General features: G+C 36.7%; 5 protein-coding genes across 11 annotated transcripts; 1 reads left to right on the top strand and 4 right to left on the bottom strand.

Moving 5' to 3' along the window:
* Positions 1-3,153: 3,153 nt before the first annotated feature.
* ilrun (inflammation and lipid regulator with UBA-like and NBR1-like domains) lies at positions 3,154-15,356 on the bottom strand. The gene is made up of 5 exons (XM_084128133.1): positions 15,068-15,356; positions 14,032-14,186; positions 13,217-13,414; positions 10,298-10,602; positions 3,154-6,001 (listed from the first exon to the last, which is right to left on the bottom strand). The coding sequence occupies exons 1-5, from the start codon at positions 15,229-15,231 to the stop codon at positions 5,966-5,968; spliced, it is 858 nt and encodes a 285-aa protein (XP_083984259.1). The 5' UTR covers positions 15,232-15,356; the 3' UTR covers positions 3,154-5,965.
* A 3,140-nt stretch (positions 15,357-18,496) lies between these two features.
* Positions 18,497-51,776, top strand: anks1ab (ankyrin repeat and sterile alpha motif domain containing 1Ab). 6 transcript variants are annotated; one of them, XM_084129625.1, is made up of 15 exons: positions 18,575-18,998; positions 29,316-29,382; positions 36,413-36,528; positions 37,413-37,511; positions 37,803-37,949; positions 38,048-38,155; positions 38,261-38,431; positions 41,179-41,310; positions 42,259-42,330; positions 42,472-42,555; positions 42,832-42,969; positions 43,899-44,078; positions 45,820-45,918; positions 47,347-47,444; positions 48,202-48,309. In XM_084129625.1, exons 1-15 carry the CDS (start codon positions 18,714-18,716, stop codon positions 48,215-48,217), a joined length of 1,812 nt encoding a protein of 603 aa, XP_083985751.1. In that variant the 5' UTR covers positions 18,575-18,713; the 3' UTR covers positions 48,218-48,309. The 6 variants fall into 6 exon arrangements, with proteins under 6 accessions (XP_083985754.1, XP_083985751.1, XP_083985752.1 ...); XM_084129628.1 differs by lacking the exon at positions 45,820-45,918 and having other exon boundaries at positions 18,497-18,998; positions 48,202-48,783; XM_084129626.1 differs by lacking the exons at positions 47,347-47,444; positions 48,202-48,309 and adding an exon at positions 50,093-51,776.
* An 11-nt stretch (positions 51,777-51,787) lies between these two features.
* On the bottom strand, positions 51,788-57,270 carry snrpc (small nuclear ribonucleoprotein polypeptide C). Its single transcript, XM_084129631.1, has 6 exons — positions 57,218-57,270; positions 56,584-56,626; positions 56,382-56,490; positions 56,145-56,234; positions 52,506-52,610; positions 51,788-52,405 (listed from the first exon to the last, which is right to left on the bottom strand). The coding sequence occupies exons 1-6, from the start codon at positions 57,223-57,225 to the stop codon at positions 52,281-52,283; spliced, it is 480 nt and encodes a 159-aa protein (XP_083985757.1). The 5' UTR covers positions 57,226-57,270; the 3' UTR covers positions 51,788-52,280.
* A 1,178-nt stretch (positions 57,271-58,448) lies between these two features.
* Positions 58,449-61,545, bottom strand: sys1 (SYS1 golgi trafficking protein). 2 transcript variants are annotated; one of them, XM_084129439.1, is made up of 4 exons: positions 61,382-61,545; positions 60,663-60,909; positions 60,079-60,146; positions 58,449-59,987 (listed from the first exon to the last, which is right to left on the bottom strand). In XM_084129439.1, the coding sequence occupies exons 2-4, from the start codon at positions 60,822-60,824 to the stop codon at positions 59,747-59,749; spliced, it is 471 nt and encodes a 156-aa protein (XP_083985565.1). In that variant the 5' UTR covers positions 60,825-60,909; positions 61,382-61,545; the 3' UTR covers positions 58,449-59,746. The 2 variants fall into 2 exon arrangements, with proteins under 2 accessions (XP_083985565.1, XP_083985566.1); XM_084129440.1 differs by having other exon boundaries at positions 61,277-61,541.
* A 2,531-nt stretch (positions 61,546-64,076) lies between these two features.
* LOC311092959 (adenosine receptor A1) lies at positions 64,077-68,117 on the bottom strand. The gene is made up of 2 exons (XM_084129991.1): positions 67,561-68,117; positions 64,077-65,050 (listed from the first exon to the last, which is right to left on the bottom strand). Exons 1-2 carry the CDS (start codon positions 67,947-67,949, stop codon positions 64,423-64,425), a joined length of 1,017 nt encoding a protein of 338 aa, XP_083986117.1. The 5' UTR covers positions 67,950-68,117; the 3' UTR covers positions 64,077-64,422.
* Between the last annotated feature and the right edge of the window lie 3,767 nt (positions 68,118-71,884).

Genomic DNA, 71,884 nt, shown 5'->3' with positions numbered 1-71,884 from the left:
ATGGGACAAAAAATCAAATTATGCAATATCCAACATCAGGAAATAATTGCTGATAGTTTAAACATGGAAACAAGAAATGCTCAAGGCTCATTTCACTTAAATCAGTGTTTTTGTACTAGACCCCATTACCAAAATCCAGATACCACAGAATTTGCTTGCCACTTTCAACTCCCACAGCCCAGCCAAGTGCAGCTGTCAAACCAAGAGGAAATACTTTGCATTTGTTTAAGGTCTTCCATGATCTTACATGTTTGTCAGGTGGGTAATATTACGATAGTGCCAAGGCAAGTTGCACAAGTGAGCAAATATTTGCCTAGATATGGTCTCCTCATCCCAGATCAACACATCCCAGCTATGGAAATTAGTGTAAACAAGATTATATTCTTCCTGAAGGGCCATTGAACATCAGGGTTGTACTGGAATTCAGTTTATGATGAGAAGTAGACATGGTTTTGGTCATAAAAGGCATAAAAATATAATCTTCACAAGTGAAATTCTGTTGCACTCATTTGGTATACCTGGGGAAACTTTAAATTTGTTAAAGATCGAATTAAAATGACTCTCTAATAGTTACAATTTCAATGACTAGATATCAAAATAGTTGTTAAATTCCATGTTTTAAACGTTAGAACTTCAGTTCATACATCCACAAAACCAGAACAAGTTAAAGTCATTGAGACTTCAAAAATGAAGTGAAGCTAGTGAAACGATCTTGCATTTTAGCTTCAGGTACAGACATTTGCTTAGATATTTTATCTAATACAATGACATTCAGACATTTTTATGTGAAAATAGATTTTTGCACCTGGACTTGTTAAACAGCCATACTACATTTAATTTAAGGTGTTTATACTCTTTTAAATAATGGTTCCAAAAGAGGGTTTTTGTAGCGACACCACAGAACCATTTCGGGTTCCACAAATAACCTTTCAGAGAACAGTTTTAAAAGAACCAGTTTTACTTACAAGGGTTATTAGTTCACCCTTAAATGATAACCATCCCATTATTTACTCACCCTCAAGCCATCCTAGATATACATGACTTTCTTTGAGCCAAACACAAAATATTTCCTGGCTCTTCCAAACTTTATAATGGGAGTGAATGGTACTTAGTTTTTTGAAACCCCCAAAAAGCGCATCAATCCATCATAAAAGTAATCCATATGACTCCAGGGGGTTAATAAAGGCCTTGTGAAGCCAAGCGATGCGTTTTTGTGAGAAAAATATCAATATTTATAACTTTATTAACTATAATCACTGGCTTGAGGTAACGGCCGTATACGAGTCGAGTTCTGGAGGAAGAGTGACCTTTGACCCGATGCATGATGTAGGATGTAGGAGTTAAAGGGATAGTTCGGCCAAAAATTATATTTAACCCATGATTTACTCACCCTCAAGCCGTTCGAGATCCATATGTCAATCTTTTTTCAGACGAACACATTTTCAGTTATTTTAGAAAACGTCTTAGATCTTTCAGTGGTTATAATGTGAAGCAATGGGGTCCAGCTCCTCCAAGTCCCAAAATGTGCATGCATCCTTCACAAAAGTAATCCATCCGGCTCCAGGGGGATAAACGAAGGCCTTCTGAGGGTAATCCGTGTGGTTTTGTCGTAAAAATATACATATTTAAAACTTTATAAACGAAAATAACTGGCTTCCGGTAGCGGTCGACGCGCATTCACAGAGATAGATGCTGGCGTATGACGTAGGATGTAGCGTAGGAAGCGTCGTGACGTAGAACGAACGTCGAGTTTTGTTTTGCTCTGCTCTCTGGCTGCGCTGTCATGTTCGTTCTACGTCACGACGCATCCATCTCTGTGAACGCGCGTCGACCGCTACCGGAAGCCAGTTATTTTCATTTATAAAGTGTTAAATATGTATATTTTTACGACAAAACCGCACGGATTACCCTCAGAAGGCCTTCGTTTATCCCCCTGGAGCCAGATGGATTACTTTTGTGAAGGATGCATGCACATTTTGGGACTTGGAGGAGCTGGACCCCATTGCTTCACATTATAGCCACTGAAAGATCTAAGACATTTTCTAAAATAACTGAAAATGTGTTCGTCTGAAAAAAGATTGACATATGGATCTTGAACGGCTTGAGGGTGAGTAAATCATGGGTTAAATATCATTTTTGGCCGAACTATCCCTTTAAGCTCAGGTGAGAGTAGCCATTTAGTTACGCATTTGGCAGATGCTTTTATCCAAATCGACTTACATTGCATTTCAAGGTACACATTTACATTCTTACCGGTTCTTGCTTTCCCTGGAAATCGAACCCATGACCTTAGCGTTACAAGCGCCAACGCTCTACTTGAGCTACAGGAAAGCCTTTGAACGCCTCTCACGGTAAAAAAAACAAACAACTCAAGCTCCTCTCACATTTCTCTTTAAAAATTCTCGTTTTAGACTTCTAATTCATGACCGGTGTTTTGTTTTGCTGTATCCTTTGTGCTTTCTCGCTTCACGTCATGCGTTGGGTCAGAGGTCACTCTTCCGCCGGAACTACACTCACGTACAGCCGTAACCGGAAGCCAGTGATTATAGTTTATAAAGTTATAAATATGGATATTTTTCTTACAAACACACATCACTGTGCTTCAGAAGGCCTTTATTAACCACCTGGAGTCATATGGATTACTTTTATGATGGATTGATGAGCTTTTATGAACTTAAAAAAAAAAGAAAATGACAAGATTCACTCACACTATAAAGCTTGGAAGAGCCAGGATATTTTTTAACATAACTGATTGTGTTTGTCTGAATAAGAAAGTCACATACACCAAGGATGGCTCGAGGGTGAGAAAATTATGGGATACTTTTTACATTTTTGGGTGAACTAACCCTTTAATATGATGAACATTTTAATTATCTTTTGTGCAATGGAAAGCTTCCATGAATGTTAAAGGTTCTTTATTAAATACAATTTATTTTAAAGAATGTAAAATAACTGAGAACACTAATATTCATTTGAGGCCAAAGTTTTAATAGGCAATGCTGGCCAGGACGTCGAACGCTTCAAGACAGTCTATTTACGGCCAAATCATTTTTGAAGCAAGATGTAAAGGACAATGACTTCTTCTGGGAACAACTGCATTAACAAAATCACACTGCTCACATAAGCTGCATTCAAAACATGAAGACAGAATCATTTTGTTTCAGTGTTAATTTAATCATACAAATGTTCAATTATACATACAGGAAAAGGCTTTTCATATTTTCTCTCTTTCACTGTGCTATCATAGGACTCTATGCAAACTCTCCGCTCAGTCATACACCATGCCACGGTGCAGAAAACCTCAACAGATCTAACAGAAAAAAAAAAAGAAATCAGAAAAAAAAAGACAATAACGCAGCAATGAATCAATCACACTTCTCACATGCATAAGCAACACCCAAAAAAAAAAAAAAAAGAGAAAGAAAGAAAAATCCAGAGTGTAATTATAAACCAGAAGGAGGCTGTGAAGTGTGCAGTTTCAGAACATTAACTTCTTTTATGCTTCAACTTGTGAGTGCAACTTTTTGGAATATAGAAGGAACTGTCCCTTTACACACTGCATAGATCATTTGCAATGTAAAAGTGAAGCCACAGCAATTCAAGAAATTTGGACGCAATGTCAGTATCCGTTAATGGCGAGATCTTCCAGGTGCATAGAATTAAGGTGAAACGGACAAGAATTGCCTGACGTATTAAATTTAACAGGACATGGTGACACTAATCTCTTTTCCCTTGACATAAAGGTCAGTTTGGACTCTGATTTGCATAATGCTTGAGGACACCGGGGAATTTGTTTACTGGGGAATTTGTTTCTTCTTAGTAAATATACCAATTAAGAGAAAAAAAAAATGATAGGAGACTGTTGTTAACGTTTTATGTTTTATAAATTGCCTAGCCATTGCAGCAACACAGAAAATGGTGAGTAAAACGGCCTTTCAGATATATTTAGCAAGATATAAACATCCAAGAAGCTCTCCATATTACCAAACACAGAGGCACGATTTAAACCAAATAAATTCCACAAAAATTCTTTATGCATTAAAATATTATTGGGAACTTTCCAGCTCACAATTTACCATTTCAACATTTAGCAACATCTCAAGAGAATTCAATTTAAAGAGAATATTTTTTTGGTTAAATGCAGGCACTACCGCAGAAAATATTTGGTACCTTAGTAAAACCGAAAAAACGGAGAAGGAAAAACAAAAACAAAAATGTGTATAGGGAAATGCCCTTACAATGGAAGTAGTGCACTTGCCACATAGACTTCAATTGTAGACGAGTGAATAAATGTCAACGAATTTTCAGTTCAGAGGTACAAATCGAAATCTCCCGTCAACGGAGCAACACTTGCATTTAACCCAGAATATTCCTTTAAAATGAACTCATTCTCACACTTTCCCCTCATTAAAACACCATCAGCTCATTTAAAAAAAAAAAGCGTAATACCATCGCAGGTCTAAGTGAACGGCAGAAATGTAGGACTGGGAAAATAAACCAGTGATGTGCTTGTGAACTCTTAGGTCAGTAAACAAGGGAACCAAAGTCACATCTGCTTACTATCATCTCTGGTGGATTGTGTCGTCATGAGTGGAAACCAACATCAGCACTCTGTAACTCCAGAAAAACATCAATGTAAACAAATATGATAACAGCAACAAGATAGTTACTAAGGGCATCTCTGACAACAGCTATGACTTGACCTGTATAGTGGCAGTACAGATGTATACTTCAATATAATGAGACATGATGTGCTCATGTACGCTGTACAGGTTGCTGGGTTTTTTAGTGAATCCAGAGCAGGTTTCAATAGCAATTTTGTAATAAACAAACAATTACAAGTGGCTGGCAAAGGACCGTATGAAACCTTTGTTGTTTCTACCAATTACACAATTTAACCTCCAAGTAGGCACATTTTTTTTTTCATTTTTTTTTAAACTTGAAACTGTCCAGTTTGTAAAGTAAAAGAACATTGATGAAAAATTATAAAACTACTTGAGAGGCATTAATTCTTCATTCATTTGTTGATGGCTTTTGTGCATGGCTGAAACACTCAGTCGCACACGTATTCAGATGACTCTCACAAACCTGTCAAGAACAAACCCCCAGTCATGTTTCACTGCAAAATCATAAGGAACAAATGAGAATTATACTTTGCTTAAAGAAAAAAAAAAAAAAACCAAAAAAAACAAAGCCCTGTTTTTAGCACCATTAAGATTTCCTTCATTGTGACATTATTTTCATGGTAATTAATAATTTGATATAAACGCAAATATTTGTATGTTATTTCAATTGTAAAGCATTGTTGTACATTAATTGGATGTATTTCAAATTAGGCTAATAAAACAAAAACAGTGCAATATTTTAATACAATCATTTAAAAGGCGAGAACAATGGGAATTACAAAAAAATAAAAAATCTGAAATATAATTGTCTGTATTTATTTCGGTAATGAGAATTTGGTGGAAAATGTGCTGAATTGTCATGAAAATAATGTCATGATGCAAAATATCATACACATCCTAAAAGCAGGCTTAATTTTCTTTAAGCAAAATATAAATCGTATGCTTTTGTATTGAATTTGGGGTGAAAGGACTTTGATTCACTCATTCATTCATCCACCCGCCCTGCCGCTGTTTCTCTTACGCATTTGTGCACTCACACTTCTGAATTTACTGCTGTAATGTGACAATACAGATCAGAAAAACGGTGTATTTTTCATTATATCTCTTTAGAATTTCTAGCACGCATCTAAAACTAGCATTCACACATGCGTAACTCAGGTGTCGCTTCAATATTGATTTGGAGCCAAACAGATTTGTCCACACATTTATGTGATGTTGTGATGCATCAGGGGAGAGGGAGGGTCACCAAGTCTTTAGAGTAAATCTGTTCCTCCTCTCACTGAACCCCTGAAAAGGGCAAAAGCAGCAGCTCCGATGAGCTACCGGATGGTTTCTGTATCTTAAGACTGTCCAAACGGGAAGGGTCCATTAATGCCCTGGGAATAAACAGAAAGAGTGAGATAAAATTCTGTCTAAACAAGATCAATTGTTAATAGATTTATACATTTGCTAAATAAAACACTGTGCAAAACTTTAAACCGTGTTTAGAAGCAACCAAATAAAAAGAGCACCAAGGCTCTGGCTCAGGTCCCTCATCTAGTGTAAGTCTACTATGGGATTCATAATAATATTACCACATGTATTAATATTCAGGGTTAAGGGCATAGGCGCCGATTCCGGAAATGGCCAAGCACCCACGAAAAAACATATTCTCAATTAATTTTAACCAATTAAAAAAATCGATTGAGATTCGGGAACCTCTCTGATTGGAGGATCTCACGGTGATAAATTGCATTTTAAAGGGGTCATGACATGAGAAATCATATTTGCCTTGATCTTTTGTCATATACGAGGTCTTCGTACCATTAAAACATCCTGCAAGAGTAATAGCATAAAACATCCTTATAAACAAAGCATTTATTTAATCAAGCTCCAAAACAGATCAGTTTGATATTGTGTGACCTGTGATGTCACACGGGCAAATACATTTGCGTATGACTGCCTCCAAAGAAAGACATCGATGAATAGTTATACATCATCGCACCATAGGCCCCGCCCACTGACATTTGCATACACTGGATCAAAAGCCAATAGAAGCCATTATAATCACTGACGCTGTCTACACTGGATACATTATAATAGTGAGTGGACGTTGAAACTTTTCTATGCAATGACTTTAGCCAATCATGACAGTGTCCATTTACTGACACGTCTTAAAGGAGCCGCGCCATAAAACGAGACAGAGGGTCAGAATGAAGGAAGAAAATAATAGTTTTTCCACATTGTGCACAAAACAAAACAAAAACTATTAACATTATAAGTAAACCTTAAGGAACATATTAAAATAATTTTTAAAAATCCATATCATGTCCCCTTTAAGTAATTAACTCCAAAATAATCAGGTATATTAGCGAGAGATCGCGACAACACTGCATATGCATTTTTATTTGGTTTGTAATGTATTTGCAGTCCGTGTGTTTCTTTTCACGAGACACAAATAACTTTTGGGTAATGAATTCAAAACTAACACCAAGTATAATTAATTATGGAGTAATGAGAATGGTAAAACATTTTAAGGGGCATTTGTTGCGTATGTGTAGGCCTATGTCAACTTGCTTAGCCCAGTTATCATTTCCTCATGGAAACAGAGGTGAATAAAGACGCGTTTATATTTGTTTGTAAAGTATTTGTATTAGTATTTGTCAAAAAAACGAAAGACGTCAGTTCACTTCTCTTCATGGGGAAACATAAATAGGCGAGTATGGTTAAGGGTTTGTTCAAATAAGATGAGCAATGTAAGAGTTGTGACAGTACAACACCAAGTTTTACATAAATATTTGACCCTCAGATTGTTGTTAAGGCAAATAGTCTCTAACCTGAAATCAATACTAGATTTACAACATTACACTGGGAATATATTTATGCTATGGGTTGGATTGGGTGTAAGAAATTTGTGAGATTTCAATTGTGACTTATTTGACTGGTTAATGACTTTTCTGCACCAGCTCCACATGCTTGCATGGAACTCCATCTTGTGGCCAAGAGGCAAAGTTTAACCCCCTCCAGGGCCTATTAAACACCCTCTAGGATTAACATTTAAAGACGTCAACCCCACAGTTAACACATCAATGCCAAATTGGGAATGAAAAACTTCATGGGGCTGGGAGATAAAAAGCCATTCAATATTTCTCAGCCTTTTAACACTTGAAATACATTTCAATATCAATTTATGAAATGGCGTAAAGGGTGTTTTTTTGTAAATCAGAGGGAACAAACCAAGCAGACATTGTCAGCAAGCAGATTCAAAAAGAGTAAAAATTAAGTTAAAATAATCAGTGCATGTTTTCCAGTTTCAGGGAAGATTAATATTAATTAATTTATATTTATATGCACCAATATAACAAATCAAATCTAAAATTTTAAATTTTAAATATAATACGCAATGAACATTTTTGAGTGAATCATGAGTTATAATATTCATTGGAATTCACAGACATTAACCAAATTGATCAAGTCTAACACTATGTTTTTACGAGACATTATTAAAATAGTTAAAAACCACTGGTAGCAATTATTGCCCGGCCATACTTCTACATATGATTTTATTGGAGAGCTGCATTTTGTTGTTTAAAGACCTTTAGGTGTGTCTGAAAACAATATCTCTGGTGTGGTGCTAATCATCCACACAGGTCACACAAGTCAGCAGAGAGCCAATCAGCCCTTTCCTGCTATCTAGATGGAAATTTAGTACAGGTTTTTCAAGTATTCCAAGGAAAACTTACAAGAATATGTTGTTGGTCGGGTCACGAACTACACAGTCAATTTCTAAATCAACACTTGTTGAATGATCACTCAAAAATGTTCATGCTGTGGCATTATGCGCTTAATTGTATAATAAATTAAATATTGCTATTTATATTGGTGTATTTAAAAGAAAACTTGATTTTACTGTGTTTTAGTTATTACATTAAACAACAAAAAACACCCTTTCAAGACATTTCAAAGCAACTACATAAACAGAATAGAGATACATATTAAATCATCAAAAGGCTGAAACTGTTTTAGCTGTATCTCCCAGTCTCAGTATCACATGTGTGCGGAATGAGGAAAGGTGTAACCAAACACGGTGAATCATCACAAAGTGCTTTTCTTTGGTTAGATGTCACAAAACAGGGCAGGGAACAGAAATGTGACGCGCTGTTGTTAAGTGACCTTCTGTGTTAAGAGATCATATGGCGGTCAGCACATTGAGAGCTTTCCAGTACAGACTTTTGGCATGAAAGCAAGATTTTGGGAGGGTGTCAAAAAGACCTGCTGACTGTTTCATCGTGCTTTTCTGAACTGAATCTTGTGCTGGATGCATCTTGACCTTTTAACTTACCTTTGGAAAAAGCTCTTGATTTCATGAACGTTTATAGCAGGTTTAGAGAATTGGAGCGTTGAGCATTTACTCATCAAGTTAATCAATAGTAGTTGTAATCACTCATTATTTGGACATAAAACGTACACCTACAGCTGGGTGATATATTGAACATCCATAATATATCTGCGACGATTTTATTGCTGATATACACTTTTTTAAAGTCTCTTTTGCTCACTAAGGCTGCATTTATTTCAAAAATACAGTAAAAAAACAGGAATATTGTGAAATATTATTACAATTTAAAATAACTGTTTTCTACCTAAATTTATTTTAAAATGTAATTTATCCTGTGATCAAAGCTGAATTATCAGCATCATTACTCCAGTCTTCAGTGTCACATGATCCTTCAGAAATCATTCTAATATGCCGATATGCAGCTCAATAAATATTTATGATTATTATCAATGTTGACAAAAGTTGTGCTGCTTCACATATTTGAGAAAACAGTGATACATTTTTTTGTATTCCTGATTCTTTGATGAATAGAAAGGCCAAATGAACAGAATTTATTTAAAATGGTAAACATTTGAATGGTAGTGTAAAAATTAAGGCTGTCCTAGACTAAAGATTTTTCTAGTCGACTAGTAGTCGTTCATTTAAGTGATTAGTCGACTATATTAATAAGCCATAAAACAATCACGAGCCTTTAATTGCCTATATATTACACAGCCTAATCAGCGCCAGGGCACTTTTTAATATAACTCCGATTGTATTCGTCTCTAAAAGAAGATTGTCATATACACCTAGGATGGCTTCAGGGTGAGTAAATCATGGGTTCATTTTCATTTTTGGGTGAACTATCCCTTTAAATCACGATGCTGACTCGTCATCTCCGCAGTAGCTAGTGGACGTGCCTAGCTGCCTATATGCCCGTTTCATACGGATTACATAACCTGAGAATATTTATTTTATTAATTACTTTTTTTGGTTAGTCGTCTATTAGGGGGCGGCTCTAGTAAAAATAAGACTTCAATCATTTTAACCAGCAAATAACTGTAAAGATTGTACCATTAGACTAATTTAACAGTCTCTCCTTGGGACTCAGAAGTGCATTAAGAGGGATTTAATTTATTTTTATTGCCATATCAGCAAAGATTAAAAAAATTGAACTTGACATTGTAATAACGGGAGTTTATTTATAGCACCCATGTTAAACAATAGGAGCAAAAATGGCATTATAGTTCATAGCAGTCTGTTTCAATTATTCGGTTCAAAAACAATTCGCTCTATATCACCCAGCCGTATTCACACCCCCGTATCATGCTAATCTTCATTCAACTCAATGAAAAACTCCAAATGGCAAACATACCTGGCTGTAAGTCACTACTGATAAGTTGTTTTGGAGACCATTTGGTGTAATATTTACAGAGCTGTGATTGAGTCCATTTTGATCTTGCTGAATGGAGTCCAGTGGGGCCTCCCAGGGGCCCCCGGGGTCATTTAGATTATCCTCATTGGTGTCCTGCTTGTTCTTCTGTGGTGAGGCGAAAGGGTTGAAGCCTCCCTCCACACTGCGGTGTGGCTGCGTGTTGAACTCCGTCTCGAAGGAGGATAACTGCTGTGTGACGCCCAGCAGGCCTCCCTCTTCCACACTCAATATCACCCAGATCACATCTGCAAAACAACGGGAATGAGGTGAGCCACGCATTCTTCAAGTCGCCAAAGCTGGTTGAAGAAACTTGCAGAACTAATGCTTTGAATGGCATATTACTGGGAGTAGGTGATATGACCAAAATCTTCTTTGACAATATGAGAACATTTATTTCACGACAACGTTATACACAAGGGATAATCCACGGCTAGCTGTGCATTAAATGATTTTAATGCACAGCTAGCCATGGATTATCCCTTGCTTATATCGTTGATATAAATGATTTTAATGCACAACGTGGAGGCAAAGAACCACCCGACGCAAAGCAGGAGTGCATTCAGAACGTTTAATGCACAGCTAGCCGTGGATTATCCCGCTTATACCATGCTTGCAGGACTAAATTTGACTGGAAAGGTTAAAACGGAGGTTATTTTCATCAGCTACGACTCGTTAGATAAAGCTTTCTGTCTGCTTTAAATCAGACACAGAAATAAAGTAGTGCGTTAAGGTTCCATTTATTTGATTGAATATAACATTTATTTGAATGAATTAGCCTATGGAGGGAGAGGGGGAGGGAGAGGGAGAGAAAGAGATGTGCGTGTGAATTACCTGCATCTGTTCAGTGTTACTCTAGAAATGAAGCTGTGAGTTAAATTACTTCAAAAACAGTGGCGTTAACACCTCTTTGCAGAGTATAATGTAGCGATTCAGTAGCGAAATTAATTTATTAATAACATTTGCGAGGCAGCATTGACAACGAGTTTCTGTGCGTGCACGGCACGATTCCCAATCTCTGCGTGTCAGTGACGTGTGTGTGTGTGTGTGTGTGTGTGTGCTTTAATGAAAGCAGTGCAACAATATGGAAAACTGATTACACCGACTTGGAACTATCTGTGCATTAAACTGTTTTATTGCACACCTTCCAGCCAATCAGAATCAAGTATTCAGAAAGACCATGGTTTAATCACAATATACACTGAAAAAGCTTTTCCGTAGAAACAATTTTCACTTAGAAATTGCTAGTAAATTTCACAGTTAATTAATAACAAAGAAATGGCAAGTAACATTGAATTAAACATGACTTTTTTAAGTAGAAAGACTGAAAAAGTATTTTCTTGTAAAACGTACTCCAATATTCTTTGAGAAATTATTTAGTAACATTGTAGTTATTGTATTTTTGTAATTAAAAATAACAAAGAAGCAAATTACAAACAATAGGACAAATACAATAAAACATACAAATTAAAGATTTTCATGTACAGTAGGTTTATTTAATTGAATGATGTAAAAATAAAACAGCATAGTCTTCCCTGTATAAATTACATATAAATTAATCATTTAAAAGCTACAAAAGTTACACAGCAGCAGGTATATTAGGCTACTGTGACTGTCACTTTGAGACCAAATGCACAAATCCAATATACTAACATGCGTTTCCTTACTCAACCGCTTACGTTCACTTAAGACAAAACTGACTGTGTTCACAATGATACTCGCCAATATGGGTATTTTGAGTGCATTTCTCTGTTCAAGACGTGAAAGAGAACTCAATTCGGTATTAGCACAAACTGACTTTTCTTTTGTGTCTTGTTGCACTTGAATGTTTAAATAAATCACTTAAATGTTTAAAGGTACACTGTGTAGGAATTTCTCCCATCTAGCAGTGAAATTGTATTTTGCATTCAAATGAATGGTGCTCTCTAGCGCCTCGCTTTTTCAAATGCGTGTTGCAACTAAGGTAGCCGTTCTGTACCAAGAAGCTATGACAACGTCTTCCAATAGCACTTCATCGAGTTTAACTATACATGTTCTACTGTTATGCTGCCTATATAATGAATTACACAACCAAGCAATGAAAAAAAGCTTGTAATTTAGACCGTAACATTGACTTACCTGTCGAGAAGAACGTAGGCAACTTCAGCGTCCCTTTCAAAGTATTTCTCCTTCATTAGCTCTTTCCACCTGGGAAAAGCTATCCCGATATTTACCCTCGTTTTTTTAATTCACCGGTAACGTTTCCTTTTACGTTTTGCTTTTTTGGCGACGAGGATTCCTTCTCCTGTGACTCGGCATAAGTATGATCCTGCATTATTACCGTGCAGTGCAGCCTTTCAAATTTGCCGGGGCAATGACAAGCGCCTCTCATTGATCTCCTTGTCCGTTTCAGCTGGTTTCAGTCACGTGACTCTGGCGTTGTGGAAACGCGTTGAGGTAGGCTAGTGCTTTTTATCCCTCTCTGCTATTATAGTTTTTCAAAATGGCGGAACGACATGGAAGCCTCCTTGGACTTACCCGTCCAATGTAAATAAAGATAAGAAATTCTTCGCTTACGAGGATAAGTCAGATCATTGGCAGAGGTAATTTTACACCAATGAGGACATATTTATGAATAAAGACATTGATTTTAGCTAATAAAATACTTAAACTACACAGTGTACCTTTAAATTGGCAAGACATAAAAACAGTATGCACTATGCATTAAGAAAATCATACGAGGATGACTAAATGACTACAGTGTTTTTATTTTTGGGTGAACTATCCCTTTAAAACGGTCATTGCATCATTTTTTTAAATAGTTGTTTATTTAGCTCAATGTCATGAAAATGTTGACTGTTACTTTTATCGTTTGCGTCTCACCTCCATAGAATAGTCCGGTGGCTGTGCACATTCTCCACTGGCCTTGGTACATGCCAGGAACGGCTGGACTGCGCATCTGCACGCTCACGTCTGAGATCTCCTGCGGATCCAGAGACCGCACCATCACCATGTTCACATGACCAAACTGATCCCCACCAACATACTTCAGACACACACCCGGGGGCCACGACTCTGTACCTGCAAAGCACAAAGACAGGAATGACATTAGACAATCTAAGAGCTTTCTGTTCCTCCACTGACAGCTACGCAACTACCACTTTCAAGCCCCAGAAAGGTAGTGAAGACATCCATGTCACTCCAGTGGTTTAACCTCAATTTTATGATTTGTTTGCGCAAAAAAACAAACAATTGACCACTTTACAAATTATTAATCTCCAACGTGCGTTCACAAGAGCACCACGACGCATGAACATTGTTGACACGAGAGTAGACGTTGTTGCGTGAAATTAATGTTTTATAAATAAAGTGGTAAATTATGTTTTTTTGCACAAATGAACGAATGTCTTGCGTGTGATGGGAAGTACTTAATTTGATAGTTTTCTTTTTTTAGTTCACATAAAAATGAAAAGTCTGTCATTAAGCAATATAAAAATGAAATACAGTCCATCATGGTTTATTACAGTGCAAAATGACCATCGAACACATTTCTTTTGGACATTATATGTTTTCCCACAAGATTCCACTATGAAATGTGTAATGTCTGTGCTTGCATGCAAATATAACAACATTGGAGTAAGTTTGGTTCATTAAACATTCAGCCTTTTCATATCTACAACCAGAACAAAAAAACTCACCCGTATTCTGTATCCTCCATGTCTTTGTGAACTGTGTGTCAGGAGGAACGGATTCCCCCTCTCCAATCGTCACATCTTCCACAAAAGACATTGACGGCGTGTTGATATTTGGACTCTCAAAGTCATAATATGCACCAATAGCTGCTTGAAGGTTCCTAATAAGGCACAAATATAGACAGATCAACATGGGAGATTTAACAACCAAGAGCAAAACAACATGTGTATAATATATACAAGATGTGTAAAGTGGCCAGAATGTAAAGTCATGTTCAAAACAAAAGAAGGGAGGGACAAACTAGTGTTGGCCTGTGTGTAAGACCTCAGATGAAAGTACACTCGTGTATTACATAACTCTGAAGTAAACTTAACAATAGCCTTTCCATGTCAACAAACAGCAAGTTTACGCAAAGCAGCAACATACAAACACTTAGTGTAACGTTACTGTTTTTGCAAACGAAACCCATTATATCACTGTCGATAAGCAAAACGGTATTTTAGAGGAGTCGTGACTGAGCAACATTAAACAATGTCTGTGGCTCAAAACATAGTGAGACCCCTAGCTGCTATAGACAGCATTTTGAAAGCACGACCCTACTCGGCAGCATTTCAGGTCATAAAAAAAAAACAAGAAATGCTGCTTAGATAGGGAACTCACAAGGATTTGAAACACGACCACTGTAGTAGCGAGCTACTAGCACAAACAAGCTACATGTTTGACAACTGACATAAATGAAACAAACCACATAATCTAAGAACATGTTTGAGGAAATTAATTTTAAAGAGGACAACTGTCTAAAATATTACTTCTATAGTTCATATGAGCCGAAATGCTACATTTGATTTCTTTGTAAACAGTAAATTAGCTATTAGCTTGTTGTCTTTTTCGCTTCAGCTTTATTTAAACTCTACGGGGCTCATGACAACGGTCCTCGCGGGGCTATTTTTGACATGTAAGGCATTTTAAAGCAAGAAATCACAGTGGTAAACTCTTTATGTTCAGTTCAGCAGTAGGCCGCAGCCGAGTCCCCGGACTCACCAGTTGGTCATGTCCAGGAAGAAGGCGCAGCCAGCCGGGTTGAGCTGAAAACCCAGCAGCCTCTGAAACTCCGAGATGAGGACATCTTTATCCGTGGTGCCCATGCAGCTGAATTTTTGCATGAGCTCCGGATCCAGGTCTATGTCCATGCCCTCCATGAGCATGCGGCTGTCCCGGGGATAAGTTTTAATTGAGTCCGAGGCCTTCTCCAGTCATAACAAGCGACCCGATAACAAGCAGAGTACGCATGGCTGCGGGCGGGGCGTGACGTCACGTGCGACGTAACTATGGTGCGGGGGAACGTCAGCTGTTGCTATTCGACTGCGGCGTGTCGTAATCCGAAGCACACAAACCAGTAGGCCTGTTGTAGTACCATGGTGGCGTAAGGTAATACTATATATGCAACGATATTAAATTTAATTTACAATTGTATTCACAGTAGGCTACTTCAAAAATATGTCCAACAAGTGCTCAATAAATATCAATTACAGTTTTTCTCAATTGCTAAAACACTAAAACCCATTGGCTGAATAAAGTTCTCAGTTGCCTGAACTCATTTAGCTAATTGTGCAGTCTGTTGTCAATACCTGTGTTTTACCATTTCACATGGTAAAACACAATTTGCAGATCTCACTTAGACTTTTCAGCAAAACTCAAAACACATTCTGCACTCTAATGCACATGTCATCCATACTGGTAAACACAAGTGGCAACAATCAAATACAAATAGAGAACACATGTCATTGATTGAACATAACTACTCAAAATTGATTGATGATGCCTAAAGACAAGAAGAAGCACATTGATCACATGTTTACTCCTTTGATTTTTGTCCCTTTAGTATTGTATACTGTAGTACAGTGCATTGTAGGCTGTACTGTACAATGAACAAATTGTATGGCCCTGAACATTGTGCTTTCCATTTGTTTACAGTACTGACTGCTCAATAGATTTTGACTGGTTGCAGGTTCATATCAACAAAGAACAAGAATTACTGTATCACAGAGACAAAGGACAAGTTTGTGAGATGCAAAATAGAGGTAAAAGGAGGAGGAAGAACAAAACAAAAAAAATTGCAAAGAGCAAAGCAGAGTAGTAATTTCTAATCTATTTTGAGTTACTATGATAGTTTTCGTTCATCAAAAGACAATGACGGAAAAATATGAAATTTGTTTTGAGATTAAAAATGTACTTCTCCCTGAACATTTTGATGGTACAGTAAGGTGTCACGGGTAAGTCTACAAACAGAATAGCAGTCCATAGATATCTTTCGAGAACTATATGTTTCGAACAATGTGTTTTCTATTTTTTGGTGTGTTGTTTACTGACTGTTTGATATTGTATATCATTTTGATCACTTTGTTTATGATTTGAGAGCAGTGTTTGATTTTGAACACAGGTAAAATTGTTTTGAGGCGAAAGTTTCATTTTGCAAGAGGTTTTGTAAATAGTGCTTGAAGATGAGGTTTTGTGTTTAATGTTTTCAGAAAATGGAGCAAGGTTTCAGAAATTGTGTTTTAGCAATTGAGAAAAACTGTAAAAAGTACTATGGCCATGTTTTTTGGACATGGTATTATGGTATTACATGTTTTTGGACATGGTTTGATTTGTGCACACTTTATTCTGTGTAATGGAGTGCATATGTATGTATAAACTGTGATCTAAAATAACACTGTTTTCCAATTATGCAGCTAAGAAATCCAATGCAAACTGGATTTTTTTTATTTAATGGTTTTAAAAGTTATTATCATTCTATTACACATATTATATATGGTTTTAATTAAATATCAAAATAAATTAATTCATTATTGTATTTCATTATTAAAATTAATTATTTAATTAATTAATTAATTGTTGTATTTAATTATTTACGGAATCCTCCTTTAAAAGGCAGTACCATGGTAATAATGTTATTCTGTATAGTGTTTAATGTGCATTGAATTTCCTAGCGGCATAATTAGTGCTGTTATTTTAGATCAAAGTTTCTTAGAGAATGACCCTACTACTTGCATCATGTAAAATGAAAAGCCAGGCCCACCAGCCTGTGTGAGAGTCTCAGTAACATGATTAGCCAGCCTGTCAGTAATAATAAGGTCAGGCCTTGGATCTAGTGGCCATCGCTGTGTCAGCTAGTGTGAGATGACAAGGAAGACTAAGATAACTAACCAACAGGAGACAAAGAAGTGAGTAAAAGATGTGTGTGTTTTCAAATATTTTGTGCTTTCATGCTCAATTTAACATTAAACAAGGTTTCGCTCTGGAGATGGTGATGTGGGCTGAGCAGATATTATTCTAGAACACTTGCATCGCTGGGTTTGTAATATACTTTTGTACTAAATCATGTAATGTTGGAATGCCTTTTATGGTGCAAGTTTGAATTTAAATAATATTTTATTATCATTACTATGTATATTGTATTATTTAAATTACATGAATACATTATTATTTTATTTTAATTGTATTATTAAATAAAATTAGTAAAGATTTTAGAAGTTTTAACATTGTTCTAAACTGAACTTTAATAATCTAATAACATTTAATTAAAGTTTAATTATTTAAATTATATTTTAATAATTTAATGAAATGTAAATTTTGCATTATTATAATTATTTTATTATTAAATTAAATAATTTAGTAAAGAGTAAAGACCTTGAATTGATATGAATTGAGCAGTTTAGTCCAATTTTTCTGAAGAGACTCGATCACTTTATATGACGAACAGATTGAATTTAGGCTTTTATTCACATTTAAACATTGATCAGCGAACATAAACAGAAGCTCAACCGAATCTGCTTGACGCGTGAAAACAAACCTCTTAATTAATGTTTTTATGTGAATAAAAGCCTAAATTAAATCTGTTTATCATATAAAGCGATTGAGTCTCTTTAGAAAATTTGGACTAAACCGCTCAATTCATATGGATTAGTTTTACGATCTCTTTATTCATTTTTTGAAGCATTAAAGTGGTAGTTGCGTAGCTGTCAGTGGAGGGACAGAAATCTCTCAGATTTCAGCAAAAATATCTTCATTTGTGATCTGAAGATGAACGAAAGTCTTACGGGTTTGGAACGACACGAGGGTGAATAATAATGACAGAATTTTCATTTTTGGGTGAAGTCTAACCTCTTCTCTTTTGCTGTTATTTCAAGCTCTATAATGCACATTTTAATTTATGCTGTTGAATGATTTGTGATCAATTGTTTTAGGGCTGTTTTTGGCTGCAGGCTTTCTGCAGAGAACCGGGGCGTCTATAGTGACTTTGGTAGTGACTAAAACAGACAGGCAGGGAGGGAGGGAGGGGAAGGAAAGAGTCTTTCAAAAAACCCATAGAGTTTCTTGGCAAGGGGAGGGCAAAGGAACACAAACTGTGGGTGGAACCCTGTGACAATGTAGATCAGGCACCTACACCCTCCCTGGTTCAAAAACACTAGTACCACGAGTGCTTACAGTGGTTAGTTCTGCTGTAGATCAGGGAGGCTATTAAGTTGAAGTTTAATTCGATGGATAATACAGGCTTACGCTGAATAATACCAGGTGGACAAGGACTAATAGTCTTATTGCATGTAAAGAGGATTTGTGTCCAGATCCCCAGACAGAACCCTGCTTTGCTGTTCCAGACAGAAAAACCCGGAACGTCAACCCAGGAATGTCCAATCCCACACCAGACGCTCATCATACCAATGCCCAAGCGGCCCGTCTGGACCAGACCGAGAGCAATGGGTCGTTCTCGCCGTCACCCCAAGCTTTGAGGAAACCACCTGGGCATCTGAAGTTGGCACGCAGCTTTTCTAAATCAGACTCTGACCTGCTGGCTTCCCCTCATTGTGAGGACGACGGGCCTCTGGGTGTCCGGAGCGAATCCCTGTCCAACAGTGCTGATGAGAGGAAGGAAACGGAGCAGATGCCCTCGTTTGCCTCTGAATGGGACGAGGTAAGAGCTGATGAACGACAGGTTAAAGAGCATGAGACTTCCTCTCACGAGAGACAAACACAAGGGAGATCGTAAGACGTGTGCTGGGTTGTGTGTGAAGTGTAACAGCAAGTAATGCACAGTTAGGTTTTGAATTTACACTATAATACCCCAGCTACTTTTTAATAAAATACACTACTGTTTAAAAGTTTGGGGTCAGTATGTTTTTTTCTTTTCTTTTTGCAAGGATGCATCATGCAATAAATTGATCAAAGTGACTGTTAAGACATTTTTGATGTTATTTCAAATAAATGTTTTCTAATGAAGCAGCTCAACTGTTTTCAACATTGTTAATAATCAGGAATGTTTCTTGAGCAGCAAATCAGCATATTAGAATGATTTCTGAAGGATCATGTGACACTGAAGAATTCAGCTTTGGTCACAGGAATAAATTACATTTTAAAATATATTCAAATAGAAAACAGTTATTTTAAATTGTGATAATATTTCACAATATTTACTTAGTTTTGATCAAATTCTTTTGAGGCTTCTTTCAAAAACACATTAAATTATTTTACCAACCCTAAACTTTTTAATGGTAGTGTGTGTGTTATTTTTCTATTTAGTCTTATTTACTGGCATATGCAATATATAAGATCTCTCTTCCCCATAGTGTAGTGCCTTAGGCCTATAAGGTGTACAAGACAAGCAAGCAGTGTGTGGTGCAATAAAACTCTATCACTGCTATTATAATTGATACTGTATTGGTGTAGGTGTTGCATGCAAACTACAGTATGTCAGCCTTATCCAAAATGGAAAAAAACAACAACAACTATCCAAGCATAGCGAAAGCATTCTGGAAAAGACACTACTTTTTATTTATTTACTGAAAATGACCATTTCAAACTTCTCCCTTTACCATAGCGTAGTCATGTAATAATTGAACGTTTCCTTTTTTTTAGGAATGATGCAATTATGTATCTTTTAAAAGTTACTTTTTTTAAATGTATACCAGTATAGTACCCACATAACTTTTCTATTTATGCAAGTTATTTACTAACAAATGCATTTTCCTCCTTCCTCATTACATTGGCACAAAGGCCTGCACATTCAAGCAAACACCGCACGCCTATTATTAAAACAAAATAATATGTCTATTCTGCAAAGTATAATCATTTCATGCTGTGCTGTTATTGTCAACTAAAACCAATTTAAATATAAATATTAGATGAAAAACTTCAAAATGAAAAATATAAATTTTCTTTGGCAACCAACTAAAATACTGAAGTACTAAAATTACTAAAACTCAAACTGTATAAATAAAAATAGGTGAAACAACTAAAAATAAAATGAAAAATATAAAAACTAGTTCAAAATAATATAAAAATCTGTAATTGTATTAAAATAAAACTAAAATAACACTGGTTTTGAACAAAATGTGAGTAAATGATGACAATAACAGTATCAGTTTTTTATTTATTTATTATTTTTAGAACTTTTATCACGTCTAGTGCAACAATGTAATGTGCTACTTTTAAAAGTAACATCCAACATTAGTTGTAACTAGTGATCACTATTTACTTGGAGGATGTAACTAGAAACGTTGAGAGAGAGAGAGAGAGAGAGAGAGAGAGAGAGAGAGAGAGAGAGAGAGAGAGAGAGAGACGAATAACAGTAACTGTTGTGTCACTTTGCATAAAAAGCAACAATGTAGCATTTTTCTTTCATTTTTAGAACTTTTATCACGGCTAGTGCAACAATGTAACGTGTTACTTTTAAAAGTAACATCCTCCAACACTAGTTGTGGGTGGGAAAGAAATTCTAGCAGTGCGTAAGTTTGAGGAGGAAGGGAGGAAGAAGGAGGCAGCGAGTCTTGACAGTATCAGCGCCAGTGGCTGAATGCTGAACGCTTGGCTGGGCCCATCAGTCCTTCTGCTGCTCTATCCTGGCCACAGCGCGCGGGGCTAATTGGGCCTTAACTGTCACTCCGCATCTTCTCAGGAAGCTTCCCAGGGGCCGGCCCACGCTGCACACACAACAGCACACACCCCTCCCCTCGCGCCAGAGCTTTAGTCACAACCCGAATGAGCGTAAACCTCTGCATTCACACCTTGTGCTGCTGATCAGCGGTTCACATCAGTGACAATGACAGACATGCAATGATTCAATCATTGATCGTGATTATTAACGCTGTCAGCTGATGCTCTTGTAATGGTATCTGACTAGACCAGGGGTCGGCAACCCAAAATGTTGAAAGAGCCAAGCCATATTGGACCAAAAAAAAAAAAAAAAAACCATCTGTCTGGAGCCGCAAAAAATTAAAAGCCTTATATAAGCCTTATAATGAAGGCAACACATGCTGTAAGTGTCTATATTAGCTTTATTAGCCCCCTAGTATCAAAATGATAAGTAGGCTACAAATACATAATGAGCATTCATGATTAAATGTTTATTTTCCCTGCAGCGCATCCTGGAGAGAATGACGCACCACGTGACTACTCTGCTGTACGATCGTTTAACTTCCATTATAATTTTAATGTATTATGTTTCGTTTTATTTATTCGTGTATTATTTTTACAACGTTGAAAAACTTAAAATGTTTGTCATGTTTTTCCTCCTACAGAAATTATATTAAAACAAAAAATATTTTTTCCATTTTCATATTTTTGAAAAAGCTCCAAGGAGCCACTAGGGCGGCGCTTAAGAGCCGCATGCGGCTCTAGAGCCGCGGGTTGCCGACCCCCGGACTAGACAAATGTATTTTCAGTAAATAAAATAAAGCAGCAAACCACTCAAGCCTGGACTTTACAGTCCATAATCGGATGTTGAGATAATCTTTTCTTCATTGTAACGTATATCTGAGTAAAATGGCTTTGCGAACAAGAACAAATGTAGGGCGGGGCTTTATTTTGTTAATGAGGAATTGATTGGATGGTTCATGGTTGTGGTTTGCTATTGGTGGATCTCATGTGAGTGACAGGTTGCCCCGCCCAAGTCATCAGAGAAGAGAAGAGATGAGCTGCAAGAGGGAGGGGAAGGTATTATGATTAAAGATTATGAAGCACATTCATTTAAATTCATTTATAATAAACTCTGCAATATTCCATAAAAACAAGAATTGTCCAGTTTGATTTCATGGTGACTTTAAGAGGTGCTAAAATCCCCTTGGATGTGCTAAGGTTTTATGGGTTATTGCTAACAGGACTGTGCAATTAATTATAAATGATTATCACTTAGGTAAAATGATTGTTTAACCTTTCCTTCATAGCGGTGCGCTTTCGTTCCTCCCTAAAAGCCCCAAAACTGAACATTCAAATTGGCCAAATAAGCGAGTGTTGTAAAATGCAGTCTACTGTTGCTAAACTGTGGGAAGTGCTTGATATTAAATGGTGTTATAATAACACTGTTATTAAAATCGCATTAAGCCGCAAAAGAGACACTGGCCAGACAGAGCAAAGAAAAGTCTTGGATAAGCAAAGTATACTTTGAGCTTCAGGTGTGGGCCTAAACGATCAAATACACACACAAAATGCTGTTTTAGCGAGTAAACACTTAAACACAGTCGTTCACGTTTTAAGTGAATGTAATCAATCAGTTGGGCGAAAATAGGATGTGTGTCAATATACTGGATCCGTGCAGCTCTTAAAGTGACAGCGGCCTTAATGTTTGTGTCATTAAAGGGATATTTCACCGCTGGAAAGATGAATGTGTATTTAAATTGGATCATTTATGTAGTAGAAATGTGAAATTATTTTAGAAGTTGGTCTTCTAGACTGAGAAAAGCCAGAAAATGTATTTTTGGCTCATGTGGATGAAAGACAACAACTCCCAGAATGCACTTGCTTCGCTGCCCTACGAGGCCACTCCCACGCCACGCCTACCGGTTACAGAGGGCAGTATCGGAAGAAATGATACAACTAGGCGACTATTGACTCGAAACTGAAAATACAGCGTTTTATCGTGAGATCCCCCTATGGGCGGGTTGAAGACATGCGGGACGAGCTCCTACTACTGGCTGTAGTCTCTCGCCACTGGACAAAAAAGTCTCCATGACGCAAAATGATGATTTTTTGTGTCATCGGAGGTTTTTTTCCAGACACACAATACAGAAATCTCTCGTCTCAGGAGGACATGAGAGAGGGAAGCACAGTCATCCGAAAATGCTACCGGGTTTCTACTGATACAAAGCTTAATACTAATCGGTGAAGTATCCCTTCAATGATAATCAAATGACAAAAGACAAAGAGAAAATCACTCACTGCTCTTGAATGAATCACTTAAGTGGCTTTATTAACGAATAATCTGTATTTAATATATACAGTGAAGACTATGCAGTGTTATTTTACATTTTATTTTATTCAATTTACATTAGCTATTACTTATCTGAATACCACTGTCACCGTAAAGCACTGTTTTTTATTTATTTGTATTTTTGTTCTGTTATATTTATTTGTCAGTTTTGTTTATAATTATTATTTTTTGTTCTTATTGCATTGCTGACTGTTTACTTGACTTCTATAATTGTTTACATTATTTAACCTAGTATAGTTTATGCTGAAGTATCTATAATTGTGAAACTATTTCATCTATATATCTGATATCTGAAATAAGACTTGGATATCATCCACCAATAATCGTGTTAAATAATCACGATTTCAGAACTGACCAAAATAATGATTTTTTACATTTTTTAGATTATGTTTTAGGTGTTGGCTAACTGAGTCATTCCTAGACTGTTCCTGTTCTGAGGCAGTGCTATTTTTAATATTGTTTTATGTTCTATTATAGTGTTTAATTTTTAATTTTCATCGTATTTTTATATTGCTTTGTTTTTCTGGGTGCTTGCTTGCTCAGGTTTCTAGGTCACTGCTAAAAAGACACAGATAAGATGGTAAGCACATTAATATTAAATTCAGTTGTGCAGTCACGTGAATGCATATTTTGAGTATTTTACAAATGCTTGACTTGTGTTGCTCATCTAATCAGAATTGAGACACAGAACTATACGTTTTGTAATAAAAATGGCTTACCACAGCTTAGCTTTTTTTTCAAAGAAGAATAATAGGGGCAATCACATTTATACTCAAAGTTTTATGGAACATTAGACTCAGGTGGTGCTGGGAGCGATTATATTATTAGATTTAGGAGCATTATTCAAACTGTAGATTAACCAGTTTAATGGATATGCTGTCAGATCATCTATTTATCGCTCAGGGTGTCCTGTTCTCAAGAACATCCTGTTTCACAGTCGTCCACTGATGCTGCTTCCCATTATATATAGATGACATCTATAAGCTTGAGTGAGGGAGGCTGAAAATGAAAGAGGGTGGGTTTGGAGAAATGACTGCCAATATGCTGGCACCTGCTCACACTGTATCTCGTGCAAAATGGCTGCATCAGCATTTGTGCGTTAGTCGCGGTAATGAACTTTCCTCGGACACAACTTCTGAAGTGTGTAATCTTTTTGATGTGAAAAATGTTCCCCTGTGCCAGTACCATGGCAGGATCCAGTGTTAACATGATTTTTTTTTACATTGAATTGCAATGTAAATAGCATTGTATAGGAATAAATTATTTTTTTTTAATGCCATAATTTAACAAAGTGCCAAAGAATTACATCTCTGTATCATGGTACAGAACAATTTTTTTTTGTAAGGGATGAACAAATGGAAATGTTGTACAAGTTTTGATGAATTAGGCTTTTATTCACAAATAACATTGACAGAAGCTCAACCAAACCTGCTTGACGCGTGAGAATAAACCTCATTGGTTCTCATATGTCAAGCGAACATGCTTGAGCTTGATGTGTGAGTTGATCAATGTTTATATGTGAATAAAAGCCTAAATTCAATCTGTTCATATAAAGTGATTGAGTCTCTTTAGAAAATTTGGACTAAACCGCTCAATTCATATGGATTCGTTTTATGATCTCTTTATGAACTTTTTGAAGAGTCAAAGTGGTAGTTGTGTAGCTGTCAATGGAGGGACAGAAATTGCTCAGATTTCATCTAAAAAATCTTCATTTGTGTTCTGAAGATGAACGAAGGCCTTGCCGGTTTGAAATGACATGAGGATAAGTAAATGATTACAGAATTAACATTTTTGTGTGAACTAATACTTAGGGCCCTATTTTAACGATCTAAGCACATGGTCTAAAGCGCACGCAAGTTCACTAAGGGCGTACAAATCCACTTTTGCTAGTTTAATGACGGGAAAAATGATCGGTGCGCCAGGTGCATGGTCTTAAAAGGGTTGTCCCTTTTGTTTTAATGAATAATGGGTGTGTTTTGGGATTTACGTGCGTTATACCAATCAGAGTCTCATCTCCCATTCCCTTTAAATGCCAGTTGCGCTCGCGCCATGGCAGATTCGCTATTTACATGACGGAATTTTGTAGTGGAAAGAGAGAAAGTCGTCTCCAGAGCGCAAACGGATCTGCTCGTGCGCGAGGTAAAAGTGCGCAAGCAGAACATCTACGGGACAAGCCGGATTCCACCATATCTTTATGTACACAATAATAATCTTTTACATTGTAATCCTTTTATTTTAAATATTTCGCATGTTTGTGTGCTGCTGTGCGCCCCTGTGTGTTTAATAAGCAGAGTGTACGCGCGTTGTGGACCCGGCTGTAGACGCACATTACTAACGCGTTCTTTAAATAACAAAATAAAAATATTGCGATGACTTTAGACGAGGTTTCAGTTGGTCAATGGCGCAGTCTATTTTTGTTGCCTCAAAATAGCAACGTGAAAAACAATGCGCCAGAACACACCTCGTTTTCAGACCAGCACGCCCATGGGCACACAAATGGGCGCAAATGCATTTGCTATTTAAACAACGTGGCGCAGGACGTGAAAATGAAAACTGCGTCGGGCTGAAACTAGCAAAAAACACTTGCGCTTGGCGCTGCATTGCGGCGGGTGCAAGATAGGGCCCTAAAACTTTTTAATTGATTGTATTTAAATGCACGTAGATTAAGCCTTACTCCATGCATGCACATTTTTAACACTGACAGTGTGACTAAAACAGCCCATAGCTCAGTGTGTGTTAATGTTTCAGCACTTCTGCAGAAAACCTGTTTAAAAATAATTTTGTGTTTGAGTGAGCGGTCAAACATGCTTTCCACAGATGGCTATATAAGTCTCTTCATAATTCATATGCTAAAGGAAGATGTCATGGGAAGCGTATCTTTAGATGGCAAGTGAAAGATGCACATGGGGGGAAAAGAAGTGGGCGGCAAATGCTTTCACCTGTCAGAAAGCTTCTGGGACATTATGGCCCGTTCCATGTTGGCCATGTTCACTGAGCTTTGTTGCAAATTAGTGGCATTGGCCTTGTCTTAATTTTGTCCAAAATTAAACTTTGTTTGATGGCTTATCAGCAAATATTGATGTAAATATGTGATTTATTTAATGAATGAATGAATAAACATATCATGTAATAAATTCAATAAAAAAAATGACTGACAACCCTACAGTATAATCTCATAGTCTAATTTTGTGGATGTAAAACATGACTACAATAATGCTTAATTTGAATATACTTTTTTTTATTTTCAGCTATGCATGGGCTTTCAAAATATAACAAGATATGTATTGTTTTATTTGCTTTATGAATTTCTGCACTTACATCCAATTTGAAGTATTACAGACTGCACTGTGAAAATTTATCACACGTAGTTTAGACAGTTGCATTTACTGATTGGTGTCTTATGAATGCAAAATGCATGTGGTTTTGAGAATGAGGCTGTGGTGGTGATCATATCCTGGTCTTATGGCTTTGCTTTACTCAGAGTTCCTCTGTGGTGTCGGCGAGACTTGGCCATCATTCCAGTCTCTGAAGCCTGTAATCTTGTTACTCCTCTGGCACATGAGACGAGGCCGAGCTGTATGAAATCTTTATTACCCCAATACTTCACATTTTCTCAAGCTGCTGGCTTCTACATATTCACTCATTAGGCTGGACGTTGTGTGATGTTCCTCATTGCTGTCTCGGCAAAATGAAAATGCTCGCCTTTCATGAACTGTTTTTTGGAGCTCCATGGCTTGAGGCTACGCCTCTCTCTCTCTCTCTCTCTCTCTCTCTCTCTCTCCCCCCAATTTCACAAGACTACACTTCAGTGAATTCCTTAAAAACAAACTTCTACGCATTTCGAAGAAATCGGACAATATACGAATAAGGCTAAAGCCCCATTACACTGCATGTTTGTAATAGAAAAACTATCCCTCCTGAGAAAGATGTCAAAATAATATTCTGGGATAAAAATCTGGGTAACACTTTACAATAAAGTTTCATAGTTAACATTATGCATTAACTAACATGAACTAACAATGAGCAATACATTTATATGTATATTTAGTCACCTTTGTTAATGTTAGGTAATAAAATTTCCAGCTTTTCATTGTTTGTTCATGTTGGTTCACCATGCATTAACTAATGTTAACTAGTACAACATTTGATTTTAATAATGTATTAGTAAATGTTGAAATTCACATTAACTAGATTAATAAATGATGCAGAAGTATTTTTAATTCTTAGTTCATGTTAACTAAAGTAGTTAACTAATGTTAAGTAATAAAACCTGTAAAGTGTTTCCAAAATCTGTGGCATCGTGCTGTTGATTACCACATGGGAAAAAGACTCGTCCCACAGAGCATATAATAAAATCCATTGACAGAAATCGACTTATTTATTTTTAGTCGTTGCAGAGGTTTGCATGATAAAATGACTCAAATGTTTATACAAAAATTTTTTTTTATTTTATAATCAGTTGCTGTAGAGGTTTACAACTCTGTACTAAAATAATTTCTTGACAATATTGGTCGTATTTAAAAAAGTACGCATGTAAAGGAAGCCTTCTCATGAGCGTTTTTAACACTGACAGTCTGAATATAGAAATGCCATACTACCTTTGGGTTATTTTTGTTTTAAGGCCTGTTCACAACAAGTCAGATATGATATGACTGAAACAAAAATGTCAACTATTTGCAAACACTTTTTTTGTAACAAAATCAATGCTGTATGTTTTGTCATTCAGTTTGGATGCATGAGTTTATAATATGGCTGTATAATATTTTGGATTCTGTATAAAGGAGTTATATATATGCATTTTTTATTTTATTTTTAAATCTTTACATATAGAATATAATGAATTGTCCTCCACAATTAAGGCCTTTTGACGTGAAACAAACAATATTAATCATCCATAAAAATTCATCGTATTATTAACATGAAGAACATGATTTTATGAAAGTAAAATTGATTTGCTATGCATTTCCAAATTTAGGACTTGATTTTATCTGTGGGAAATTGATTAGTTTTACTTTGGAAAAGCATGAATTGTGCAGAAGAAGACCAGGAACTTGCATTAATAAAGTAAATCAGTTTTCTTTTCATGCTGACATTAAGCCTATCGTTTTAGTATACATGCCAGACGTTTCCAATCTTTATATAGAGCTGAGTATCTATTCCCTTAATGTGATCTGTAAAATGTCTGTACTTCTGAACACGTATGAGGAGACGAAGCCTGAATGTGCGAAGGCAGCTGAGGGATTCTGGGAGGTGCGCCATGGACCGCTGTGAGGATGCATTGTGCATTATATAATGGATAGTCAGTGCAGTATGTAGGTTACTTGAGAGTGGGAAATGCAAAGGCCTGTATGGCTAGAGGGGATCTACCACGTGGACCGTGGCATCTGACTGCTAAATGAATCAAGGGGCTTGCCAGCATGTTGATGCCACAAGCACACAGTAAATGAGTTTGCCAGACTTTAAATATTACATCAAAAACCAACGTTTTTCTATTTCAGGCTTCTCCTAAAAGTCTATTGATTGGAGAGTAATCTTAAAGATTTTACATGGAAGGGAAAGTGTTCTTATAAATGTGCTTTCTAGTCGGTATGGTTTTGGTATATCGCTGAGGGGCACTGGGGTTATTCATTTTTTTGTAAAGATTTTTGCTGATTTTCTTTCCATTTCTTTTAATGTGAACTTTTACTGTACAGCTCTGGCTGTTTCGGGACCAACACCAGGTGTTGGAGAAATGCAAAACTACTATTTCTACATTTCAGATCTTCTGTGTTCAGAATCACACACACACACACACACACACACACACACACACACACACACACACACACACACACACTCGCACTCACTCTCACACACACTCTCAGATGCAGTTGTTTTGGCCAACAACACTTATGAATTATGAATTCAAATCGGTTCTGACAAAGTCCAATGAAAAGAGTAACCTGTCATGGCAGATTACAGTAAATTTAAATATTTAACTGCATTTTAAATGCATTAACTCTTCTTTTTCTTGATGTTGTATCGTAGATTGAAAAGATCATGACTCTAATTGCCGACATCGAGATCTCCGAGGAGCATCAACCTGCATTGGAAGGTAAAGATCCTTAAATTGACTCTCAAACTTAAAGGCACAATATGTAACCTTTTTGCTTTAAAAATAGCAAAAATCACTATATCTATGTTATATATTTTTTTTAGTTGTGTACTTACATTATCCCGACTGTTTCCAACAACTTTCAAACCAGGAGAAATTTGTAATTTAATTCGAGAAACGTCCCGTTTCTTTATTTCCGTTTTGTCGCCGTCAATGGAGTCATATCCGCGTTGTCCCTGGTTTCCGCTCGTGCTGCCATGGCAACCAGAGCTATGAACCAGAGCCCTCTGATAGTAACCAAAGTGACAGACGTGGACAGCTGTGTTCGCAATGTCTATTTGCACGCTGTTGTTGTTTCATTCAAACATTATGGACCATGGCAAGCAGACTTTGGATAAAAAAGGAGAACTAAAACGAGAATCGATATCAGCGCGGTGTTTTCGAGATGCCGAGAGCTCCCATAGACAGTATATAAACGAGAGCTCCACGTCCGAGACTTCGACCGCTCCTACATGTACTTTATTAAACAGGTGAGCACATTTACATAAAACTAATCAATGTTATATAGTTCAACAATGATAAAATGTCAGAATATAATCTGTATGTTATTCTAATGTTGATCTAGCTTACTGCTAGTCTCATACAGACAAACTAACACATAAATTTCAACACATTCAAATGCAGTTTAGTGTGCTAGTGTAATGTTAGACCAAGTGAAACAGCGCTGCGTTACCTCACAAGTTTAATTTGTCTAATAAACTGACCTGCGAGTTGTAATTCTGCACTTGCGTGTAGTTCGGTAGAATGAAATGTCCATATTCCTTTTATATCCGCGGGACTCAGCGTGTGGAGCTGATAGCTGTCTCTTAGCAATCCCAAACTGCTTCATATCACAGTCATGATAAAAACATCGATGTATTTACTCATCCATAAACATTATTAGATCGGTCGGCTTGACGTTGACGACAAGATCCATAATTCTTAGCAAATGTTGCGTCATCAATCTATGCCTTTGTTATTGTAAAGAGGTTAGCGACCCCTAGCGGCGAAAAATTCCATACTGTACGTTTAAGGTTAAAGGGATAGTTCACTCAAAAATGAAAATTCTGTCATCATTTACTCACCCTCAGTGAGAGTGAATGATGACAGAATTTTCATTTTTGGGTGAACTATCCCTTTAAGGATTTTTTTTTTTTTTTTTTTTTTTACAATTTTAGAAGAGTTAGAACTTCACGCAGTGATTGACAGGGCGGGACGGGCATGTGATTGGCTCGGAATGCATTCTCAGTTTGCACATTGAATATTGCTACATTCATTGCGGGACATTTAATGAAAATGCAATCGCAAGTGTCTTAACTGTGAGTGTAAATGCAATTAAGAAAAATAACATTTAAATAATCATTTTGCTACAGTTTTTGCTTGAACATGTTAAACATATCTAATCATTTCTGTAATACATTTTCATTTTAATTTTGCAACTTATAAAGCATTAAAATTTTTATTCAATTTACATATTAAAACTAGTGTATGAAATGGCAAATGTAAATTATATAATTGAATTTTCATTTTCATTTTGCACCAAGTGTTGCACAAATGTAATGGAAAATGTAAATTTAAATACAGAAATGCACTGCCATTTTACATATTGCAGTGTCATTTTGCATATTATATTTCAAATTGAATATTGCTACCCATATGCTTCCATAGTTGTGGACTGCAACGTTGTATCTTCTTATGTGTTCCACAGAAGATAATTTTAATATTATTTATATACTATTATAGTATTTATTAAGATTTTTGAATCAGCTTTTATTTTTATATACTCAGTTTTCTTTTTCATTTTAGTTTAAGTTTTAGTAATTTTGTAATGTGCTTTTGTAATTTTTCTATTCATTTTTTAACTATTTCTGATTAGCTTTATTTTTATTTTTATTTTTATTACATTAATTTTAGTACTTATTTTATTTATATATATTTTAATGTTTTTAAAACTTTCATCTAAAATGTATACTTATTTTATCAGCTTTATTTCAGTTAAAGAAAACTTTTTTTAATAGTTTTAGCTTTCATTTTACTTAACAATAACAGCACTGGTCACACAGGTTTTAAACGACACGAGGGTCAGTAAATGATGACTGAATTTTAATTTTTGAGTGAACTAACTAACTTTGTCCTGAAATGTTGGACTGCAACTGTTGTTACAAATGTTTTCTTTGGAAATTGCTTCGTATGGCAGAATATTATGACATAAAAGCTCAACAAGTATGAAATATCACCTATAACTGACAAAGCAGTGGTACTAAAGTTGCTGAGAAAGCCATTAGAAGCAATGCATTTTTTGTGTGTTGCATAAATGATCATAAAGTTGCATATTTATCTTTCCTTAAGATAGGAATCAAATGCTTTTTGAAGGAAAAAATATAAATATTAAGAGGCAAATCAAAATGTTAAAGGCAAAAACATTATAAGATTAATTGTCATTTTAAAGATGCAATAGATGATTCTCTACAGAATTCTTTTTTGATATGGTAAGCAATCACTATGTTAAGCGGTCTAAATTTATTTTTTATAAATATATATTATCTGTGGAAGGCGTAGGACCATAAAATGTTGGTTCAATCATTGCATTTGGTCTGAATGAAATCATAGCATGTGTTCCCTGTCAGTCAACGTATGTTTGCATCCGACTGCAAAGCCTGTTCACGCAGACATCTTACGTTATCAGCGCGTTTCACGTACGCTGTGCAGATAAAGCAAGAATGGCAGGCAAACAGCAACAACAAACTAACAACCTTTCCTTCTGAACCAACAACAAGTGGCAAGTATCTACATTTCAGGTTTGACAGTACTGTTCTCTGCACTGCTGACTTTGCCCTAGATAATTCAGTCAGATTCAACTGTGTTATGTTGTGAAATCGCATATGAATAAAGCTGAAATACAGTACATTCTTTCCTTTCCTTTAGTTTTATGGTCCAACAGAAGTTTTCTCACCGGTGAATGACACATGATGTAATCCAATAACGTTGTCTCTGGTCTGTGCGCGTTCATGTGTTTCGGAGGAGGCGTGGCTTTTGCAGTGAGGGTGTCAATGTCACTTTTATTTATATAGCACTATTAAAACAACACATGTTGACCAATGTGCTTTACATCATCTCAGTAAAAAAGACACAAAAAGACGTGGGATTGTATGCTTTCAATGCTAGCAGGCTAAAGTTAGCATTTCCCAGATCACCTATTGCACCTTTAATATATTGACAGCCTGATTATAAACAATCGTACTCATTTTGTTCATTGTTTATGTCTAAACACAGTAGTATATTCTCTGTGAAAGCCTATAAAGGCTTTTTTTCCACAAAGCTTTGCTTTGGCTGAATCAACCCTCAAGTCAGAACTATTTCATTAGCGTCTTTAACTACCAACGGTTTTCTCTCTCAACCACATGGTCTCACTTTTTACCCCAGTTTGGTCTGATATTTTTGTACTTGGTCTTTTGACCTCCGGTACACGATGGGCGCCGAGGGCCTACTTTAAAGAGATGAGATGACGATCCATTTACTGTGGCCATCGCACTGACACTCGGTAATTAGGACTTGATATTCTTTTCTTTTTGAGTGGAGCCTCCCAAGGTAGTTGCTATATATGGAGCGACAGCACTATATTTTTATGGACTTTTCTAGGAGAGATACAATTATTTAGAAATGTACAGCAGAGAATCACTTCAAAGCAACAGACAGCACTATTGTTCTGTGAGACTGTCCTTAAAATTCTGACGGGAGTTTGGGGGACGCTTGAGTTCTTTGCTGTTGTTAGTAATGAAAATGCTGGTGTTTTCTGAAATAAACAATTCTTACAGTGTAACAATAGGCCATTTATTGGAAAAGATGAGTGCCCTTAAGAGGAGGAATGTAATATTGGAGCCAGATAACAGAGATAGGAAAATGCATTATTCTTTTTGCAAGAAATATAAAACAGATATTAATACATTTATAGATGTATATCACTTTTTGTAAGTGAAAGTTTTTCCTCTAATACTGTCACTGTACAATGGTAAAGTACCATGTACCATGGCATTTACAGGATACTTCAATGTACTTCAAAAAATATAACTATATTAGTCATAGTCATATATAGACATATTAGTATGTCTACAATAGTATAGTATTACCATGGTACATGTCCAAACACCCATGGTATTACTATGGTGCCATTGTCCAAATAAAAAAAATGCTGGCTTTGCTTAAATGATTTGTTCCTTTTTGCTAAATTGCTAGTGTTTTTCCTTATTTTGCTCACATTGGATGAAAGCCTCTGCTGAATGAATAAATGTAAATGTAATTAGTACTACTATGGTACATGTAAAAAAAGAAAAGCATGATAATACCATGTTAAAATTCACTATAGCTCCATTTATAATTTCGTTTGGCTCCTTTTTGCCAAGTTGTTAGTGTTTTTCCTCATTTTGCTTGTCGTTTTGAATAAATGAATTAATGCACCTCCTTTAGAAATGAGATGCAGATGTTTGGATGTACTTTACATCTTAAGCCTTATTCAGTGCCTGTATGCGTGTGAATAAGTCCCTGGCAGGCTGACAGTTTGTGTGATTCTTCCGCTCTCAGCTGCATGCAGATAATGCCCTACATGCATGCATGAAGCAGCACTCATGTGTGACACTGAATTAGACCACATCACGAACGCCTATGGTTTAATCACATCTGGCAAACCTGGATTCTGACGATTGGACTCGGATGTGTGTCCAGTATGAATGTGGGCACAGGTGGGATTGCGTTAAGTGCAGCATGTGCACGGTGCATTTCGCTGACTTAACGTTTAACGTGCAGCCCCCATCTACGCTCCGGCACAGTGACACATTCATGAATTTAATTCCTCTGATGATTTACCGTGGTATGTGGCTTGGCTGCGATTTAATTTTTCATAGAGAGAGTGCAGAGGCACTGGAAGCACTTAAGTGCGGAGGGGATAGGGATGGGGTTGTGGGGTGCGGGGGTTAGAGGAACCTGTACTGTTTTTTTTCCTCATTCTTCCTTTTCTCTCTGATCCTGGCACAGTAGTGTGTGGTATGGGTTTGTCTCTTGTTCCTTTTTCTGATGGTGTCCTTTCTGCACTAGCAAGATCAGAGAGCCTGCGTGCAATTTTAATCAGTACGGGGAGGGGGGAATAGATAGAGGGGCAGAGAGAGAGAGTGAGACGGAGAAAAGGGGGTGGGGGGGATTGATCGCCACAGAGAGAGAGAGAGAGAGTGTGTGTATGTGAGACAGATAGAGAAAGAGAGGCATAGAGACGGGAAGGAGGGGGGTTTAGGAACGAACAGAGCGTATATGCCATGCAGCGGGTCTCAGCATCAGACGGTGTATGGCAGCCATGCAGAGCTCTCGGAAAGGACTCTTTTAATGAAGAGTAAAAATCAAGTCAAAGAAGAAAGAAAGCGAGTGAAGGTGATACACAGCTAAACTGAACGCATAAGATGTCTTTAAGGTGATTACCAGCTGCAGTTGTGCAGGCGATGGCTTTCTGGAGGAGCACTATGTCATTTTGATGTTATGCTTTGTGAGTGCCGAATGCAGCTGCTTCTGTGACTGAGCGTTCCTGGATCAGGGATGCAGCAATCCTTGCCCCCGAGCGCAAGACCCTTAGGAACGTCTGCTAGAGGAACGGAGCAACCTGATCAGGGGGCTGGGCTGCAACAAGAGGGACCGTGCCGTCAGCAGGGCTTTCTTATGGGGTTATCCGTCCATTGTGGGAGCTCACCTTATTTCCGTTGGATCAAGGCTTGGCTGTACCTCGCTTTGATGGTGTGCTTCATTCTGGTATGTTAGTCCGGTGAGGTGCGTCTGAGCTCGGAGGGACTTGGATTACCGTGACCAGAACGTTGCCTGATCAGGTCAGAAGAAACGTCTTTCTCAAGGAACGAAGCGATCAGATCAGATCAAGGGGGCTGTGCTGCAAGAAGAGGGACCGAGCTTTTTTTTCTTTTTTTAAATCCCTTGTTTCCACTGGATAAAGGTTTGGCTTTACCTCGGTTTGATGGTGTGTTTCGTTCTGGTATGTTAGACCGGCGAGGTGCGTCTAAGCTCGGAAGGACCAGGAGTACTTGGATTACCGTGACAGAACACTACCTGATCCGGGACTGCTTGTGGAAGTGGTCAAACCGGCTACTTTCTGATGGTGGGAGGGGTTCCTCCTCAACAACTGAACAACGGGAACGGAGGACTGGGATGTGCAATGAAGATCTTTCAAAGGACGACCTGGCGTCAATCAAAGCTTCTGGAGTTGAAAAACTGGCATTGTGGTGGACTGTTGATCAATGAGTTAGGCTGCTTGGCTTAAGAGTCCATGATTCTGTTGTAGAAAACTCATTGGCATTATTCTCACTCTCCAATGGTTCTTAGGTCTTTGCTAAAGGATTTTGCTTCTAATTTAAGGACAAGTCTGTTTTATCATGCCTTGCATTGTGTTTGATGTGTAGGGCATGTTGGTAAAGCAGGGCGCACTTTCCTGCAACTTCCTAGTAGCTTCTTGTAGATCTTGATATTTTGCTGCAAGCCAAAAGCTCTTTTCGAACTTTTATGATCTTCCAGTTGGAGCAACGTGCTGATGATCCTCGGTGCGAATGTTTGATTCAGATACGGAAAATCTGTGTAGACGTTGTTTCATTTGCTTGCCCTCTTCTTGAAGAGCAACGCCAAATTGTTCCAATTGACTGACTTGACGCTCTTCTTTAAAGGACTACCTGCCAAGGTCTACCTCCATACCCCATTCAGCCTTGGTCCTCATCTCCAACGCAGTGAGGGCTTGTGGAGGAATCTCCATCACTAGTTTAGTCTGTAAATCTGGGGCCCTGTGTCTAGCGGAGGCCCGTCGCTCAAGCCTGGACACTGCCTTGCTGTTGCTGCTGCTGCCCTCAGCTCTGCTGGCCAAAGATGATGTGGCAGTGTCACATCTCGGCCTCCGAGTGCCGCTGCTACAGGCTAAATGGTTTTTCACTGCTCAAACGCCATCCTCTGTCGGCAGATGCAGCCGGGAGCCGTGCGCTGGAGCAGACGGTGGGGGAGTGGCTGGAACACGTGGGCTTTCCTCAGTACGAGAGCAAACTGGTGCTCAATGGCTTCGATGACCTGCGCTACATGGTGAGTGGCTTTTGTGGGTGGGGATTGATTGATTGACACAGCAGGTTCGTCAGGGATGTGGTGAGTCTCTCTATATCCAAAATACAAAGGCCCAAAATATGTTTCAGTTCACTGAACACTGTCATTCATTGATACATATTTTTTCCAAGTAAGGAAAATCTCTTTTGTTTTGTCCTCGATGTAGATTCAGTGTAGCCTATGTGTTTTTAAATTGTATCTGAATTCTGTGATATTTAATTGATATAATAAAAGAAAATCAGTTCATAATTTAAACAGTTATATTATAAAAGTATATTTTAAAAGATAAAAGTATAATTTCAGTGCTTTTAAATAAAAGGGTGCACAACATGAAATTTGCCTTAAGCTATATAAAAGCTATATAAGACATGCTTTAAGCTATATACAACTTTTTAAACAATTTTTTTTTCTATAAATGTGCAATACCTCATATTAATTGAGAGACTATGCGGAATATTTGTTGTTGTAAAAATTACGTTATTACACTGAACTATCTAAGTGCAGTGCAAAGCAAAACAGCTAAAAGGTTATTAAAAATGGTGAAATTAAATGAGAGAAGAAACTTGTTATAGTACATAATTTCAGCCACAGCCCCTTAAATATAATTATGATTAATTATAATTATATGTATTATAAAAGAGAGAGAGAGAGAGAGAGAGAGAGAGAGAGAGAGAGAGGTGATTGGTTAATGGTATAAATATATTTGCAAGGCACAAAGTGTCAGTATTCACAGGGACTGTATGTGCCTGAAACTGTTTTAGTAAAATACCTTTGCTGTCACTTTCATGCAACACTTGGTTGTTCTCAGGGATTTAAGTAGAGCAGAATGTGAATGTGAATGTGAATGTGAATGTGCATACGTTTAGGGGAGTAACGTGATGGAAGATGAGGACCTTCATGAACTTGGCATCACCGACCCAGGCCACAGGAAGAAAATCCTTCATGCAGCAAAAAACTTTCCGAAGGTAGCGTGTTTCAGGCCCAAAATATTATTTGGACATTACTTACTTTCATCCACTTAAACTTAAAATTACCTTGGGAGCAGTTGGTTAAAAGTCATTGCAAATATGTCTCAGAAAAGTGAAGTTATTTCTGAGAGAAGCTGGTTCTGTGTTTGTTTGCACTATAATTAATATTTTGTCACGTAATGCAATCACATTCAGACATTTTAAGTGTGACTTTCCTGGCTTTTCTCAAAGTGCATTACATATATGCTTTGCTATGTGATTTGAGAGAGCGTTTAATTCCTCCTTCAGGTGAAAGCTCTGGGGTGTGACGGCAGCACTTCTCTGTCCTCATGGCTGGAAACTCTGGGCCTCGGAGAATATCTGCACAACTTCTTGTCTAGCGGCTACCGCACCCTGGACTGCGTGAAGAACCTGTGGGAGCTTGAAATTGTCAATGTAAATGTGCCTTTCGTGCTGGTTCAAAATACTTTTGCCTGCAGGAATGAATTTTGTGCACTGTGATCTGATACACTGACCATGTTTTCTCTGTGTAGGTGTTAAAAATTGGCCTTCTTGGTCACAGAAAAAGGATCATAGCCTCGATATCAGAGCGACCGTATGAGGAAGCACCTTCAAAATCCAACCGCTTTTCCCAGCTAAAGGTGATAAACACAATTCGGCATATCAGAAAAAATAGACAGCATGATATCCATATTGTTACATGCAAATATAACTATACAGTATAAAATGATATTTGTGCTTAACAGATTCAGGACCTGTTGTCTCAGAATACGTCACCGCTCAGTTATATGGACCCGTACACCAGTCGCTCCATGGACATGTTGCTTCCGTTGGGAGAATCAGGCAGAAAGAGCAGAGCATTGGATCAGGACGGCAGTATCTCCCTCCGCTCCTTCGGTGAAAGGTCACGCTCACATGTAAGTACCTCTGCGACCAAGATCACTGTGATTATAACGACTCCTTCCAAGTAACATGAATCACATTTGAGTCACTCTATGATAAATGTTGCAAACCATATCTAGGTTCAGTAAGTGATTTCTGAGAAACACTGTTAAAAGTGGATCGGACCAAGCAGCATAACACATTCCAGCCAATCAGCAGTAGGGGGCGTGTCCACTCATCTCGGGGGAGAAGAGAGAGTGAGGAAGAGGGACATTTGAAGAAAGAGAGATGGCTGAGAGACGTGACAAAAGAGAAAAGCTCAGAGTAATATCACTGGATGAAAAAGAAGGGTTATGATCAGGCAAGCACTTTAGGACCCGTATTAATATTAGAAAAGCTTTCCAGCGCCGGAGAGACCTAAGCGGGAAGGCCTGAAAATAGACACCAAGGTTGTGTTGTGTCTGCTCCATACGTGAGTGACACTGCTATTTCCTCTGGAGCTGGTGTGTGCTGGCGACTAACAACGAACTCTTGCTTGTTTATGAGCCAAAACGTTATGACCAGTCACAGGTGCAGCTAAATCATTGATCATCTCTTAACAAGGCCACATTATTAAGGTCTGAGTAGATTAGATGGTAAGGAAACAATCAGTTCTCGTAATCAACATGTTTGATGCAGGAGAAGTGGGCAGGAATAAAGATCTGAGCGACTTTGATGAGGGCCGAATTGTTATGGCAAGGCGATGGGTCAGAGTATCTCTGACAGGGTGTTTGGCGCCTCAATGCACAAGGGCAACAAAGGCTATCCCGTCTGGTCTGAGCTAACAGGACAAGTCAAGTCACACAAAATTTTAATGATGGTTATGGGAGTAATGTGTCATAGCACACACTGCACCACATGTGGGGGCGAAGACCAATCAGAGTGCTTATGAAGACCCCTGTCCACCGTCGAACGCACCTACAATGGGCACGCGAGTATCGGAACTGGATCTCGGAGCAGTGAAAGAAGGTCGCCTGGTCCGATGAGTCCTGTTTTCTTTTACATCACATGGACGGCCGTGTACGTGTGTGCCGTTTAACTGGGGAAGGGATGGCACCACAAAGAGCCTGTGGAGTGAATGTGATGCTCTGGGAAATGTTCTGCTGGACTGGACATTCATGTGGGCGTAAATTTAACACGTGCCACCTATACCTAAACCCCTTCAGTGGTGTTCCCTGGTGGAAGTGGCCTCTTTCAGCAGGATAAAGCACCCTGTCGCACACATTGTTCAGGAATGGTTTGAGGAACATGATGAATAGTTCAAGGCCCTGGCCTCCAAATTCCCCAGATCTCAATGCAATTGAGCATCTATGGGATGTGCCGGACCAACAAGTTTGATCCACGGCGGCTCCACCTCACAACCTACAGGACATGAAGGATCTGCTGCTAACGAGTCCATGCCTCAAAAGTTTTGGCTCATCGGTGTACTCTTCTGTACTGTATGTTAATTTTTTGGTCTTCCTTGTCATTCATTTGTCATCTTTGCTTAATTTTTTGCAAGCATTATTGCTGTGCAACGATTAATCGCATCCAAAATAAAAGTTTGTGTTCACATAATATATGTGTGTGTGTACTGTGTTTGATTATTTTGTATATATAAATACACACATATGCATGTATATATTTAAGAAAAATGTGTTATTTATTTATAAAATATTTATTTATTTAAATATACAGGTATATACAGTAAATGCATGCGCATTTTTCTTAAATATATACATGCATATGTGTGTATTTATATATACAAAATAATTATACACAGTACACACACATATATTATGAAAACACAAACTTTTATTTTGGATGTGATTAATCGCGATTAATCGTTGCACAGCCCTAATTGTATTTTGCTTTGCTTCAGCTATGATAAATAGGTGTTAAATATACAGGTATATACAGTAAATGCATGCACATTTTTCTTAAATATATACATGCATATGTGTGTATTTATATATTACAAAATAATTATACACAGTACACACACATATATTATGTAAACACAAACTTTTATTTTGGATGTGATTAATCGCGATGTTCATGCACGTTGTGGGCGGAGCAATGAAGGGAGGGGCATGTTTGATTGGGTTGATTTCAGATATCATCAGTGTTTCTCAGAAATCACTTACTGCACCTTTAGGCAAATCTAAAAAACTAAAATACAAAATTCGTAACAAGCATTGATGCATTTGTAATTCTTTGAAATTTTTGCAGTCATTCTTTTCAAATGCACTGACATTTTAACCAAATTAATTTAAATTAAAAAAAATTTGGGACTAAAATAACTGAAAACACAAAGTATTGTTTGCTTATTCTTTAATATAATTATTATATTCTGAAAATGTCAGGGCACATTTTGTGGTGTCTGTAGTGCTTTTTTAAATACTAAATATTCATTTTTAATGAAACATATTTAGTTATATTTACTATTTATGTTTCCACATGCTCTCTAACAAATTAGCCTAGATGAAATAGTTACGAGGTCTTTGAGAAGAATTCATTCTTGATGTCTGTTACCACAGGGCACAGCAACACTTCTGAACACCACAGAATATTAATCATTTATACCGTTTTTAAATAAGGCAAATTTGTTTAATAATTTAAACTCATTATGCTTTGAAATTTATGGAGAAACAATAGGAAAATGCTGCAAAATAACATTAAATGTAACTCCACTTTGAATATATATATATATATTTTTTTTGTCGGTGTGACCTTGACACAGATTTCACTTGTTTTCCTTTAGGACCGCCATGCAGATCGTCAATCACGTCTAAATATTCGCCCTACCAGCCACTCTGCCACATATACCACTGTCTCCACCTGGCATCATCACCCTGAGAAACTTATCACAGAGTCCTGCGTTTATGAGGCCAGAGTAAGTCTTTTCTATGAGGATTTGTCAGTTTATACACCTTTATAGATTGTCAGTTTATAGATTTATCTGGACATTTTTACAACTTTTACTGATAGAAAAGGGTCGGTTTACTTTGTTACTTTTAACAAAGGGTTGGCATGACAGTAACTTCCCTCTGTTGCTCTTATACACCCTGAGACATCATGAGGCCATCCGAGGAAAATATTATTTTCATGTTTGTTTGTTTTAATCAAACAAGTTGACATGCATCTTATTTAACAATGGGTTACAAAAATAAGTTTTATTTTTAACAGCTTTAAGGAAAAAAATTTTTTTTTTTTTTTTTGGCAGAAAATTTTGCCAAAGTTTGCCAAGGGATATTAGAGAGAGAACAGGAAATGATGGGGAATGGGATCAGGAAATGACTCAACCTGAGTCATTATGTGTGATGTGTCACTATGTGTCAGAGCGGCTCAAACCCCAAAAGCATTGTCCAAAGCATTGCTCAAGATCAAAACAGAGTCTACATTTAAATAAATAAAAGATCCATTAATGAGCACCACATTAAAAATTAAAGTGCTCTTTTGAACCATCAGTTATTTTTAAAATGTGAATCCTGAGATGAAACTGAGTGAGTAAGTACTGTTTAGCACAATAGCGATAGATTTATACATTTATAATGTTACAAAAGATTTCTATTTCAAATAAATGCTGCTCTTTTTCAACTTTCTATTCATCAAAGAATCCTGAAAAAAATGTATCATGGTTTAAACAAAAATATGAAGCAACACAACAGATAGATAGATAGATAGATAGATAGATAGATAGATAGATAGATAGATAGATAGATAGAATTCATTGGACTATTTCTCATTTGCAGGCTGCTAAAATAAACGTGCATATGAATGTAAATTTCTCTCATATACCACTCTTGGAAAATATATTTCTCCAATCTTTCTCCTTTTCCAGTATTTAGGGTCTGTGATCATCCGAGATCTACGAGGAATTGAATCTACACAGGAGGCCTGTGCTAGAATAAGGGTATATATGCATATATTAGTCAATATGCCAATATGTCAATATTTGTTTCATGTCTTAAATTGTTGGTAAGTAACTCAGTTTGTGTTTACACATTTGGCCCGTTAAACAGTTCGATTTTTCCTGCCTTCTAATTTTCACCAGAAATCGAAGGATCACCGGAAAGGTCCTGTCATAATACTGAATATCACCTACAAAGGAGTCAAGTTCGTCGACGCAGCCACCAAGGTAAAAGCAACCTCCAAAACTTACTGTAACACAAGTTAACACTGGTTTACCGTAACGTTTCTTTTTATTAGTAGTGTTTTAGACAAGCATCTCTATCAGTGAGATTTGCTCTACAGTAACCCGTCCCGCACTATTTGTGGCACGGACATGAATGATAGATTATGGTTATATATGGTTACATAGGCCTGTGTGGTTATGAATTAATTAAGTGCTCATGTTTTTAGCGGATGTTTGAAAATTGTGAGGGATTCACTCAATATGTTTGTACTTCTGCAGGCGCTGGTTGCAGAGCATGAGATCCAGAACATCTCATGCGCGGCCCAGGATCCGGATGACCTTTGCACATTTGCATACATCACGAAAGACCTGAAGTCTGGGTTTCACTTCTGCCATGTCTTCACTACAGTAGAAGTGGTGTGTGTTGTTTTATCTGCTCTTTTATTGGGGAACCAATCAGGGTTAGGAAACGGGTTTGTTAAAGTCAATATGAAATCAAAATGGACCCCATTTAGCTTAAGTGAGCTATAGAGCTGATTATAGAGAGTAAAGCAATATTTATGACAAAACAAAAAGTTTATGGTTAAAGTTGCCATATTCTGCAGTTTAGCAGCATTTTTATTATGATTATTATTAGTAGTAACTTAATTATTATTTTTTAAGTTTATTATTTTAAGGTGTCATGGTGTTTGTAATTTAGTTTTTCTTAATTATCATATGGAATGTATTTATTATTTTACATGCATTTTATTAGTTTTATTTTAATTAGATTTTATATTTCTGACACTGAATTGAAACTAGACAAGATATTTATTTATTTTTTAATTTAACATTTATTTACCCGCATTTTAGCAGCATTTTTATTATGATTATTAGTAACTTAATTATTATTTTTTACGTTTATTATATTAAGGTGTCATGGTGTTTGTAATTTAGTTTTTATTAATTATCATATGGAATGTATTTATTATTTTTATTTTTTACGTTTATTATATTAAGGTGTCATGGTGTTTGTAATTTAGTTTTTATTAATTATCATATGGAATGTATTTATTATTTTACATGCATTTTATTATTTTTATTTTAATTAGATTTTATATTTCTGACACTGAATTGAAACTAGACAAAATAATATTTAACATTTACATATCTGACTGCTTTATGTAAATGAGCTCTGTTGTGATTGGCTAGCCTCTTCACATGAGTAACACTTACAGGTTGAGGTTTGTCTGTCAGGTCAAATATAGTTTCCTCTGCCACTTTTTGCTTTTTATAGCCTTACTGAGAGTGAAAACTCATATTGTGTTATTATTTATTGACTCAACTAATGGCTGTTTTCTGTTCAGACACAGACCTATGAGATCATCCTGACGCTGGGACAAGCTTTTGAGGTAGCATATCATATGGCTCTCCAGGCACAGAAGTCCCGTCGTCACAGTTCATATGCTGGTCCATCCTCCGAAATCATAGAAGCCAAGACCAGCAGGCCCACCTCTCAGTCCCGCAACAGTGTGCGCCGCTCCACCGTGAGTATGAGTTCGGCACACATACGTTCATGGGGGTGATTAAGGATGAATTTTGCATCATGAATGTATTGTGTTCACGTTTTTGATTACCACAGAAAATTCTGTTCCCTCAGCTAGTAAAAAGTAGAATTTACAGTATTGCACTTACAATGGGCGACTATAGGGCAATACATTCAGGAGGGTTTAAAAGCAGAAATATGCAGCTTATATATTTTGTTAAAACACTTCTTCTGATTCTGTACAAAGTGTGTTTTATTTGAGCTGTAAAGCTGACTTAATCGTACATATAGTGGTCGGACTACTCATGGATGAAGTTTCGTAAATGCACTGCAAAAAAAAGATTTTCTTCCTCAGTATTTGTGTCTGGTTTTCCAGTAGCCTACAAATATCTAAAAAAGTTTTAAATCAAGATACATTTACTTGAGAAGCAAAATTCAAATTACTTAAGTTATTAAGTCTAGTTTTCTGAAATAAATTGATCAAAATTAAGAGAGTTTATGCTTTAAACCAAAAAAAAAGTAAAACAGAACAAGACAAAAATACTGAGGAAGAAAATAATTTTTTTTGCATACTTTTAATGTCTTTTTACTCGGAAATGTTTATTTTCTGTATTTTAAAGGTTATTCTATTGCAATGTATTGTCCTTTATTATGAGTGCATTACTGTAAACATAATTTTTGCTAGCTTATACAAACTGTGGAGGAGTCTAAATAATTGTCTGTGTTAATCAACAGCTTGTCACAGATGCTGTCCATAAATCTTGAAACCTAAATTGACTTAATTATCCCAGAATCAGTAGACTTTAGTCAGAATATATCATATTTGTCATATTTAATGGCTTAATTTGCATTTGTTTAAATCAGTTTAAATATGGCATCTACCCTAACTAAGGTTCAATTACATTTGAATAATTTTGAGCCAGTTTTAACTCAATACATTCACAGCACATGCTTCATTCTTATTTGTTTCTAATTCAATATGGAAATGATTTTGAATAGCTGTTATTTTTTGCTGAATTATAGTGTTGGTTTATTTCACAATTTAGAGCTTAAGCTGAATTCTTGGGTCAATTTTGTTTTGTTTTGGTCTTTATTAAATATGATTAGATTATTTACAGAATTGCAAGACAATAAACATTTTGTAAAAAATAAAAAGCTAAAGTTAGCCATCGATCAGCAAGGGATAGTTAGCTTGATAGATAGCTGTCAACAAGAGGAACAGGCCAATTTTGTTCAATTATAAATTAATTTTGGTATTGTTTCAAACGTATTTTCAAATGTTGATATCATACTAATTTCTGTAGATTCATCAAACTGTATGGAACGTTTTAGAATGAGACACTCAAAAATATATATTTAAACCAAAAACAGAAAAAGGAATTTTGCAGATTTGCAAAACAAAACTTAGAATATTTCTGAATATGTTTTTCACGTTAGAAGCTAAAACCAAGGTAGTGAACCCATTTAAAATTCACCTTCATGTTCACTTAATTGTGATGCTGTGATAAAAGAAAACTAATATGATTTCTATCTTTGTTTATCCAATATATTAAGACATATATGATGGAGTGGTATATATACTGCATAGTAGGAATGACCCACTTCAAGGAACGGGTTTAATTGTGTCGAGAGGTCCCGTCACCTCCAGTCCCAGTATACTTTTCATGTCTTAAATGTCTTTACTTTGCTGCCGTAAGCCTGTAATCTATGTCTCTGTGCTTCTGCCCGGTCCTCCTTCCCAGGGTGCACCTGTGCTTGAATACCGCTGCTGTTACTGTCACACGTGCTCCGCCCACCGCCCCTCCTACCTCCCGCTGCCCTCTATCAGCCCTGGAGTTCAGGTTCTGCTCTCTCTCTCTCTCTCTTCCTCTTCCTCACATTCTCCAGCACTCTTCCTCCTGCTACTTCTCTGGCTTTCTCTTCCCTGCCACTTATTCACTTTACTAATTTTCCTGTTATGTTTTCCAATTGTCACTGTTATCCACCTATTTTTTTCCCCCATGTACATTTTTGGTTGACACTAGCAACAGGTCACAAATTTAAAATGTGGTATAAGGACAATCTTTTAGATTCAAGATGATATAAAGGTTGCAATCATGTATAATCCAAGGATGAGGATATGTTGTGTCATTGGCAAAATCTTGTTTTGGCCTGAAGATGTGCTTGATATAAATAAAGTTTGTTTAGTTGACTCTCACAAAACCTGTCCAGAACATGTCCAGATGATATTTCACTCCAGAATAATAAGAAAAATAAGATATTATATTTTGCATAAAGAAAATTATGATTACAAAATTGGTTTTGACATTATTTTGATGATAATTAAGCATCAAAAAAAGTATCTCTCTCTCTCTCTCTCTCTCTCTCTCTCTCTATATATATATATATGCATACACATATAGATAGATAGATAGATAGATAGATAGATACATAGATAGATAGATAGATGGCAATATGTTATTTAAATTGTTAGTGGTAGTGAATTTAATATTGCTTAATTCTAACAGTAATACAGTACAAAGTAAAACGTTCATTGACATTACGGTAATGAAACTTTTGTGCACAATTGTCTTAATGTCATAATACAAAATTGTAATGGTTAATTTTAATTTAAGCAAAATTTAATTGATGAGGATTTTGGGGTGAAATGTGACCCAGACATGTTTTCGGGAGATTTGTGCTGTTATAGTTGTACTTCACAAATCACTACACATTTCTTCAATTGGGTTTGCCAAGCCTGGAGCAATGTCTTTGAAATTATTAGAAAACAATATTCCACATAGTGGGAGTTTCATATAGTGGAACTTTTCGTTGGTGTCGCCAAACAGTGTCATTGAGAGGTCTTTTCAAAAACAAAGTATTGCGTTTTAAGGAATACTTAAAATTGACACAAATATCTTACATTTACACTTTTTGTTATCCAACTCAATATCGTCACTTTTTTGGAAAAAACTCAAAATGACATTATCAGGCGACCTTCTTAAAGACCCTACTTTTAAAACGAAGACTGTGTGCAATTTGAAAGGACACATTTACCTCAAAATTTCTTGTAAATGGATCCTTAAATTCTTTAAAAAATGAGCAACTATTTCCAGGCATTTGTGTTTATACACTCAAACCAGCATAAGTGTTGTTGTCTATGTCTACGGTGATTTCTCCTACATGGTGTTCATCCACAACGGCCACTTCCTCACTTGTGTGAAATGTGGGTTTCCGTTGGCTGCCATTCTCTCCTGCAGTCTCACTCCTCGCTCCTACTTCTCCGGCAGATCGACCCTCTGGAGCCGGAAACGGACCTGCAGTCCCTTGGCAGCACCAGTTGGCTCTTCGAACCACGGGACTCCTCCAGACCTTCGAGTAGCACCAAGTATGAGACCACCATTTTTTGAAGCAGGGCACGGCCCTTGTCCAATCCCGCCTGATGCCCTATTTCAACCCCACGCCCCATAAACTTGAGTGCCCCGTGCCTTCTCACTGTGATTTGTAGCCTCCCTCAGGGCAAGACTACTTCCCACGCCAATCCCGACCCCGGTCCTTGCCTGCATTGCCCTCTCGGAGAGCCGAACGCCTCCACCATCCTTTTTTGTCGTCTTGACCAATGAGCGCTTTCTGGAATTCTTGGATATGCCGTATAACTAGCCTCCTCAAACTCTTCCGTCATGGTCCGAAGTCGCCTCTGAAAGCTTCGCTATTTTATACATTACGCTGAATGTTTACGGTTTGGCCCTCGTACCAGAGGGTTCTCTATCACAAAAGCTCCGAACTTGAGCCAATGTGTAGGCGCCGAGTCCTATCGAGTAGCTCGGATACTTGTAGCATTTCTACATCTCCTCATCTGGATGGACATGTTGGCGGAACTGTATTAGAAATTAGTAGATCAACAAACTCTTGACTGCAACAGCAATACTAGTACTGTTTTTCAAGTTTACGTACTTTCACGATCATGAATGCAACATAACGCCGTTTCCCATCAACGCTCCTCAAACCCTGTAGCACTAGATCACTTTTTTCCCCCCGTAGTTGGACCCATGTCCCCCCCCCCCCCCCCCAGCAGTTCTTCAGTTTTTCACAAGAGTTGGTCTGTAATTTCGATTCACATCCAGTGCTTCCTTTTTTCTTACCAGGCATCTGCAGCTCTGAAGCCCTCTGAAGAAAGACTATGCCTGTTTAGAGTGTGTAGAGGTTGGGATTTTTTGAAATGCAATACAGCTTTACTAGGAAGAGTAAAATACAGCCCCAAGAAAATGGAATAACCAAGACAACATTCCCATTCTGTTTTCTCGTTGTTTTAGGGACGCAATTAGATTAATGACCTTTTATCTCACAAGGGAATCCATTTTATTCCGTAGAGTTCTATATTTGAAACTTTACATTGTTATCATCACATGATAAGTGTGTGTATAACCTCTATGTTCATTTTGTGATTGATGATTTGTTCCGTAAATTTAGTTACCAGAGAGAAGTCATTTGCAGAAAGATAAGACAAAGTATTTCCGTGGACGTAATAACAGTAAATGTTACTTTTTTCAATTGTAAAAGATTTCCCATGGTGACAGTTATCTTTAGAGAGAAGATAATGAAAGCCAAGAAAAGAAAAAAAAGCACTAAGGCGAGAGAGAGAAAAAGGTCCAATCAGCCTTATGCATATTGTGATGTACTGAACGTTTGGAAAACCACTGTAAGTTTGCAGCACTGTTTATTCACGCAAAAAAACAAACAAACAAAAAAAAAATTTTTTTTTCAGTGTATTAGATGCTAGAAATCTACTGTTTTACTTTGGCTAAATGGCCCAAGTTTTATGTTTTGTCTTGTTTCATATGCCATGTTCACACTGCGGCTAAATAGGCTACGATTTTTTTTTTTTTTACCCCCAGTTCTGTTATTACAGCAGTAACAACTGCATTTTGAAAACAGATTCACTCACGGAACATTTAAATAGTGACAACCGCATTTTATTAAATATGCGTAGCATACGCGACCGAACCGAACTAGTATGCTAATAACAGCATGACGTCATTATCACGTCAGACTGTTCTCTCTGAGGTGCTGGAAAAACCACAGAAACTGAGGTGTGTCTTGATTTGTTAATATATTTCAATAGTTTATCTTCACCATAGTTTCTCCCACCAAACATAAAAATACAGGACATAAAAAAAAATAAATAAAATAAAAATAGCCAGCTAGACGCTGTTGCTATGGTGACAGTTTCGCAACGGTCGATTTTGCCCGTTCCGGAGTGACTCCTGTATATCATACACACTCAGAATGATAATTTAGCGGATTTATTTCTCATTTAAATGTTGTTGTCAGTCTCAAATCGTTGCAGTGTGTACGTGGCTGTTTTTATTCTTCATGTGTGGAAAAGGACGGTTTGATTCTGGCTGTTACTCACCTTTGAACTGCAGTGTTTGTCTCTCATCTCCTGTTTAATGGAGTTATCTGTTAAAGTTGTGGTAATTTCTTTGTGACTGTGTTGCACATCCTCAGCATCCAGACATCGCTGTCATCCTCTCGCACTAACAACCATCGTTTGACATTGTTTTGTCCCATTTCCTAACTGATAATTGCCAAAGAGGCTATAGCTCAAGATTAATTTCACTCATGCCATCACATCCTGTAACGTGAGCTTCGTGTATTTTTTGTTACTGTGTTCATATTTCTGAAATATTGTCTCACATTTAATATTTCGGTTACACTTTATTTTAAGGTGACGTAGTTCAATTGTAGGCTACTTACTAAAATAAGTAGTCTGAGTATCGTTAGTATTAATTATGTAGCCTACTTATACTAAACAGTAAACATGTAGCCTACTTGCTGTAGTGTTACGGTTCGGGTTAGTTACTTATAATAATTATGCATAATTTACTGTTATTACTATAGTAAGTACGTGTAGTAACGTGTAACTTCGTCACATTAAAATAAAATGTTACCAATATTTCTAGTTTAATCAGCAGTCCTGTCTGGGCTCTTAGAGCATTCCCATTTCTGTATTCCAATATATTTTTCCTTGTGTAGCTTACTCCACCTTTCAAGTTTCCGGACACCAAGGTGTGAATTGAAGGGGAATCAGGTGAAACTTTATGTGAGTCCAAATGAGGAAGAAATTGAGTGAGTATGCGAGAGAGAAATATAAATACAAAATTAGCACTTAACTGCCGTACCAAACGGATTGTCCAAAGTTGCTCCTACTGCAAAAATGAACTTGAATAAGGACATTACTCAACTGATAAACTGATTTGCTGGTGATGTGGAAATGGACGTGACATATCAAATATTAAAATATGAATCAGCATGATATTCAGTTTGATTGAATCTCATAAAGCAATGTCATATTTCACCCCAAAATCAAAGGAGAGATTTCGCATATAGCAAATGAAGCCTATTTTTAGGACTATTCACTGCAAATCATCATGACTGTAAAGCGTTATAATTTTTGTATTAAAGTCAGCATAAATTAAATGCAACAGATACAAGCAAAATGTGTACTTACATTTGTACTCTACAAATGTAGTCTATTTATATCGTAATATCAATAATAATATATCTTAATTTGGTAAAAAGTTGTTGGGGAGGAATTTGCTAAATTATCATGACATTGAAAAAAAAATGATGGTCCTAAAATTAGGTTTCTTTTGCTTCTTTGATTTGATTTTGGGATGATCCAGGCATTTCTCAAGTTTTTCCTTGAGATTCAATCAAATATTTTCAAATAGCTACCAGAACTTTGTGGAATTTCTGGAAAACTGGAATTCTCTTTCCTGAGCACTGTGTGAACATTGTGACATTTTAGTGTTCAATGTTTCCTCTTAAACTGTGGTTTATTTTCATATGGAGGACTTTGTGAGTGACGTGAGCAGCGTATACCTAAAAGAAAAAAAAAAGAAAAATGAGTTTCTTGATCTTTTTGAACTCTGTGTACATTGTAGAACTGCTTGTTGAAGATTTCTGGTATTTAAAACAAAGACCTGAGATGGAAACGTTACAGTTGAGAAGAAATAATGTAAATCAGCAAAAATATTTTTAACTGTATGTGAGGAATCCAGCTAAATTAATATCAAATCAATGGTTGATGCAATGATCTTACTGTGAAATAGCAAAGATGTAGCATATTTAGGCTATTGATTTGCCGTATGAAAACAAAGAGCTGAATTAAATGTCACTTTATGGCCATCTGTCACATATCCTAGCTGTCTAAGCATTACAAGAAGCGTTTTATTTTTTATAGTTAGCAGGTTGTTTTGTGGGCACATGTGCTGCAGTGAAATAGTAGGAATGATTTACAGAAAATGAGGAAAAAAAGAGGAAAAAAATGCAAATCCCTCAGGCAACACTTCTCCCTCGCTTCCTCTTTGAATTCACTTGAATTTCTTTTGAACTTCACATAATTTGAGCAAATATTGACAAACTATTTAACACAAATTAGTGTCCTCTGTTTTCCCTGTTTGGGAAGAGTACGAGGATGTCAGAAACATACCAGGATCAGGGCTGAATGCTTGCACTTGACAACACAAGAAAAAAATACCACTGTTGGCCTATGTAGAAGGTAAAGTAACTACGATTAAAAGATGTCGATTAAATGTACTTTTTGTCTTGAATGTTCATACTATTCTGTATGTTCATTCCATTTACTTAAAGAACAATCATTATACTATCTCAATGCCATTGAACTAATAAATTCAAGACTTTTTGCTCTATGCTTTTTTCTTGTTTGAATTGCATTTTTATTTCAGCATATTTTATGAATTACAACACCAGCTGGTTTGTTATTGATTTGATTACATTATAGTGAGTAATCGAGATGCAGTTGACTGTGTTTCTGTTTAAATGCTGTACAAGTAGACCAAATCAAAACAAGCAAAAAAAGTTGTTTTTTCATTTTATTTTCTCAAAATACATGAAAAACAAAATGCTACAAAAAAAAAAAAACTGTAAATAAAAACAAAACCATCAACGTAATAAATGCACATCATACACAAATCCACTTTGTAACCCTCTGGTCTGTCATAAATATGAAATGAAAGCCAATGGAAGGTTCATTAAATTTTACAGGAATTTGACATAATCCGAGTCACTCGAGCGAACTGTTTCCTGAACTGCAGGCATTAGTCATCATAAAACGCAAATGAGCAATAAAAATCTTCAATCGACTGTAAAACCAGTGTAGATATTTGGCCGAGTCTTGGGAAATCGTGGCACCGTGGTTTTATCGATCAGGGCGCACCATACCAGGTCTAACGGACAACATCATTGGCCGAGCAGGAGGTCGCATCATGTGTGGCCCGGGCATCATTTGCATAGGCCCGCCCATTGGTGGACGCATACCTGGACCTGAAAGAAAGCCAGAGGAATTTAGACATTAAATTCAGATTGTTGTTGACGAGACATCATTGACATGAACTTAGCTACATCTGCATTTGAACAATCTTACCTGGTCCTCCAGGCATCATGCCATGAGGAGGTGGACCCATCATGGGCATCATAGGAGGACCACCCATTGGTGGAGCTGGTAACATGCCAGGCCTCGGAGGTCCACCTGCAAGTTAAAACAGAAAAACATCTTATTCTTGGTACATAATCTTCAAAAGGAGAAACACTATATATACACTGTAAAAAAATATATATTTTAATTATTTATCAACTTTTTATCTTTTGTCAAATCAATTTAGATAGTTAATGTGGTTCAGATTACATAATATTTTGAGTTTCTATTGAGTTTCATTGCATTAACTAAAATTTTTCATTTCAATCAAATCAACATTTTAAGGCAACCAGGTTTGTTAAAAGTTAAACCAACAATATTTTTTTACAATGTAAAGTTATGTCAAAAACTTGGAATATAATCAATTCAATAAAGTAAATTCTTAATTTATTGTTTGACCAATATGACAAATAGCTAGAGAGCATGGTGACAGATATGATGCCAATATTTATAGGCATTTAGTGTGGATCGATAGATTGTTTTATGTAATGCCATGTCAGCATCTAAGGCTATTTCTAAAATGTTTAAATGTGCTAACGAGGCATTATCTAATTAAATTACACAAAATTGCATACATTTCCAGATATCCAAATAATGGATTAAGCCAGGTACATAATTCTTGTTTCATTTTGTTGGCAAATTAGTGTCACAGAAGCGATTTTGGATCTCTTTTATCAGTATTTAGGAATAAAATTAAAAATGTATTTCAGGCGAGTGATATACATTAACAAACCCCTTTGTAAATCTTCAGAATATAGATAATAGTGCAGAGAAAAATCATTTTGAGAAAACGCCTTTAAAATATCTATTGTTACTGAAATTTACAGACGCAAATAGATAAAGTGTAATGAAATAAACACTTCAAATGTTTATTTTGGATGTTTCTTTTCCACTGTTCTTAAAGATGATGTTATGGAAGTAGAATAGGCCAAAATCTCAAAATTGACCAGTGCATTAAAAAACAATGGGTCTCATTCACAAAGCATGCGTATGCAAAAATGTATGCGTGAAACGAACTTTTTCACGAACAAATCATGAGTCATGTTAAATTAAATAACTTGTATAATATAATTTATATATAAAAATAAATACAATTTAATTTCATCTTAAATAGATTTAATTATATACAGTCTGAAAGAAGAAAAAATGCATTATAGCTTCAGCGGTGAGGTTTGATTGTTTAATAACGCAGACATACACTAAAGGGGCGGATTCCTGAGCTCCGTCTCGGTGTTTTGATCACATTATTAATCAATATCTATCCTTCAATATTTAAAATACATTTTTGAGGTTTATGAGATTAAAGTCATTTTTAGCCTCATGTGTCTTCTGCCTTGTAAGTGCTGTTTTTCCATGTTATGTTCATAACATATGTTCATATTTTTAACTCTCTCTGCTTACTATGGCAGTCAAGGTTACAATTAAAGGTCACAATTAAAGCATTTACTTTTCATCTGCTTCACCATAGAATAAAGAACGAACGTTGTACAAGCCTCTGACTGTGAGAAAGTACATCTTATCACTATGTTATGGAAATATTTGCTGCTCTATCTAGAGCTCTGAAGACTTCAACCTAGAGGAATCTGTGTGTCTCTCTCAGTGTCTTTGTTACAGAATACAGGTGAAACCCGAAAAATTAGAATATCGTGCAAAAGTTCATGTATTTCAGTAATTCAAATTAAAAGGTGAAACTAATATATTTAGTATAGCTATATACTAGTGCTGTCAAACGATTAAAATATTTAATCGCGATTAATCGCATTAATGTCATAGTTAACTCGCGATTAATCGCAATTAATCGCACATTTTTATCTATTCTAAATGTCTCTTGATTTCTTTTTGTCCCATTATTTTTTCTCATTTTAATGCTCTTATCAACATGGAAAAGTGGATCGGCTTGCTTTGAGCAAATGTTTCTTTTTGAAATCAACATTGGCATACTGTAGTGTTCAATTTCACACTAACATTCTCACTTGGAGCAAATAATCTCTCACACAATGTAACACTGTCCATCAATAAAAGGGTGAAAGAAATACTGACGAGGTCCTAATATTGACGAGGGGGTGGAGAATTCGCATCAGCGAATCAGTGTGCTTGGCCATCAAGTAGTAGGCCATTTCAGACTGGACGTGCTGCAATGATAGCTCAGTTCACAATGACAAAACACACAGATCACTTTGGTCTTGTCAACTGAAACATTTTGGCCACTTTTTTAAAATTAAACTTTCCATTCAGAATCTTATTGGCATCCATTTCGGCGTCTCGCGCTCATCATTCATCCACTCAAAACATAATGTTAAAGGGGGTCGCACACTGGACGAGAAGCGAAGCGCCTCGTATTTAAAATTCGAACACATTATTCTCTATGAGTGTACACACACCTTTTATTGCTGGCCATAAACTGAGAAAGTACGCGTCCGATGTGCGATACAAGTTGTCCATAGACGCGGCTTCTCGTCCACTCTTTGGCCGGCTCGCAAGCCCAAACAAGTGTGTGCGGCGTGCCTGTTGTTTTGTTTCCGGTCTAGCTAGATCCGGTGGTGTTGTACTAACGTTACTAGTTGTTGCAAAAGCATGTCAAAAAAAAAAAAAACTACAAAGTTTGCTAGGCGTTAATCGCGCGATAAAAAAATTGATGCCGTTAAAATGGGTTTGCGTTAACGCCGTTAATAACGCGTTTAACTGACAGCCCTACTATATACATATGCACGATTATACTTTTCAGAGGGCTGACATTTCTGTATTTAAAAACCTTTTTTTTATTCTAATTTTCTGAGATTTTGAATTTGATGTTTTCATAAGCTGTAAGCCATAATCATCAAAATTATAACTTTTGCATGATATTCTAATTTTTCCGAGTTTCACCTGTATGGCTCCCAAGAGTGGTGGAATGACCATATTATGAGACCGGTGTGATCAGAATCATGAAACTTGAAGTAATGACATATTATTGATCTCTGTTTGAGTATAATCACGGCTGTATTGGATGTGTGAGCAGAGCGGCCCACAGACTCCTTGTTGAGTGTTGAAGCTGACTTCAACGGATGAAACTGCAAACTATTTCTTAATTTTTTGATGGATTGCATCTCTGACTCCTGGTCTTCATTCATCATTACTGCTCAATTGGGTCTTAACCGTAAATCCTCATGTGTACAGCTGGCTAATGAGAGTGTAAATGGTGTTTGAGCTGGATTTGCGAATGTGCCTTGACGATCTGGTGAGAGCGACATATGTTTGACGAGAGTGATGAAAGGAAATGTGCGGAAAGCCCTTAAATGAGATTGTTTGGCTGTGTTTTATGCAAATGACTATCCTCATGGCATGCACGTAGCCGCTCATTTACAGTACTCCACATTCATTAATGTTTGAATGCAGTTAAGAACAAATCCATGCACATGTTGTGAATTAGGAGATTTTGTGAGAAGTGCGTACAAATATGAAATAATCCACGCAATTATTAGTGAATGAGACCCAGTGGTTTTGCCTGTAAAGTCTGACAAAAAAGCATTGAGAACTACGGACAAGGCTGTTGGTAAGCTGTGCGAATGCCACGAAAGGCAGCCAACATTTCAGAGCTCTGAAACTTACTAATATTTGGATGAGGAAGCAGAGACCCGCCAGGCGGAGGGGCTCCTGGGAACGGCGTGGGTGGGATTTTACCCTGCTGGAAGGCAGCCGCTGTAACACACAAAAATTACTTTACACTGGAGCCTAAGAAATTAGTGCCCAATCAACTGAATCAATATAATAATATCAAGTATGCATATTATGTATAAATCAGTGGTAACGTCTTGATAAACATGCATAAGGATATGATTTACTCACTTGTTTTGTCGATGAGACTCTGAGCCTGCTCCTCCATCCATTTCTGATAATAATCTTTCACATTTTCTTTATGTTTACGTCCACTGCAGTGTGTCTTTCTGACGGATGGCTGCAGAGATTAAATATACAAACAATGAACTTTTGCACATATATAATAATGAATGTCGTTTTAAACAGGTCAGATTAAGAGTGCTAATCTTACCGAATCGTGTGTCAGGTATGTGTCACAATAATCACAATAAAACCTGAAAGAGAGAAAAAACTGGTGTCACAAAACAAACTCACATTACACAAAAACAAAGTAGTGGTACTAAAGTACAGGGATGACACTAATGATAATTTCAGCTCATTAATAAATACCTAGTAAAGTACTGCCACATACAAAAGTAACAAGTACCATGATTTTGTTGGACGTAGTTATTATTACCATAGTCTTCTTGAAAGTAATTTGGAGCACCATATAAATAATATAATATAATGACACTGAAATTCACGTGCAATAAATGGTTTTTACATGGTACATTTGTTAATTCTATTTTCGCACATTTATGTTAAAAACTAGATCCTCCAGAAAAACGCTATTTGAAGCATTTAAACTGTGAATAAACATAAAAACAAGCACACTAGTTCAGATATTCTGACCCCGTTTAAAAGCCGACTTAGCTTAGAGAGCTAGCTCTTGTCTGAGAAGCGCAGCTGTGTTTGTAATGTAGTTTTCTAAAATGCCGAAATGTACACCAGATACATTGATAAACCTTTCGCGACTAAGACGTGTTGTTTGTTTTTATAATATATCGTGTATATTTGTATGAAATAAACATAAAAGACAGACTCACTTCGGCATTTTCACAGCGGAGCAGCGCGGGGCGAGAACCACCGGAAGCAGAATCTGAGAAAATCCTTTTACGTCTTTGTTTGGGTTTGAGCGAACGCGTGCGCGCGCACACTGGCGCCACCCCGAGTTTGGGAGAGGACAAAAAAAAAAAAAAAAAGCAGTTAAAAAAAAACAAAACAAAACAAAAAACAGTAATATTATGAAATATTATTACAATTTAAAATAATGGTTCTCTTTTTTAATATATTTTAAAATGTAATTTATTTTTGTGATGCAAAGCTGAATTTTCATCAGCAAGTACTCCAGTCTTTGGTGTCTTATGATCCTTCAGAAATCATTCTAATATGATAATTTGATACTCAGTTATTATCAATGATGGAAACAGTTGTGCTGTTTAATATATTTTTTTGGAATACTTTTTTCAGGATTCATTGATGAGTAAAACGTTAACAGCATTTATTCATAAAAACAGCATTTATTCTAAATAAAAACATTTCTAACAATACAAATCGTTACCATCACCTTTTATCAATTTAACGCATCCTTGTTGAATTAAAGTACTAATTTCTTTTAAAAAAAATAGTTATTGTTCCCAAACTTTTGAACGGTAGTGTATATTGTTACAAAAGATTTCTATTCTAAATAAATACAGTTCTTTTTAACTTTTTATTCATCAAATAATCCTGAAAAAAGTATCTCAGGTTATAAAAAAATATTAAGCAGCACAACAGTTTCCAACATTGATCATAAATCAGCATATTAGAATGATTTCTGAAGGATCATAAGACACCAAAGACTGGAGTACTTGCTGATGAAAATTCAGCTTTGCATCACAAAAATAAATGACATTTTAAAGTATATTAAAAAAGAGAACCATTATTTTAAATTGTAATAATATTTCATAATATTACTGTTTTTTTTGTTGTTTTTTTAACTGCAGGCTTGATGAGCATAAGAGACTTCTTTCAAAAACATTAAAAATAGTAATGTTTCCAAACTTTTGACTGGTACTGTATATATATATATATATATATATATATATATATTATTAAAGCTGTATTTATACATAATGGTAGTATTTGTGTACTATATTAATTGTTTATAGTCATGACTTTGGCCCTAAAAGGCAAACATTTCTTTAGGGTGAAATATGACCCACCCAGACATGTTCTTTCCAGGCTTCATGAGATTCACCCAAGTGCTCTATAATCAATACTCTTAAGCTCAACAGATCAGGGACACTGCAGAATATAGTTTTATTCTGACAAAACATTTGCGAAAAACTTTAACATCTTAAAACAACGAGTATTTTGCCACATGTTTGAGAATCCATGCAGCTGCCATTATGTTTACTTCAGCAGCTTTAAGCAGTTCAACTTTAATGTTTTATGTTGTTCAGTTTTTCAAAGCTACAAAGTTCCACCAAAAGCAAAAGCATTGGTCAAATGCCTGTAACACAATACAATGTCTAACAGGTTGCAACAACTTTACCAATTCTTATATATATTTTGAGCCTGAAGCATGACAGTTCACAGACTTTCTTATAGTATTTTGTAGTAGTCAGTATTATGTGGCTTGAAAGTGTTTAAGAAACAGGATGTTGCAAAGTTAACAGGAAAAAAATTATGAAAGCCAAGACTCACAGTTTTGACAAACTGGATCATACATTTACACATATATTGAAGTTCCTGATTTATTGCAAGAGTATATGTAAAAAATGTGGTCGATCTGTTTTGCCTTTTAACTTAACGAAAGCATTTATCACGCGATTACTCATTGCAAACAAATTTTGAAAGGGATTCTGATTGTAGCTGACAGACATGTGGGTCAAAATGTTATGCAAGTAAACATGTCAACATTAAACAGCATCTGAGACCCATTTTACTAACTTAATGTGACATTTCCAATTGAACTAGGATATTAAATGACAGAAAAGGAAAAGGAAAAAAAGCAGGCATTCACTTTTAATTTTGTCCTTTGGAACAACATGCTCAATAACAACAGGAACATCCATCAAGAAAGTAAATGGGTCCATTTTGATTTCATGTTGACTTAAACTTGCATTTGGGGTCAATGAAACTCTGCCATTGGTAACTGTAAGATGTTGACTTGATAAAACATGATCCATTATCCAAGAATTCAGAATTATATTGCATTTTATTTAGATAAAGACTTGCATATAAGACATGATGCTTTTCTGTGCGGTGAGAGCACATCATCTCTTTCATATTTTCCGTAGCCATCCGTGAATGATGAAAACCGTTAATCCTAAATAATTACTAAATATAATTACAATAGTCCCTTTGAAATGATGCGAATGCTGTGGGAAGTCATCATCCTCATACGATGCATCTCTTGAAAACCCATTTGACATCATGTGCCACATCTCAAGTGTCATCCGGATTAAATACAGTGACGTGACCAATACATCACCAAAAAACCGAGTCCTTTCTGCTCGTCCTCCTGGAAAAGCATTAGTCAACACGCCAGCCCTGCCGATACGCCGACCACATCTGTCTCTAAACAGTCCTCATAGGTTCGATTTGGGTGCCGTGTTGACAGGGATGGCTCTGAGCTCTGTCCGCATGCACATGTACTCGCCAATGACTGCCATGAGGGCCATGCAGGCCACGTTGACCAACCACCATGACAGGGCGGCTGGGAGGTGGGCGTTGTAGATCCAGCAGCCGATCATGTGGAAGAAATGCACTGTTACGGTGAAGTCCAGACACTGCTTTCCCCGTCGGATGAAGAACCACAGGCCAAGAGCACTGAGAAAGAGAAACAGAGCCAAGAATGACCTAAGACGGCAGATAAAAGTGAGATAACTGTGTGGAATAAGAGACATTAATATTAACTTACCATGTGAGAGAATTCAGAATAAATGCCATCATAGATAAGCGGCCCAGTGTTGTTGAAAACCCAAGAACCTTGAAAGAAAGTAAACTAGTTATTTGTAGGGCTGGATTAACAATATCTTCATTTTGATGAACCAATATTGATTTTTAAATGCCAAGATCGATCTATTAGTCTACACTGTTCTCATCTAAAAATCACGAGAAGCTTTGTGATTTGTTATTTTTGATAAGAACCACAGTCTTAGATTTCAGATCCTGTCAATTTTATCCTGAAATACAAACAATACCATTTTGATGCTCTTTTATGTGGCGTGAGAGAGATCGCTGTAGTGCTAATCATGAACCAAACATCTCTTCCTTTTTACTGCAACTTATAGCATTAAAAAAACATGAATGAGCATCATATGGTATGATAAAAGGAACAGTTCAGCTTACTAAAATCTATCATGTCTCATGTAATCGCTCAATCAGTGTTTCAACCTGGGAAACAGCTTGTAAACAATATGTGCCACTTAACATTACATTTACTTCAGGAAAGCCATGATTGTTGTAAATATTTCATCCAGCTCTATTTGGACAGGTTCTTACCTCATAACTGAATATCTGGTCAAGTGATCTACTGGTGTGGACCAAACCATCAACACCAGCTAACCAGAGACCCAAGAAGCTGTAGTAGATGCACTGCATGAGAACAATCTGAGAGATGATGAGGATTGGATCCCAGATGTAGCTGCGGAAATGACTGCCCATCTCGCAGGAGAAGAGGGGGACAACACAGGTCCCCACACCGGCTGGAGGGGAGGGTTAACTGGAGCCCCAAGATTTGAGTTTCAACCTGTCAATGCCAAAACAATAACAGTGCAGAATTCAGTTTGTTTGTCAGACCTCCACACTTCTGAGAATACCATGGTAGATCTCCAAAAACGTGGTATTTGTTTCTTAGTAACCACGAAAACGTAGATAAGCTTATTAAAACAACCCAGATAAAGTGAAATCAATTTTAGTGGGACTAAGTTAAATCCCTACCGCTGGTCATCCTTATTAAGCAACATAACGTTACGCACTAGTTAGCATTCAAACATTTTACAGTCAAGAATAATAATGTGTTATCTTCAGTATTTTATAGGTATATAAATATAATTATTATAATGTCAACTTTATGCCATTTTCTATAAATAAACAAGCATGTATATGTAAAATACCTCGGCGAACAGGCTGTTTATTAGCATTCGCTAGCTAAAACAGCGCTAACTAGCGACTTTGTTTACGTCCGTCTGTGAGTATTATAATGGAATGAAAACACAAACCCTGATTAAGACACATCCGTAATACGATCCTGAGCTCAGTTGGGCGACTGACAGTTTAAAATTAAGGATGGGAACGCTATATGTTAAGGCTAATAATAGTAATTTCAACCGGATGCGAAACTTTGAGCCGATGTTCAGAGCTTGACGTCATCATTCATCTGTGTGTCCCGCGGCGCTGATTCGACACATCATCAAACTTCACATCAAAACCTTTCTTTTACTGTCTATGATCAAAACAGATAATCCCGCTCTTCGATGGAAAATAATGGGGGAAATGATTACATTGGGGTTCAGTTAATGTAATTTCTTGATATTATTATTCTATTTCTCCTTATTTGCAAAAAATAAAATAAAAATTAATTAAAAGATTAAAGTCGAAATATTTCGAGATTAAAGTAGAAACATTATGAGAATAAAGTACTCTTTTGATATATATACTATAAATACTATTTTGATATATTTAAAAATATATCAGTGCAAGTTGCTCTCAGTTAAAACAGCTCAAACATGCATTTTAGTCTGGGACTAGCGCCTTGTCTGTGAAACAGGGGATGAATGTAGTTAAAGTTAATATTTACTTAAGCCGTGTGTAGTTTGAAAGCAGTTTTATATGCTGCGTGGACCGGTGTTCTGAGTGGTTGCTAGGTTGTGGGTTTGGTGTTTTTGCTGGTTGCTAGGCTGCTTATAGATAGATGTTTGTCAAGCCAACATAATTAGGCTACCGCTTCAAGACTTCATAAAGATATATAGGCCCTGTTTTGGTTATGCCAAGGACATTATAGTTACTTTTTATAGAGTTGGTTTTCACTTGCTGGCATTCTAAAAGTTCACAGCTGTGGCTTATTCGTGATATAATGCGGCCAGAGTGTCTACCACTTCTGTAACACAGAGCTTCCTCTTGTCTCGCTCATCTCTTGGTTCACCCATCAGTTGTTTTGTCGCTAGAATGAAAAACAAGACTTGAGCCTGAGAAAAAAACGCCTACTAGACCCTTCCCTGAGCCGTCTAGTAGCCTAGTCTGGTTGCATTATGTCTTAGTCAACATATATCTCAGTAAATGGGTAGTTTGTGATCATGATGTATTTTGAGTCAGGTATTATAATCCATTTTCATATTAATCTTGATGATATACCAGTTTGCATACATGTTATTGGCAGTCCAGGAAAGTTAATTATTGGTTAAATGGAACATTTAAGTAATGTGTTAAATGCAAATTCTTCTTATCTTTACTGTCATAAAAGCACATTATCTAACTATAGTTTGGTCCAGCTATGTGTCATGTAAATTTGCTGGATATAGTAAATGTATATTGTAATGCACAAAGTCTGTCTGTCTAACCTAACATGCATAGAAAAATAATTATGTTTTGAACAAAGAAAATGAAGCCTATAATTAGGAGGACTATTAAGCTTGTTTGCCTATTATTTCAATGTTTTAGCACATTTTCCCCAATTGTCATTACTGAAGTATTAGCACTGAAATGAATATTGGTGTGTTTTGCTCATTGGTGGAAAATTGGTTCTGCTAAATTGTTCCGTTTTAATCTGTTTACTGTTTGCTGTGCATTTCAATGACATGACAAGTCTAACAAACCATCCAATGCTCATCCTATAGCCACATCAGGCCACAAAATGTTTTTATTACGTTCAAAAGAAAGAGGTCTTTGAAGTACTTGTCCATATTTGAATTGAATTCACTGTACAGCTGTGTCACTTTTACATTCGGCATTTCAGCACAAAAAAAAACAGTCTTATTCACCAGTCATGCACTTTTTAAGTCAGTTACATAACATAACATAGATTGGTCTCTAATCTGATACCAAAAAGTGAGACTGATTACCCCAAACTAGCTGCTAGTTGTTCAGACTAGTTCTTAAAGGGATCGCTCACCCAAAAATGAAAATTCTGTCATCATTTACTCACTTCAAGTTGTTCCAAACCTGTATGAATTTCTTTTTTCTGCTGAACAAGAATATATTTTGAAGAATGTCAGAAACCAAACAGTTTATTGGACCCCATTGCCTTCCATAGTATTTTGTTTTCCATACTGTGAAAGTCAATGGGGCCCATTAATTGTTTGGTTACCCATATTCTTCAAAATATCTTCTTTTGTGTTCAGCATATCAAAGAAACGCATACAGGTTTGGAATAACTTGAGGGTGAGTTAATGATCATTAATTTTAATTTTTGGGTGAACTATCCCTTTAAGATACAAGGCGTGTCACATACTTATGCACTACTCTAATCCGATTTGTAGTATATATAGTGCATGTAGTGTGTTCACACTGAAAATTCAGAAAAGGAAAAGATAATACATTAACCGATAAAAAGAAGTGTGAAATGATGCACTTTATGCACTCAACTGTTTTAATTAGCAGAGGGAGAGCGGCTATCAGTCTCCAATGTTGAATGACAAAATAACCTTGTAAAATTCATACACTACACGGTTGAGTACATAGTGCATACAAACATAGTGTATGAGTGTATAGTGCATCATTTGGGACAGAACTACAGTCTCTTAACATGGCTATATTTATTCAACTGGACCTTATTCAATATAGCATTGCGCTTTGACTGAAGTCATTGTTATTCTTTCCAGTGCAACATGCCTCATTGCTGTGCAAATAAGGTTAAAATGGAATGCACCATATTTACAAAACTTTTTCAAATGCACAATTACATTTGAAAAGCGATGTTTGTGTCCATTTTCCTGTGATCACGGCAGCAGTAATTCATCAAATGGTGGAGAAGAGCATTATAACTGGGCATATTTGCAGACACACAGTGTAGACTAGTGCTGTTTCTGCACTGTAAAGAGCTGATTCAGGAGCATGAACTGCAGTAATGTCAGATTGGAGTGGCTTGCAGCATTCCCCACAATGTAGCGGTCAGAATAAGAATGCAAAATGAAAAACTGCATTGCACAATTTTGTGTGTGTTTATGCGGTTACATAGTTGCATAGTTACTTTAGTCAATCAGATGCTAAAACAACTCCAACGTACGCTACCGTTCTTAGTAAATTCCTCCCTCAGTCGTAGTTGCTACTGAACTTGTGTTTTCTCCGTGATTGGTCCCGGACCGTGCTGGCTTGGGTTGGTTGAGGAGGATTTACAGAGCATGAATCGCTGGATGATATGAATCAGTGTATCACGGAAGCGTTGGATGCGGAAGGCATACACTAGCGGGTTGAGTGCGGAGTTGATGTGTGACATAAAGATGCCCACATAAAAAGCACTCTTGGGCACTTTGCATGTGGGGCAAAAAAACTCAATACTGTTCATGATATGAAGTGGCAGCCAGCAGAGCGCAAAGAGAAACAGAACTAGTGCTAACGACTTTGCAAGTTTCAGCTCTTTACGGTAGTACTTGCTGGAGTCGCAAGTGGCCTCGGCTCGACGGTTGAGTTGGCGTTTGATCACGCGGAAGATCTCTGCGTACAGGCCAGTCATGATGGTCAGGGGAACCACCACCCAAACGAAGAAGTTGAAGTAGACCATATAATCCATGCACATGACTTTGGTGAACTGGCATTGGATGGGCGTCGTACTGACATTTCCAGGTGGACTGTGGTGCCAGCCGGCCATAGGCACTAGGCCAGTCAGAAAAGAGATGAGCCAGCACAAACCCACAGCTACCCACGCCCGCCTCTGTGTAACAATGATGTTGTACCTGCCAAAACAATACAAATACAATTACTTTTTGAAAACAATATAACAGCAAGCTGTGATTCAATTGTCGTTCTGTAAATGCATTGCTCACATCTAAGTGCATCACATTCAAGTTTTTTTTTTTACAAAGTACTATAGTAATACACAACTAGATTTTGAAATTTTCTGAATGGGAGCTTAGTTGCTCATTGATCTCTATATTATTCTCTTTCTAGATATGGCTAGGGTGTGGAGTCTGTGAATTTTTTCTCAGAAGTATCATCCAGACTAGACGATAAAGGTAAGTCCAAATGATTTCAAATGATTATTATTGGTGTTTGTTATTAGGGGCCAAGCACTGAAAGTGCTTAGGCACCTCTTGAAATCGTTGGCGTTCTTCTTCTTGTTCTTCTTCCGTTTCTTGTTCTTCTTCCGTATGGAAGTCCATGGCAGCCCATAGACCCGCTTGCGGGAAAGTTATGAAATATGGCACACTGATAAAGGACAGTCTGAACAGTCACCATAGCAAATTTGGAGTCTCTAACTCAATCTTCGAAACCGTTAGACCGATCGAGACAAAACCACCATAGGAAGTTCGGAAACATAGGCTGTTGGCTATACGCTAATGCCCAAATGTCAAAATATTAAACAAAGTCAGGTGTGGGTCATTTTCTACATGTTTCTACATATAAATGTCTATAACTCCAAACCGAAATGAGATATTTGCACCAAATTTGACACACATGTATGGGCTAACTATGAGAAAAAAATGGTAGGATTGTGCCTCTTGTTGGTGCTATAATAGAACAAAACATGAAATTGCCATTGACTTCAATACAGTATTGTGATATAAAATGCTATACTTAACAAATGCATTGGTGTAACATTATGAAACTCAGTATGTGCCATCAGCACCATGCCCTGAAGGTACTCAAAAGATTTCGAGACAGTGTCACCTTTTAGTCAAAAGTTACAACAAAATTTCCAAAAATGCTAATAACTTTTGAATAAATCTGCCTATTGTAATGACACTGGTCTTAATAGACTCCTTTGGTCACGCTGAGAACATAGATACCAAGTCTGCCGTATTTGGCCGAACTTCCTGTCCGCCATCTTGATTTTCATTCAATACCTACTTTTTCAAACTCCTCCTAGACCGTTGGTCCGATTTTCACCAAAGTCGAATCTTATCATCTCCAGACAGTGCTGACTAAAAGTTATGGATTTCGTGTTGATAGACAAAACTGTTTTAATATACCACAGCAGCAAAGTTGAGGCATGATGCCAAAAGGACTATTCAGACTTTATCTCTGCAATACCTTGACATACTGACACCAAACTTTGTATGTGTCATTGTCACATTGTCACTCCCACATCAACTGACCACATCACATTGTCACTGACCACATCACATCAATTTCATAACTGCGCCACCTATTGGTCGAAAGTGATAATCCATTAAATCATATTTTTTGTTACTGTATATATTATTATTCAGCTATTTTGCCCAAAATCATCTTAAAATGTCTTTAATTGCTTCTTGCTGCAGTTGGTCTGACACTCCCAGCCATGTTGGCGTGTCTTATCGTCATACGTTACATAAGCATAAGTCACATGCGATCAAACATCAGGCAAATGAGTGGTTAGGTACGCTGCCAAAATACTATCAGACCAGTGAACATCATTCCCTTTGACAGACAGCAGGGGTTTAATTTAGTTAAAAGCCTTGCATTACACCAGCCCATTGATTTGCATTAAAGAAAGCAACAGATATATTGCGGTCTTGCTGTCTGGCCAAGGAACATGATAAAACACAACTGATGCATTAAATGTAAAGTTTAATCTCTATGTGTCAAAATGCAAATTTTAGAAATAGTTCTGACTGTGACACCTAATTCTATGAAAAACTCTCAAAGCTTCGTTGCTTGGAGAACAATTATTATTAAACTAAACTATTTATTGAACCTTGGAGTTTTTTTATCATAAAGCCATTGCATGATAGCAATAAGCTACTAAAGGCTGTGCATGACAATCATTTTATGTTAAATTATGGCTTTGTGTCGTGCAAAAGTCATTTTAACATTTCATTTTATTGTGACACAGTTGGCGAAATGCTTTTTTATGCACCATTCTTTAGTGGACTTGCACACCAATTGTAACATCCTAGAAATCTTAAGCCAGTTAACTAGCATAAAATTTGTCATTTGTGATTTCTCTTTATTATTCTGCACTAATGAATAGACATCGTTGTAAAACATAGTAAATATGTTTGTGCATCACCCTGATACGGTTTATTTAGAAGAGGGATAGCATGATATATTAAGTTAATATTTTTATAATTTAACAACACATTTTCATGTTCAATGGTCTGATGTTGGTTAATGGTCACATGACATATACAGGTAAACATAAAATATTGATCATTTTTATTTAATTAATTTATTTAATTTAATTGGACACTTTTTATGCTGTAATTAATTATTATTAAATGTAAAATATTGAATCTTTATTCAGTAAGTGTTTCAGACTCACCTGGTGGGGATTTTGACGCGCAGGAATCGGTCGATGGCGATGGCCAGCAGAGACAGTATGGAGCTTTGGGTGATGATGACGAGAAGGCACGAAATGAAGAGGCAAGTGTAAAATTGTGTGAAGAGACCCAGGCTGAGGACCACCGCCAGTGGAATGACAAGAGCGCCGACCGCAATATCGGCCAGCGCCAAAGAGACAATAAAGCAGAAGGTCGGGTCTCTAAGACCCTGGTTCATGCACACCACCAAGACCACCAGCACGTTCCCAAGCACCGATGCCAGGGCGATAGTGGTCTCAATGGAGATGTACATCAGGTCCACTTTCTCCCAACGCTCAGTTACTTTGACCGTTGACATCTTCGCCATCTGTAGCAGTTGTTCCTGTTCCATTGGGTCTTCTACAAGAGTCTCATGATGTCCTCAAATGCTGGTATGTGCTCTCATTTTATTATATTTCTCAGTCTTTTCAGTCTTTACAGCTGTCTCGTAAAGAAGTCTTTCTTACTGGTAGTAGCTGAACTGGCCTGACTTGTCAATAGATGCCATGAAAAGCACTCATATGAGTTTCTTCATAAGCAGATCCATATAGTTACTTTGAGCTGCCGTGTGCCTTGTTCTCTGCATCTTCACAAACTCCTGCTTCTCCTTCTGTTGCGGAGGCTCTGCCGGCTGGGAAAGGGAGGGGTGGTTCATTCTCTGCAGCATTATTACCTTCCCCACTGCTCGCCTCGCTCACCATTTCTCTCTCACTATCTCTCTTTTCCTACACTTTCCAAACCTGAAACACCAGTTGTGCCATTTAGAATTTAATTTAGAATGCCTTTTGAAGCTGAATTGAAGTTGCAATCAGAGTATGGAATTGTGATTTGAATTTAAATTAAGGAAGTAGAATTTAAATGGAACAAATCTTTGCTGTAAGTGTGATTTTTATTTTTAATATTTTTTACAATACATTTCTTTGTAAGAAAGAATTAACCATGCAAATGTTCATACACACAACAAATGGGTTATTTCCAAAAATGAGTATTTTTGTTTTAGTTTCTGGAAATAAACGGATATTAATTTTGATTATTAATTAATTATCTGTTTATTTCCTGAAACTGGTATTTTATATACAGTACTGTTCAATGTTTCAGGTCGGTAACATTTTTAATTCATTTCATGTTTTTGAAAGAAGTCTCTTATGCTCACCCAGGCTACATTCATACATTTGATGCATTCAAAAATACAGTAAAAACAGGAATTTTGTGAAATATTATTACAATTTAAAAAAGCTGTTTTCCAGCATCATTGCTCCAGTCTTCAGTGCCACGTGATCCTTCAGAAATCATTCTAATATGCTGATTTGCTGCTCAAAAAACATTTCTGATTATTATCAATGTTGAAAACAGTTGCGCTGCTTCATATTTTTTGTGGAAACTGTGAAATAGTTTTTTTTTTCAGGATTCTTTGATCAATAGAAAGTTCAAAAGAACAGCATTTATTTGAAATGTAGCATCTGGACCAATCAGACACACACAAATTATTTATTATATTTAATGAATAATCCAGCAAACTTACTCTCCCAACAAAGGTCTATGAAACTTCCCCCAAAACTAACATCACAAATGAAGCTAACACACTGGCAGAACCCGGTGTCCTGTGACAGGACACATTGAGACTGATAAGACTTTTTACGACCCCAAAAGGAATTCGCAGAGAGTTGTGAATCTCACTTAATTCTTGCTGAGAAGGAGAAATAAACCCTTTTAATCCTATATATTCTATATATAACCACTTGAGAAATTTATAAACATGTATCTTAATTTTCCCATCTCATGATTTTCCTTTTATGTGGTTTGGCCTATGTACTCTTTTAAACTCTTTTGGGTTAATGTTTCAGACTTGCATACTCAAGTCCAAAATCATATGTGTGGCATTGTCTAGTCTCTATAAACTCCAATCTTTGTCCCCCATTTGTTAATTTACATTACATTTTGCTAACTTTGTGACGCATTAGTATTATAAGAATCTTGAAGATTCTTTTGTTAAACATCTGATCAAATTACATGTTCAAAGGCCTGCTTGAACAAAGGGTCGTAAAGAAATTCCCTCCAAAGGGAACAGCTTCTTATTGGCTCACAACCATCCAGAGGGTGTGACATCTTCACGCTTTAAAAATCATTGATCTCAAGATCATGCCTCTTAGCCTCTTACTCTCTTAAGGCTGATTTGAGGCTGACGCCAGAGCCTCTATGCTGTTGGTTTTCATTTATACTTCTGCGTCGTTGTCTGCGTTGATGCGCAATTACACATGCAGAGGGAGGTGAAACCCGAGGGAGGGGTTCTAGCAGACCAATCACATCGCTTGCGGTCCACGTAGAATTGACACATTGTTACAAATATACAACTTTACACTGTTAACAGCTTTATAAATTGCAATACTACCCATGTTGTCTATCGTTTGGAATGTCCCTGTGGTTGTTTTTACGTAGGCCTCACCAAAAGGAGATTAAGAGACAGGGTAGCTGAACATCGGTATGCCATCCGGACTGGTAATATCAATTATCCAATGGCTAAACATTATATGGACGCTAATCATGGGAGGGATTTGACCTTAAGAGTAGTGGGCATTGAGGCTATTCGCCTTGATGCCAGGGGTGGGGACATAATTAGACGTCGCAAACAAAGGGAGACATACTTGATCTATTCTCTGAGGGCCACCAAACATCCAGGTCTTAATGAGGATTTTGATCTCTCACCTTTTTTGTGATTTTTGTGCCTCTATAGGTACAGTTTGTTGTCGTCGAATGTAGTACCCATTTCTGGTTAATGCTGTTTTGAATCATCTTGTCTATGACACGAGTTATGAGAGGTAACTGTAGCCTATTCACACTTATTGATCTTATATATTGTGTGGAGAATATTAGATACTTGAAGTGTTGTTTTTCCACTAAGAGATCTTATTTATTGTATTTTGCCTGTTACTTGTATGAACCTAACTTTTGCCTCTAGTGGCCAAAGAGTTGTGTTACACGTGCCAGAGTGGCACACCTGAAATCAATTACTGTATAAGTACTGCTCCTGTTTGTTTGTCACTAACACCCTGATGAAGGCCAGTGGGCTGATACGCGTTGGTGTTTTTTATTATTTTTTTAGCCCTCTAATAAAGACTTTTGTATTACTTTTTGTATCCACTGAGTGCCTGGACTTGGATTTTTTCCTACATTTTTTAAAATTTATTTTTTATACAACTTTACACTCGTAAAGTTGTATATTTCAGGGTACGGCGAAGGTTACGCGTACTACACACAGCCTACGACGTAGCTACGGTGTGAGTTTGACGCAGAAGTATAAATTGGGCTTTAGTCTCTTAGTCCCTTTGTGAAATCCTGAAGATTATGCTGAACTAGACGTTTTCTAAGGACCCCCAAGCTTAAGATCCTCTGACTCCTATGGTTCTCTCTCTTCAAGACCACATCAGCAAAGATCAACTGGAGCCTCAACAAATTGCATCCGGACAGTTTAATTTATATGGGTGAGACATGAAAGTATCAAACTTAATCTCATTATTTGATAGATTAAGTATCCTTACCCCTTTTAAAGAAGGGCGTGTTAGAACTAAACTGATGGTTTGCTCAAGGCTGTTGTTCTGCTGCATTTCAAACAATGCTCTAACGTCTTGCTTTCCTGTATTCAGCTTCAGCTCTCTTTCCCTTGGTAAACTGTATGCATGTATGTGTATGTTAGAGTAGTTTAAGTGTTTAGCCTAGTTAATGAAATCTTGTTCATGTCACATGTAAAGTTGTCCGTGTCTCAAGCTCATATACTGGAGTCTCTAATCATAGATTTTGACTACTTGCTCTTAGTAGTACTGTAAAGTAAGAAAGACATTTCCCATACCCCGGAAATGTACTTAGATTTTAGATTTAATAGAATTTCTTAGAATTAATAAACAATTAACACTGAGTGTTCACAGGACAAACAGGTTAATTGATTGTAATATTAATTTACAACATTAAAGGGCACCTATTTTGCAAAATTCACTTTTACAAATAAAGAAATAAAAATCGTTGTAACATTATAAATGTCACTTCACTGTTACTCTTGATCAATTTAATGCGTATTAAATTCTTTAAAAAAAAACAAAAAACTTTGGAACGTTAAAACTTTAACAAACACCTGTAGAAAGTCATCTGTTTTTACCTATTTTGTTGAATATCATCTCATTTCTGTTTTCATTTCTCTTTTCCTGTCATTCCTGTCACGGTTTATAGATCTGTGTGTTCATTTTGCGTATCTGTCTGATGTTTGTAGGTGTTGGGTCTGTGTGTGTGTGTGTGTGT

The sequence above is a fragment of the Abramis brama genome, assembly GCF_963993115.1.
Source record: "Abramis brama genome assembly, chromosome: 11".
Lineage (NCBI taxonomy): Eukaryota > Metazoa > Chordata > Actinopteri > Cypriniformes > Leuciscidae > Abramis > Abramis brama.
Note: the sequence above shows the minus strand (reverse complement) of the source record. Positions and strands in the feature narration are given on the sequence as shown.

Bases quoted from the DNA above. Each gene is read 5' to 3' on its own strand.
- ilrun (XM_084128133.1), bottom strand. From the start codon at position 15,231: ATGCTCATGGAGGGCATGGACATAGACCTGGATCCGGAGCTCATGCAA. The intron at 14,187-15,067 runs GTGAGTCCGGGG...GTGCCTTATTAG, and splicing joins TTCCTGGACATGACCAACTG to GAACCTTCAAGCAGCTATTG. The intron at 6,002-10,297 runs GTATGTTTGCCA...GTTTATTCCCAG, and splicing joins CAGTAGTGACTTACAGCCAG to GGCATTAATGGACCCTTCCC.
- anks1ab (XM_084129624.1), top strand. From the start codon at position 18,714: ATGTCCAATCCCACACCAGACGCTCATCATACCAATGCCCAAGCGGCC. The intron at 38,432-41,178 runs GTAAGTACCTCT...GTTTTCCTTTAG, and splicing joins GTGAAAGGTCACGCTCACAT to GACCGCCATGCAGATCGTCA. The intron at 42,331-42,471 runs GTATATATGCAT...AATTTTCACCAG, and splicing joins AGGCCTGTGCTAGAATAAGG to AAATCGAAGGATCACCGGAA.
- snrpc (XM_084129631.1), bottom strand. The intron at 56,491-56,583 runs GTAAGATTAGCA...TAATCTCTGCAG, and splicing joins CATACCTGACACACGATTCG to CCATCCGTCAGAAAGACACA. The intron at 56,235-56,381 runs GTGAGTAAATCA...TGTGTGTTACAG, and splicing joins GAGTCTCATCGACAAAACAA to CGGCTGCCTTCCAGCAGGGT.
- sys1 (XM_084129439.1), bottom strand. From the start codon at position 60,824: ATGGGCAGTCATTTCCGCAGCTACATCTGGGATCCAATCCTCATCATC. The intron at 60,147-60,662 runs GTAAGAACCTGT...CTTTCTTTCAAG, and splicing joins ACCAGATATTCAGTTATGAG to GTTCTTGGGTTTTCAACAAC. The intron at 59,988-60,078 runs GTAAGTTAATAT...TCTCTTTCTCAG, and splicing joins ATTCTGAATTCTCTCACATG to TGCTCTTGGCCTGTGGTTCT.
- LOC311092959 (XM_084129991.1), bottom strand. From the start codon at position 67,949: ATGGAACAGGAACAACTGCTACAGATGGCGAAGATGTCAACGGTCAAA. The intron at 65,051-67,560 runs GTGAGTCTGAAA...TTGTTTTGGCAG, and splicing joins CGCGTCAAAATCCCCACCAG to GTACAACATCATTGTTACAC.